At 36.9% G+C, this 72,089-nt stretch overlaps 2 protein-coding genes and 2 pseudogenes across 2 annotated transcripts in view; 2 read left to right on the top strand and 2 right to left on the bottom strand.

Annotated features, from left to right (window-relative positions):
- Positions 1 to 34,788: 34,788 nt before the first annotated feature.
- Positions 34,789 to 37,605, bottom strand: LOC127229089 (probable 28S rRNA (cytosine-C(5))-methyltransferase; annotated as a pseudogene).
- A 658-nt stretch (positions 37,606 to 38,263) lies between these two features.
- LOC127229432 (uncharacterized) lies at positions 38,264 to 38,379 on the bottom strand (annotated as a pseudogene).
- A 2,013-nt stretch (positions 38,380 to 40,392) lies between these two features.
- On the top strand, positions 40,393 to 45,332 carry LOC127229088 (prolactin-3D4). Its single transcript, XM_051194097.1, has 4 exons — positions 40,393 to 40,545; positions 41,907 to 42,014; positions 43,810 to 43,989; positions 45,071 to 45,332. The coding sequence occupies exons 1-4, from the start codon at positions 40,399 to 40,401 to the stop codon at positions 45,266 to 45,268; spliced, it is 633 nt and encodes a 210-aa protein (XP_051050054.1). The 5' UTR covers positions 40,393 to 40,398; the 3' UTR covers positions 45,269 to 45,332.
- Positions 45,333 to 70,156: 24,824 nt separating this feature from the next.
- The window catches only part of LOC127229087 (prolactin-3C1), a 6,061-nt gene continuing 4,128 nt past the window's right edge, over positions 70,157 to 72,089 (top strand). The window contains exons 1-2 of the mRNA XM_051194096.1: positions 70,157 to 70,254; positions 71,593 to 71,747. Coding sequence (XP_051050053.1) covers positions 70,224 to 70,254; positions 71,593 to 71,747 — 186 coding nt within the window. The 5' untranslated portion in view covers positions 70,157 to 70,223. The remainder of the gene's footprint in view (positions 70,255 to 71,592; positions 71,748 to 72,089) is intronic.

Below are 72,089 nucleotides of genomic sequence, written 5' to 3'. Positions count from 1 at the left end.
TTCTGATGGTGTGGATTGTAGGCTAGTAATCCTTTATTCTATATCTAAAATCCGTATGTAAGTAAGTACACACCATGTTTGTCTTTTTTTGTGGCTGAGTTACCTCACTCAGGAGGATTTCTTCTAGTTCCATCCATTTGCCTGCGAATTTCAAGATTCCATTTTTTTTTTCTAATGAGTAGTACTCCATTATGTAAATGTACCACATTTTCTTTATCTATTCTTCAGTTCATTGTGTTTCCCTTTCTCCACATCTTCTCTTGCATAAGCTGTCATTAATGTTTTTTTTATTTTAGCCATTCTGACAAGACTAAGATGGTATCTGAGAGTTGTTTTGGTTTGCATTTCCCTGATGGCTAAGGATGTTGAGCACTTTGTGGTTGTTGTTGTTATATTTTGTTTGTTTGTTTGTTTTTGTTTTGGGGGACAGGATTTCTCTGTATTGCTTTGGAGCCTGTCCTGGAACTAGCTCTGTAGACCATGCTGGTGGCCTTGAACTCACAGAGATCCACCTGCTTCTGCCTCCCTAGTGCTGGGATTAAAGGTGTGTGCCACTAATGCCTGGTTATGTTGTGCACGTTCTTAAGTGTCTTTCAGCCACTTTGGATTCCTCTACTGAATTCTCTATTCAGTTATTTACCCCATTTTAAAAATTGGATTATTTGGTGTTTTGATGACTCACTTTTTGAGTTCTTGATATATTTTGGAGATCAGCCCTCTGTCAGATGTGGGGTTGGTGAAGATCTTTTCCCATTCTGTGGTCTGCCGTTTTGTCTTGTTAACTGTGTTCTTTGCCTTACAGAAGCTTCTCAGTTTCAGGAGGTCCCATTTATTGATTGTTGATTTCAGTGTCTGTGCTACTGGTGTTATGACAAAGGGGCTGAGAAAGAAATCAGAGAAACATCAGCCTTTATAATACCTGAAAATATCATAAAATATCTTGGAGTAATGCTAACCAAAGAAGTAAAAGACCTATATAGCAAGAACTTTGCATCTTTAAAGAAAGACATTAAAGAAGATACCAGAAAATGGAAGGACCTCCCATGCTCTTGAACAGGTAGGATCAACATAGTAAAAATAGCAATCTTGTTCAAGCAGCTAAAATTATACAACAGAAAAAAAGAAAAGAAAAGCATCTTCAACAAACGATGCTGGCATAACTAGATGCTGTTGAATAGAAGACTGCAATAGACCCATGTCTATTGCCATGCACAGAACTTAAGTCCCAGTGGATCAAAGACCTCAACATTAATCCAACCACACTGATCCTCTTAGAAGAGAAAGTGGTGGGTACACTATATTCATTCTTGTATGTATAGAAATCCAATTTAAGCCAAAAGAAATATTTCTTTTGAATTAGTCTTTCCTTCAGTGCATACTTTTGACTTCTCTATCCAAATCAGGTGTCTGTGGATGTGTAACCTTATGTTTGGGTCTTCCAATCTATTGATGATCAAAATATTTTTTTTATTCCAATACTTTGTTTTTGTAAAATTGCTATAGGACTGTTTAACAGTTTAAAATCAAGGATGATGATGTCTCCAGAAATTCTTTCATTGTTCAGTATAGTTTTAAGTATCCTGTCTATTACTATTATTGCTGCTTCTGTAATGTTTACAAATATTTTTTCCAAATTCTGTGAATTGTATTGGAATATCATGATTTGTATTTAATATATAGATTACTTTTGTATTTTCCCAATATTAATTATATTAACCAATGAGCATAAGAATTTTTTTACTTTTGAGGTATTAAACTTCTTTCTTCAATGTCATTTTCATTATAAATGTTTACATTATTTATAAAATTGAAAAAATTAAAATTTACCTAGACTTGTATATAAAATATAACATAAAATAAAATTTAAATATAATATAAAATATTCATTTTTTAAATTGTAAAGTCATAAAAATAATATGCAAAATATCATATTAATATATATTATTAAACTATTTTATTACAAAATATTTCACTGGCTTATACTAATTCTGAGGTGTTTTCCTTTATTTCTGTGACTATTATGAAAGGTATACTAATATCCTTATTTTTCATCTATATATAGGAAAACTTCAGAATTTTGTGCATTAAATTTCTATCCTGTTAGTTTGCTGAATATCTATATCAGCTGTAGAAGTTTCCTCCTGAACTTTAGTATATTTTCATATTAAAACTTTTTTATCAACAGCTTTTATCACATGGTTATGAATATTGTAGTGTTTAATAATTTCTGGATGTAATAGAGGCACTTAGAATAAAATACAATGTAAACAAAGAATGAGTTCCTTAATATCTTGATTTTTCATTTTTATATCTTTTATCTCATTTTATAGTCTTATTCCTCCTTCTTAGATTTCAAGTACTAAATAAAACAGACATGAAAAGATTGGGCATCCTTGTCTTATTCCTGCTTTTAGAAGAAATGCTTTGGTTTCTATGTATAGAAATATGTTTCTGTGGTGGTTTATTGTAAACTACTTTTATGTAAACTACATTCTAGGGCTGGTCCCTAGATCCTATGATGTGATTTGTTTGTTTGTATAATATTTTATTGTGGTTTTAGAGGTAATCAGAATAAGTTGGGTGGGTAGAACATGGAAGATGATCTGGGAGGGAATATTATATTGTTAAAAACTTGCATTAAATTCTCAAAGAATAAAAAAAAATATATAGTAATTTTAGACATATTCTTCTAAAATAATACTCCATTTTAGTCACTTCTGAAATTTGAAAGCTTTCCAAGTGAGAGAACTGATGCCCCTGACAGTGTTGTAAGGGATAGTAGTAACAAGACATGTCCTTTCCTCTGAAAAGTTTTCAAAGCCATGGCAGATTTGGAAAAGATGGAAAGAAAGTAAAAATGAAACAATGGCAGAAGTTAGATAATAGATTATGAGAAAGTGATAAATTACATATATAAAATCAGGTTCACATTTTCCAAGCCACACTACAGTGATGGAAGGCATACAAGCCTATTCAGGTATGGCTCCTTCAATGTCAGCAGTGTGGAAGTTGCATTGAAAGCTCAGTTTACTCAACTGACAATAATTCTGTGTAGTTGAGGAGATGCCTTGGCACATCAAGGCACTTCCCACTAAGTCTGACGAATTGAGTGCAGTCTCCAAGACCCACTTTTTGTAAGAGAAAATTCACTATGGAATAATATCTTCTGACCTTCATAGGCATGCCATATGCAAATGCAAACATGCATGTTCCCAAAAGAGCATCACATACATGTACACAAAAACAAATAAAAGAAAGAAAATTATTTTGTAAATGGTTTTATTCATCTAAGATTTCAAAAAATCACTCTCCTTATTTTATCAGAATAAATTTTAAAAAGGAGTTGATATCAGATTAGAAGGAAAAATGAGTTGCTCCTAATTAGTAAACTTCTATTCTAAACAGTGCTTATAAATTTAATTCCAAATGTAGTTTTTTAACTATACCAAGAAAGTGAATATAAAGATGCCCTCCATTTTTGATAAAAGAATATCAATTTATTTTATAGTTGCTCAAATATAGGCACAGAGACTAGAATTTCATAGTAAAAGGGAAACAAACACCATGAAAAATACACAATTTTTCATTGTTCAAGAATTTCCTGCATGTAATTTTTCAGTCAAAGTCACATTCCATCTCTCCCTTGAAATTCCTCTTTTGTTTACGTCTTAGTTCTTTCCTTCCAACTACATGTCTTCTGATTTAATCCCATGGACTCCACTAAGCAGAGTGTGTATTTGCAAGTAAGTTAGGGTCATCTACCTGATCAAAGGAAGCACCTCAAAAGCTTCACCTTCATAGAAAATTCAGACTCTTTCCTCTAGATGTTAGAACCACCACTAACTGCTCGGAAAGTTAGAAGACTTCATTACCTGTTTTTTATTTTTTTTAATCATCTTTTTTGTTTGTTTGGGTTTTGTTTTGTTTTGTTTGTTTGTTTTGTTCTTGCAAGATTGATCATGTGAATTAAGGTGTAAAATAGACCTGCCATTTCCTGCAAATAGTCCAGCAATTTGATGACAAATATTTTCTGATTACATATGTTCACTACCTTTGGCTCTGACAATTTTTCAAGTCCCTCTTGTATGGTTATCCCTGAGAATTGTGGGAAGAATCTAAGATACAGATACTCTACTTAGAGCTGAATTCTCCACAATGTCTTGTAGGTGTGTGATGATCAGTTAGTTTCTGAATAAATCCCTATATAATGCATAAAAACTTCTCTGATGAAATTACAGAGAGAAAAAAGGACTTTGTGACAGTTCGTATAAATGGAGAAGAATAATATCACCAAGTTATCCATTAGGTTCTATGATATAAGAAGTAATATGATTTCTGGACAGAGTAATAAAAACAGGAATAATTTTTGTCTTGTATTGTAAACTGTAAATTTCATCACTCATGGCACTCCAGCTAAATAAGATACTCATTATAAGAACTCATAATTTTCTTGAGTTCTTTATGTATTTTGGAGATTAGTACTCTGTCAGATATGGAGGTGATAAATATCCTTTTGCATTCTGTAGGCTGCAATTGTGTTCTATTTACAGTGTATTTTGCTTTACAGAAGCTTTTCAGTTTCATGAGGTCCCACTTATTAATTGTTGATCTTAGTTTCTGTACTACTGGCATCCTGTTTAGGAAGTTGTATCCTGTGGCAATGCATTCAAGGCCCCCACTTTCTCTTCTATCAGATTCAGTATTAATGAAGTTATGTTGAGATCTTTGATCCACTTGGATCAAATTTTTGTCTAAGGTGATAAATCTATTTGTATTCTTTTACATGCATAATCCATTTATACCAACACCATTTGTTGAAGATTTTTTTTCTCCATTGCATAAATTTAGAAAGAACTCAAGAAACTAGAAATAAAAACCAAATAATCCAATAAAAATGGGGTACAGATCTAATCAGAGAATTCTCTACAGAACAATATAAATATTAGAGAAACACTTAAAATTGTTCAACATTCTTAGCAATGTTGGAAGTGAAAATCAAATTGCTCACAGATTCCACCTTAATACCTGTCAGAATGGGTAAGATAAAAATACAAATAACTGCTTATTCAGGAGAGCATGTAGAGCATGGAGAATATTCCTCCATTTCTGGTAGGAGTGCAAAGTTGTACAGCCATTTTGAAAATCAATATCAGAGTTTTTCAAAAAACTGGGAATCAGTCTACCTCAAGACCCAGCTATACCATTCCTGGGCATTTACCCAAAGGATGCCCAATCATACGACAAGGACACTTGCTCAACTATGTTCATAGCAACTTTATTTGCAATATCCCGTAAACAATTCAGATATTCCTTAAGCAAAGAATGGATAAAGAATGTGAGGTACATTTATAGAATGGAGTATTACTCAATTGTTAAAAATAAACACATCAGAAAATTAGAGGGCAAATGGATAGAATGAGAAAAGAAGTCATCATGAATTAGGTAACCAAGACTCAGAAAGACAAACATGGTATGTATTTACTCCTAGTTGGATATTAACTATGAAGTAAAGGATAATCATACTGCAATCAACAGATGCAGAGAGCCTGGGTAATAAAGAGGACCCAAGGTGGTGGTGGTGTGGGGGACAAATGTATCTCCCTAGGAAGAGAAAAGAGAAGATAACTCCTGGATGGAAAGGGACAGGAATGGGAACTTGTAGGATTGGGCTGGGGTGGATGGAGGGAGAGTACTAAAAAAGATGACTAGAAAAGTGGTAGGTGACTTTTTAGGGACAGGTAGAAGCTGATGCAAGAAAAATTCCCATGAAACTACAAGGGTGACTCAACTAAAACTCCTAACAATAATGTGTAGATAGCCTGAGCTAGCCATCTGCTGCAATCAGATGTGTGAGTACTCCAACTCTTATCAGAGAGCTTCGTTAGAGTAACTGAAAGAAACAGTTACAGAGACCCTTAACCAAACATAAGGTGGAGTTTGGAAATCCTGCTGAAGAGAGGGAGGAAAGTTGTAGGAGCAGGAGGTGCCAAGGACATCACAAGAAAAACTGGTTCATAGGAACTCACAGAGTATGAACCAACAATAAGGAAGCCTGCATATATATGTATATGGAGTGACAGTTGTATAGTTTGGTCTATTTGTGGGACTCCTAACAATGGGACCCGGGATCATTCCTAGTGCTTTGACTGGTTCTTGGAAACCTGTTCCTCATACTGAATTGCCATTGTGGGAATTCAGTCCAATAGCCAATTGGCTAGTGGAAGCTGGTGAGCCAATGGGAATGGTCTGCTCTGGAGATATGTGACATGCTCCCCGATGTCCCCTACACCCTTCACAAGGCCCTGGGGAAAGGGTCCTTTGTTCTCTCTTTGACTGTGGAGGGCGTGCTGAAGCCACAGCTTTGGGACCTTCTCTGGACCTTCCTCATGGCCTCTGGGAACAAAGAGGTGGCAACAGCGGGATCAGGAGCAGTGTCACTGATTCACTTATATACTGAATAAATCTGACTTTATCCCAGACCACCTTAGCCACATTACATTAGTTTGCTTTGCCCAGCCTAAATACTGGAGAGGTGCTTAGTGTTACTGCAACTTGATAGGCCATGCTTTGTTAATACCTGTTGGAGGCCTGCCCCTTTCTGAACAGAAACACAGGAGGAGTGGTTGAAAATGTACAGAGGTGGGGAGGGAGTGAGAAGAGATGAAGGGGAGGAAATGGCAATAGAGATGTAAAATAAACAAGTAAATAAATAAATTTTAAAAATTTCAAAGGAGCTCATAATGTTGGTGTCTGGGTTGGGCTTTGGCGATTTGTTCCCCTGTCATATCAGGAATCAAATCTTTCCCTAATATTACAGTTTTCAGTAGGCATCAAGATTCTAAGTCAGCCCTGGTTGATTAGTCCATATTCTATGACTCAAGTGTATATTATGAATTGCCTACTGTAAATATCAATGTCCATGTCTTGCATGAGACCTTGTCTAATCATAAAGTGAGAAATGTTAGAAGACACCTTAAGTTCATATCTGAAATAACACACACACACACACACACACACACACACACACACAGTGACATGAAAACCCATGGTAGTTTTAAGTATTAGGACATTCACCTTCTCCTGTTTTACCTCATGTAAGTAATGTACTACATTTTTTTTTCTCTTCTTTCTTAAAATTCTTTTTCCATATGTTCACCCTTATTTTTGATTAAGTTTTTGAGTATCTTCACTGTTTGATTTCATGCTATGTGTTTGTTTTCAAAACCTCACAAAATCTATTACAGTGAGGTAATGACAACCTTGGAAGTCCACTGCTTTCTTGACACATCAGGCATTGCCTTTAGTTCATGTTTTAAGTTAACAAGAGGTGGCAGACAGGATTGAGCTACCACCAACCAATTATTTATTTGCAGGTGGAATATAAAATATTCACTTATTTCAGTACATGGTAGTATCATGCAGTGGATTGATAGGGATTGTCTATAATTATCAGAATATTACCCTTTGGGTCAAAAGATGAGACATGTAGTTCAGATTCCTTTCATGAAGGTCTGCTAGAGAGAGTCAGTTTCTGATTAAAATGAAGTATAAACATGGGCATGAAATAGAATGGGTGGAGATATCCACAATGATCCAGTGCTGCACTGCTGCAGTGTTGGAGTGAAAATGATGCCTGTGACAAGTGCATCAGTTGGGGGAGAGGCACTGGAAGAGTTAGTTGTTTTTATGAGCAGTGTGGTCTCCTGTAGAGGGGACCATTCACAGCATCTGAAAAGGATGACACAGATGGCAGAATTCTAGTGGGTAGAGGACAATCTACTTGGGAGTTGTGTTCTAACAAACCTTATCCCTTGATACTTCACCATTCAATGTGTCATAATAACACTAGTGTTTGAAAAAAAGACAATCATCAGATTCTCAGAGAAACTATTTGAGCCTTTTTCCATAAAACTCTTTAGTTATCAACTTCAATGTCTTATAATTTTACATTTGTCTTTGTCTAATGAAACTGTCATGGGCATCAATAGGAAGGAGAGAGAAAAGACAGCCATATTGGTACAAAGTGTACATTGAGTCTTCCCTGTTATGTGAACTGAAAAAATGGAAAGAAAAGATGAAGGGAGGATGTCTTCATAATGTACATGTGAGATGAAATGTTTCTAGAGTCACATCTGTCTCTAATGGCCCTAAGGATGATCATAGTTGCAGATGGCCACTCAAGGAATTTAGAGCTGTTTAGTAATTCTTCTGAATATTTTTTGGAACATGTAAAACTGAAAGTACTTATCAATAGTGCAGTAGTAGAGAACTTGTATTGTCTATTATTAGACTGCAAATTCACACATAGACTAGTTTCCTTTGTAACTATGTCATATAGATACTTTTAATATCAGCATTGTTGAAAATAAAAATTGAATAATTTTACCTGCTAATTGATAGTTCAATACTTGAATCATACATGAAAATAAATTTTGATTTAAGCTGTTTGCTATTGTGTCTCTTAAATACTTTACAGGTTGTGAAAATGGGGAATAAACAGAATTGAAATCATGTTCAAAATAATTATCTGAGAAAATGACCAGTATAATGGTGATAGAAAACAAGTTGCTGTGAGTATTGGACAATAATCAGTAACAGTGATTGCACTACATAAATGAAACTTGGGCCAAATTCTTGCTTGACACACAAGGGACAATGTTCTGCATACTGTTTTTCAGCCTAATTTCATTGTCTTCCTAAAAGTCCCCATTCATCTAATTGTCTATAGTGGTTAAATATTTCAATGTCAAGAGTGCTTTTTGTGTTATCTAGGAAAGTAACTATAATCAAATGTTCTGCTTTTCTACACCTGTTTCCTTCATTTTTATTATAATCACACTTTAGTCATGAAGATGTATTGTATATAAATTATTGGTGTCAGTAATACAAGTGTGAGTGGAAAATAGGTTATGTGTGTTAAATGGGTACATTATAAACATTTGTAAATTAATCAGTGATGTTTTTGCAGGTTTTATGAGTAGAACTCATCAAAATAGAAATCATCTTGAAAGTAAGTATAGTGTATAGAGGAGACTATAGACTCTGTGAAGAAGGAATACCAGTTATGGAGGATGGTAAAAATAATAAAGACTATAGAAGTGGGACCAGGAAAGTTTAGAAACCCTGGAAGAAATGCTACATTTGGTCAGTTTAGTAACATGTTGCTGCATGCGGAGTCATAGTACTATACCATGACACAATTAGACTCCAAATGAGTATGAATATATTCATCCATGAATTTCCAGGTAAGATAAAACCCTCCAGAGATAATAAAAGCAATCCCATTGGTAAGGTGCTGGTAAAATTACTCTTCTACATTGACAATTTCAATTCTTTGACTTTCTGAGCTGGCATTGATTTCTGACTGTTCCTTCTTCCTCCATTTGTTGAACCTGAGATCACTGCAGCAAAAGAGCTTATTAATCATACTCATTAAAACTAGCCTGTGATAATTCTACCTTTGGACCAACAATGCTGTGTGTATGAGTGTGTGTGTGTAGGTATCACACATATGATATATCCTGGTTCTCGTTCTATGGCACTAGGATTTCAATAAATATCTGGCTTTGTTCTTCCCGTGTTCGATGAGTAAATTTGAATATTTTTCCCTTTGTATTTATTTTTCAAGATGATTTCTCAATCAGTAAGTCATTTAGAGTATATCCCTATTTCACAGAATCATGACAAATTTCAATCAGCTTCAAGAAAATGCAGAGACTGAAAATCGTAAGGATGCAAATACACTTAACAAAGTCTAATGCAGTACGAAAAATCCTAAACACTCATCAACTATTAGACAATACATTTGTTATCTAAGAATCATTAGGAGATAGTATACTATTTAGTTGTATGTGATATGTCATCATTCTTCCTCAACCTCAATTTCCTCATCTAGGAATCTTGCACAATGTTGTTTCTCTAGCTAGATTGAAGAATTTAAAGAGCTGCTTAGGTGCATTATAGAATTAAGGAGGAACACATGCTGTTCTGTTCTGCTACACTTACTCCTCCCTCAGCCTCCTTAGGTATTGTGACATGTACTAGATGGGCCTGGCGACTACAGATTATTTGTTGACCAAATTTGTTTACTCAGAGGTCCTGTGACTGAGTGAGTAATTTCTATATTAGAATCTCTAATTTCTCACAATAACACAATTGCCTATGATGCACCATGAAGCAAACCTCCCCTAATATTATAGAAACATAAGTCTACATGACTCAATCTCTTTTGGTATTTTTACTTCAGCAGAGAAAATATCACAGAATATATTTAGATGGCTTAGTACTTGCTTGTCCCAAAGGTAATAGTGTATCATTTAGTTTCCAAAGACATCCTATTTCATCCTGGTTGTGTTCTCAGCCATCTTGATTGCTCCAATACTAGGATCACCCAGAGCCTCTCCTACTTAGCAGTCATGCTGTGTTTGAGTTCTAATGGCGATGTATACATTATCAGTAGATTGACTGCTTTCCAGCTTTTGACTATCTCTCTGTCAGTTTTTTCATAGACACAGTAAAATGTATCTATCAGTAGCAATTGGGTCAATAGCTATCTCCAAACAACGATAATACGTTCCTAGTATCTGTATATCTGGAGAAGAACTCTGCAATTCAATGATGTGTATGGTTCTTCTATCCCACAAAAGTCTTTCTGCAGTATAGACCAGTATGGAGTCATTGCTCTCAACTCCCACCCAAATGGATAATTTCTCACTATTGCAATCAAACTTACAGCTATATTGTGCCCTATAGATTTTAAGCATTGTAACACAGCCCCCAAGCTTAGGTGGGAGGGGAAATAAACTATTGTCTCCCCTTCTTCAGTCAGAAGGTAGAGAAGAGAATTGAGTTCCTTTTCCTTTACCAATTCCATTTTCACTGTATTTGTTGTGTTGATTCACAGGTCCTCCTTCACATGAACAATTTTGGTCTAAATGCACCATCAAGAAAAGATGTGTTGAACTGTCCCTGTGAAATTCCATTAAGTTGGTGGTAGAATTTCCTGTACTATTTTGATGTTAGGCTGAAGTTCTAGCTTTCACACCAATGCATATGTGATGGAAATTTGAAAGTAATGGGAAAATGATTACTGTTTGTATCATGGAAGTCATTATATGTAGTAATAGGTTCTACATCCTTGCAAGCCTAAATTTTTCATGCTGTTCTACCAACAAATACAATTTCTTCAGAAATAGAGTCTAACCATTTAGTTCTACTGTGCAAGTAACAATGGTCACAGCAGCACACATATTTTGGGCTTCATGTGCCTTCCACAAACGGTTCCTGAAGAAGAGACTTTTTGGATACTGGGATTTTCAATAAATTCATAAATAGCTGATGAAACTTCCCTTATGTTTGAGGAGTATTATTGCACACATTTTTCATTTCTGCCTTTATTGTTTTACAGAATGATTTTGCGACCAGTGAGCAATTTAGAGCATATCTCTAATTTCTAGAACAATTCACATTGTGGACAGGTTCAAGATATATGCAAAATGCCATTGAATCCAAATCAAATTTTGACAAATTCTACTTTAGTATGACAAATTCTCAAGGTTTTTCAACTAAGTGAGCAAGTTGAATATCTAGCACTGTTATGAGAAACGATTTTATTGTCAGTTATTTAGAGCAAGTTTAGTGTCTAGAATATCTGCTCTGTTTACTTGTCAAAACTTAGAGAAATGTGAGAATCTGTAATTAATAGGAGAAACTACTCAATTTTGTAGTCAATAGACCATCATCAATGCATCTTCTGCATTCTGGTAACTTACACAGTACTTATAATTACATGGAGTTATTTGGCATGATGCTTAATGCATTATGGGTTGAAGTAGGAACACATACTCTTCTTTCTTGGGACATTTGTTGCTGTCTTAATGGCCATTGCATGTATTAGGCGTGTCTCGTGGCAACATATTGTTTATTATAAAATCTGTTCACACAAAAGGCCCAAGGATGAGGTAGCAATTTAAATCTCAGCATACCCAACTTCCAACAATAATATGATGTTGTCTACAGTCCACCCTGAACCTGTCCTCCAAAATTTTATTTAAATGCTACAATATATAACTCAGTTCCTTTTAATATTCATATTTCACAGGGGAAATTACACAGTATACTTAAAGAATGTTTCTTCTCCCTTTTATTCTTCTTTAGTGCATTACACCATGACCACAGTTTTACTTCTCTGCTCTCCTCTTCGTCCTTTCCAACCTGTCCATTGCCCCACTCCACTTCTGGTTACTTAAAAAAAAAATAGCAGGCCTTGTAGGAATATCCACCCACATGACCTAACAAGACCTAACAAGATATAGTAGGACTGTGCACAAACTCTCAAATCAAGGCTGGATTTGGCAACCTAGAAGGAGGGAAGAGGTCCCAAAAGCAGGAAAAGACTCAGTCAGAGACAGCATCCTACATTTCCAACAATGGGAAATATCATGCTATACAATCTTAAGTTATATGTAGCAGACCTAGCTCAGACCCATGCAGAGTCCATGTTTGCCACTTCTGTTTCTATGAGCCCTGCTTAGTTGATTCTGAAGGCCGTATTCTCATGGTGTTCCCAACCCTTTGGCTCTTACAATCCTGTCTCGCCCTGTTCTCAGTGTCTCTACATAGTATTTTGCTATGGATCTTTGTATCTGTTTTCATCAGTTGCTAGACGACACCCTTTGATAACAAGTGGACTATTTACCATTCTGGGAGTATAGCAGAATATCATTAAAAATAATTTCTTTGATTTTTTTATTTTCAGTCACGTTTGGTTTTATCCTGGGTCTCTGGGCTGTTCTGCCTCTTGTTTCTAGCCACCCAGGCAGTATCAGTCATGGGTTCTCTCTTGTGGTATGGCATGGGTTTCAAGTTGAGGCAGTCATTGGTTGGTTACTTCACATCTTGTAGGCAGGGCAAATTGTAGTTTTCAGGGTTTGTGGCTGGGTTGGTGTCCTGATCTTTCAACTGGAAGTTTTGCCTGGTTATAGGAAATGGCAAGTTTGTGCTCCATATCCTAGGATTTTTAGCTAGGGTCGCCCTAATGAATTTTGGTAGTTTTCATTTCACCAGATTTATAGCTCAACCAGAGATGCCCCTAGATTCCATTTGTCTCTCTGAGTACTTTCTCTATCCATCCCTCCCACCCCTGTCTAATGCTTCCTGTTTCCAGCCTCACTTGTCCCAAGTTCATCTGCAAAATCTGCTCTGATTCCTCTTCCCAGGGAGATCCATGTATCCTTCCCGTGAGCCTTATTTGTTACTTATCTTCTCCGGGTCTGTGGATTGTAACATGGTTGTCCAGTACTTAACAGCTAGTCTCCACTTACAAATGAATCCATATGAGGTTTATCTCCTGCATCTGTGTAACCTCAATGAGAATGGTCATTTCTAGTTCCACTTACTTGACAACAAATTTCCTGTAGTCATTGCTTTAAACAGCTGAGTAATACTCTATTGTGTAAATGAACCACATTTTCTTTATTCAATCATCCGTGTTCAGTTCTTGTACTTGGTTTTCAAGTATTTTATTGAGTACGTTTGAATGAAGCATATTGATTTTTGTTAGGGGAGGTGAGCTCTTTATGAGGTTTAAGCATCAGGTTAACTACGGTATAATAAAACTAATTGAGCAATGTTTCTTCTGCTTTTATTTTGGAATTCTCAATTAATTAATAAAATGCTGTAAAGCTCTTCCACAACGTGTTGTATAACATAAAATTTTTATATTGTTGACCACTAACTATTAATGAGTCGTAAGTCATTCATCTTTTTCAAGTCCTAAAAGAAAAATAATACACACACACACACAAAGGTAAGATAAAAGAGGAGGGAAAGGAGGGATTGGAGCAATCAGAGAGGACCCAGACACCACTGGAATATGCTCCATAAAGTCAATTTAATGAGACTCATGGGGGCTTGCAGAGATGAGAGAGTCTGTACAGGTATGTCCTAGATTCTTTACATATATGTGATGGCTGAATAGCAGTGGCAGTGGGGGCTATCTCTGACTCCTTTGCCTGCATGTGGGACCCTTTTCTCCTATTGGGTTGCCTCATCTATCCTTGACATGATGCCATGTTTGGGAGGCCTGCAGTTTTATTATGAGAAACAAAGAAGAAGGATCTGGGAGAGGGAAGAGGTGTTGGGGAGAGACTCAGTTGGAGTGTGAAGGTAGGAGGGGATACTGTGGCCAGGATGTAATATATATTAGAAGAATTTTAAAAAGTTATATTACATGAGGAGAAAAATCTATTTTAAATAGAAGGAAAAGAAACAATAAAACAAACAGAAAATAAACTTGAAAAAATCCATAATTATAATATTGGGAACAAGTCCTTTCTCTCATCCATTTTAATCAAATTTATCTGATATGTCTTTCTTCAATTTCAGAGTTTTGAATTCAGCATCAAATGATGGATACTTGTACAAACTTATGGAATGAGAACCTAAATAAATTTATAGGATTTCAAGTCTGTCTCTCATTCTGTCTGTCTGTCCTTTTTATCTCTATCGCACTATCTCTTACTTAGTTCTCTCACCTCTTTCCTTTTATCATCACCAGCATATAAACATCTCTTGTGTTGTATACTTCTGCTATAGTTAACTGTGTTGCATAGAACAGATGACTTCAAAGATAAGCCTCTGAAACAGTGTATTAAAATTTTTCTTCATTTAAGATGTTCTCAGGTATTGTGACACAACAGTAGACAACTGACTCACAAAGCTGTCTATGAATTCACTTATTTAAATTCTTTATAGGCTCCTCTCTGCAAAGGACAAGCCATCAGTTATTAAATTATTTAATTTCCCCTTCCTTAAAAGTCATTTCATCTCTCACATGTGATAATTAGCTACCTAATCTCTGTTGGTGTTTCTCTTGTGGGCTTTCTATTGTGATAAACATCCCTTGAGAGGAAATGAAAGGTTTGTTTCACTTCCTCTTCTGAATCACAATTTGTCACTGAAGGAAGTCAGGGCAGGAGCTAAAGTGAAGAACCTGTAGGCAAGACCTGAAGCAGAGGCCATTTATAGAATGCTGCTTACTGGCTTGTTCCCTATGACTTATTCATCTTGCCTTCTCTGCCCTACCATATCACCCACCTGGGTTGCTGATCAATCTGTCATCAATCAAGGAAATGCACAACAGGATTCTTCACAGGCTTGTCTGCTGAAGGCATTTTCATCAATTGATGTTCTCACTTCCTCAATACCTCTAAATTGTGTTAAATGACATAAGCAGGCCAATATAAAAGTCAAGCAACATACACATAAATATATACGACATGAAATCTAACATCCACATATAAGCAAAAACATAAAAAGTTCGTTTGTTTTTTATGATGTAGGGAATCTCACGGACTTACTCGAGATGATCAATTATGGCTCCATTCATTAACCTACAATTTTAATATTTTTAAATAGCTGAGCAATACTACATTGTGTAAACATATCAAAGTTTTGTTGTCCAGTGTTCAGTTGGTTGATATTAAGGCTGTTGCCAATTTTGGCATCAAAAAAATATGACTTAGCAAGTATCTGGGTCACAAGATGTCCAGTCCTTTGGGACTATGCCCATAGTGGTATGGGTAAATCTTTTGGCATATCTATTTTTAGCTTTTGAGTAGCCTCCATACTTATTTCCCTATTGACTGTACAACTTTACAACTATGTACTTCCACCAGTAATTTTTTTCTCCATATCCTTACCAATAATTGCTTTCATTCATTTTATTAATTTTTTTCTATTCTTACTGATGAAGAGTGAAAGATGAAAGTATTTTTAATTCACATTTTACTAATATAGAACATTTTTACATGTTTCTCCACCACTTGTGTTAATTTCTCAGAAATATCTATGTAATTTCATGTTTCACATATTTGACTGGGTTACTTTTTTTGTCTCAAAGTTCCATTTCTTGAAACAATTTGAATCTTCTGTGTACTGGACCTCTATCAAAAATAATTGATAGTAATGATAAGACCCAATTGTTGAAGATAATATTTACCTTTCAAACATGGAGAAATCTATCTGGTACTTAACTGGAAGCTTCACCACCAGCATCTAGTGTTTTCATGTTACAGTTGCTTCTAGAGTAGAAAATAAGTCATCTCTCTCAAACAGCTATTGACTATAGGAGCTAAAGTAATGTCCTGACTGCAAGATATGTCTAATGTTGCATATAGCACAAAGGTTACAGTAGCAATGAACACTTTTTTGAATTGACTCAAAGACTGCTTCATAAAATGGAATATATATAAACACGGTACATGAACACAACAGTAAAACAACACCTATAGCATATTGCTATGGCCATTGATGAGTACATTAATTATGTCACATCCAATAAACTAATTAAATCTGTGGATGGTAATTAACATTAAGAAGCATAGCTAGACACTGTGTAGAATATAAGAGTCTTTGGAAAGTTCTTCCATATAAGAAAAGTATCAATTACACCCCTCTCCTCCAATGTTGGGGTTTTTAAGGGAAGATAGAACTGAAAGACTTTAAGAACCAGGAGTATTGGATGATTTAAGGAAAACAGCAATTCCCAGAAAAACAGGGCAGACACACATATAAACTCACATAGATTATAACATTAAGTACAACTCCTTCATAAGATAAAGCCAGTCACAGAGGAAGGGATATTTGCCCAATGTTCATCCATCACCAGGGAACTCATTGCAACAGATAGCATTCAAGTACAAAATAATCATTTTTAAGTGTTGTGTCTCTGACTATATCTACCAAACAAGGACAGGTAATACTCTTAGGAATAGTGAGTGACTCTAGATAAATTGAGTTCTATGTTTTAGCTTACTATTTTTCTTTACCCTTTTAATTGGGAAGTAAAACATAAAGTTGGGTATATTGAACATGGGAAAGGATCTAGGAAGAGTTCAAAAAGGAGAAATTATATGATCAAATAACTACAATACAAGTCTCTAAAAATATATAAAAACATTATAAAGGGTAAATGATTTTAGACATGTGCTTCCAAAATAATACTCCATTTTAACCACTGCTGAAACTTGAAAGCTATCTAATTTTTTATGATAATATATTTTAATTTAAATTTGAAACAAGCCTGTTTTACATGGCAATCCAGTTCCTTTATCCTCCCCTCCTCTGCCACTCCCCAAGTCCCATCCCTTTTCTGCTCCCTAGGGATGTTCCAAGTCTGTCATATCATTTGAAGCAGGGCCTAGACCCTCCCCCATGTGTCTAGGCTGAGAGAGTATCCCTCTTGTGCAATGAGCTCCAAAAGTCTATTCATATCCACTACCAGTGTCTTCATATTCTGCCCAGCCCTCCTAACTAACACCCACATACAGGGAGAAGTTAAGGCAACAATACTCAAATTAGAGGCAAACACCATTTTGTGTATTTTACTGTGCCTGTTTACCAGTTGTTAGGTTCTGGATAAATACATATATGGCTTCCTAGATATCTGGTTAGACATATTTTCCTAATTTGTGAGATTTAGGTCAATAAAACAACCTTTATCTGGACTCTATAATTGTGCATGCACTTTAAACATGTAACACATACATACTCAGACACAATCATAAAGACTCAGAAATGCTCAAGACCATCAAAAAAAATCAAAGGATCTACTTCCATTACTTTTACTTAGTCATCATCAACTGTGCATCAATGTAAAAGTTACAACCTTGGTTTTACATGAGTATACCATGACAAATCTACCAATAGAAAGGAATTCCCTGAAAAATAACCACAGTAACAGTTGGTCATGAGCTTTACAGATGTTAGATTTAGAGCAAAACTGTCCATTGACAGGTGAATTCTGTAAACCAGTTTCAAAGATTTCACCAGAAATCAGGGGAAAAAGAATTAGTAAAGGAATATGAACTAGATTTTGTTTGTTACCTTCTGACTAAACTAAGGGACAGTGTAAAGTACAAATTTCTCCTACACTCATGCCTGGGTAGATCCTATACTTTCTGAAACTATGTAGGACACAGTTTAGATTATATCTAAGGATGACTGTAACTCTGAGAATCTGTGTCTATCTTTAGGGTTCGGAGCTGTAAGCACCATATTGTCCCTGCTCTCTACTGCAGGAGTACTTTTCAGGACATGAGAAATTCAATCACTGGTTTGCAGAATTCTAAACTGGATAGACAGAATAGAGGAACTTCTCTCTTTTTGGAGAGTTCTACTGAAAGATGCACTACTATGTTCTACTATTTTTTCAGAGGGAAAAAAGTGACAGTTTGATAGCCAAAGAGAGGGACACAGTGAATGTACTCATAATGTACACTCTGAAGTCATAACTTAACCACAGGGTGATGATTACTATAGAAGAAACCTTGTATGGTCCATGTATTAAAGCAAACAATTGGACTGAGAAAAGAGAAAGGAAGCCAAATGGCACAATAATTATTTGAATTCAAACAGGTCCTAAGGCATCAAAGTATATTGTAATAAGTTTCCTCTTGAAATAATAATACTGAAAGGGAATGAGTTATATAGATACATGTTTATATAATATGGAGATGGGGTGGCTCAGGGTGCAATGTATGCAATCTCATGTTTTTGTAAGTAATGACAGATACCAAGATTGAAATTGTTCACCTGTCTTTCTTTGAGCTTCCCTAGTAAAAAAGACTTGGTCAATAAGCAACCTTAGTCAGTAGACCCATATATTGAATGTCACACTTGAGTTGGAGCCCAAACTGTAGTGAAAATCCAGAGATGCAGCTGTTTTTGACTCTCACAGTCTCTAGAAAATAGTCATTCTTCTTTGTACTTCTAAGAAAAGGTTATCAAAGCAAATTTGTCCTAGGGTATATTTTCTTCATTATGATCAGATCTGCATTTCTTCAAAATTGTTATTTGCTCATCCTTCTTCTCGAGCCATGGCAACATATGATAAGATCATTTTAGATTGTATTTGCTCAATTAACTTTGAAATTAGAGGCCTTCAAATAGGAATCATCCTTGTGTTACAACATACAACAATGATCATAGTTACTTTGCATTGTCTTTATTAAGAGGCTAATAAAAAGGCAATGTTATTAGTTTCTAAGAAGCACTAGCTATTTAATACCTTCTGTTGCAAATATCACCATCCAGAACAAAAACTATTACAGCTCAAAATGATCTACTTATATTATTGAGATTTTAGTCTTTATTAAGAATATAAGATGAAATTAATGGACCAATTCCTTATGTACAGAAACAGGAAGGTATACTCAATTAGTTCTTCCAGGTCTTGAATATATGTTGTGATGGCGCACGCCGGTAGGATTTGCTGAAGGGGGCAGAGGCAGGAGGATCACAAGTTCGAGGCCAGCCTGGGCTACACATTTTTATTTCTAGGGGGCTGGAGAGATAGCTCAAAGGTTAAGAGCACTGACTGCTCTTTCAAAGGTCTTGAGTTCAATTCCCAGCAACCACATGGTGGCTCACAGCCATCTATAATGGAATTTGGTGCCCTCTTCTGGCATGCAGGAAATTCAACCCGATCCTCTCCTGTCCGAGTCACGCCAGAAAGAGAGCCTTTCCTGGCCCCCTCCTACCTCCTTCCACAGGTCACTTCCGCCCATGGCTCCACCCTCCAATGGGCGTGGTCAGTGCCACAGAAGGACTATCTCACTACATATATGTACACAAATAAATGAATCTGAATAAGCATTCATTTATAAAGTCTGCCATAGATAGTGAGAGAAGGTTTGTATCGTTAGTAATTTGGGATATGTTATATGAAATGCTAAAAAGAAAATAAGACTCGTGCCACCAAACAACATTGTCTAAAGTGGTACACACAAGGGTAATGATAGTTACAATCATATTGAAATTTTGCCATATATTACCAATACTTTCAGACATGTGAATAGATGCCATTCAGACTGTATCAGAGTAATCAAAACTCAATATGCTTGTAATTTGAAGTTATCCCAGAGAAAGTCAAGACTGTGGGAAGTCTCCAAAATTTCAAACTGTGTTCTGTATTGGGAAATGTAACTATTACACTATTTTTCCTAGTTGGAAAAGTGAATACCCTCTGCTGGTATAGAAAGCTAAATCACATAGCAGAGGGCTCTCACAACAACAACATGTCAAGATAATGTAAAGGTTGCAACTTCATTTAAATAGATCATCTTAGTGTTGTTTCACTGACAGGGATGCTAATTTGGGAGCATGCAGCCTCCAAAAAGATGTCTGTGTCCACTGAATACCTGTATCATTTGTTGGTTAGACAGTCTTATACAGCATATGTCTTGTCTACAGAAATGTATTGTGAAATTTTAAGTGCTTTCCTTCTTCTAGATTCTTATGTAAAAGTACCTTTATTAAGCTAAACTAATTAAGTTGGAGTGAATAATTTATCCAATTCCAAAACATACACGTTTATAGGTAATAGAGTCAGACACTAAAACTGGAATAGACACAATGGGAAGTTTTGTAAATCTCAAGAATTTGTCAAGAATGAAGAATTTCAGGTTTTTCTGTAGTAATAATAACAACTTGATTTCAAATTCTTACTTAAAGAATTCCAGAGAAGAACTGTGATTTTTCTGTGTGAACATTCAGGGGTTCCATTACTCATTGTTCTGAAGATATCTAATGCAGGAGAACTGCATCCTTATTTCCTCTCAGCAGAACTTTTTTCTGAAGTATCCTATTATTTCATTCTTTTAATTGCACAACATTTCTAGAAACCCATTAAATATTATAAACTCTCTGACAGGTATAATTAAGTAATTCATATTTTAAATAATAAATAACTGAAGCAAATATGATCTTTAATTAATATATAAACATTTAATGATAATTTATGAATTCTTGATTCACTCATTTCTAAATATTCCCTTAAAATATTTCCAGAATTTTAGGATTAATTGCTAATTATATCAGACTCCAGAGTGCTAACCATTAAACAATGGATTTATTGACTATACTAATATAGAAGAATCATATGTCTATAATAAACTTTGCTACAGGCATAAAGACTTGATGATATTTGAGAGCAATGTTATAAACATACAATTCATAATTAAAGAAAACACAAAAGTTTTGTTTGTATCAGTGAGAAAGAAGATATTCATAAATGCAGATGGGTACTACCACACACAGATGAGAGGTATTAACCTCTATAACTAAACGTGTACTGAGTATTCTTGATAATTTATAAAACCATTAAATACTGATTCTTAAAACCTAAATTCCTATTTGGTCGTGAGCCTAGCCTTTAATGGCTGAGCTATCTCTCCAGCCCAGTTGTTTTCACACTTTTAATTCTAGCATTCGGGAGGCAGAGGCAGTTAGATCTCAGTGAGTTCCAGTTGAGCATCCCCCATAAAGTGAGTTCCAGAACAAGTAGGGCTGTTACACAGAGAAACCCTCTCTTGAACAAACAAATAATGCCCCCCCAAATCACCCTGAATTCTGTGGTAATTACCTTTTAAAATACTGTGTTCCAAAAGTCCTTATTAGCTTCTAACTTCTACCTTCTATCTTTTCCTTAATCTCTTAATAAATAAATACAACTTTTAAAAAAAAAAAACCTAAGTGATTTGGAGGTTGAATACTCTTTAGTGCTTTCTTTTCAAACAACATAATCGAGGAAGGAAAATCTATAGTGAAGAAGGAAAAGGTCGGGGGCCTGTAAACCAGATTGCATATGATTGCATATGTAAATCGAAGAAAAGTAGGCAGATGGTGTTTCTTTCTCTTTTCTGTTTCTAATTTTATATAGTTATAAACTGTTAAAAATACAAGGTTCAACAAATCCATTCATGTTGTGGTCATGTTTGTTTATATTCCATTGTAAAAACCCCTCAAAATTGAATCATTTAATTTCTTCCAGGATTTTAATTTTTTGCCAAGAGATGTTGGTTAAGGGACAAGATGCTCATCATGTGTCATACAGTTTCCACCCATATTCTGGAGAACCACAAGCAAGTCCATGAAACAAAAATAGATTAACCCCCCCCCCCCCGGTCTCACCAAACAAGTTAGTTGTGCTGTGTGTGGTTACTGAAACCATAAGGTTTGTGCTAATTTCACACTCAATAGACGAGAGAAGATGCAACTGTCAGAGAACCATCACATCATACAGAACCACTGACATACCTGGTTTCTGCAGTGGCCACTCTCCCAGGAACAACTAATAATATGCTGAAAAGTCTCAACAATGTGAAGGACAGGAATTGTGGGCTTCTGGAATGACTCCAGACCATGCTTAGCCATGCAAGACATTGTTACACATGTCTTTGTTGATCCTGTGCATGAAACTGACCATTTTAAATGCCAAATGAATTTTTATTTATGTTTTCAATTCATGGGCATTTGATGCTAGTTAAAAACTGCTTGCAAATCTAACTGTCTCCAAGGTTCTTTAATAATACTTCCAGACAGCAGTGGTCTCAATAGATAGTAGCTGTGATGCATAGTAACTTCAGAGATAACATTTTGGATGGAGTGCATACTCCTTAATTCAAAAGATCTCGTGACAGGACAGTCATTGCCTAGATTTTCTGCATCTTAACCCATTACATAATTTAACAAATAAGTATAAGGATTCATAAAAAGTACATAAAATGTAGAAAATATATAGCAGAAAGGGCTAAGAAAATCAGGTTAATTACTCTAACAGAACCTATGAAATATGAAGGACACATCAGGAAAAGCATTGTGAATATATAAACTCTCCAAAGCAAATGGATTGTTTTTATTGTTTCTATTGTCCTTTAGTTAGACCCATATCCACCTTCACGAAAAAAGGGCTGGTTTACAATATGATTCCTCAGATATGGATATACCTTGTTAGGATTAATAATACGTTAGAAATTGTATATACTTGTCCCCCTTCTAGGGCAATTTTCTTTACCAAAAAATCCATGATTTCTCACTAAAACTTTCTACTCCTCTAATTTCTACAAACCATCATTCAGTATTTTAAAGGATGTGTACTTGGCCTGGGTGATATCACATATCTGTTGTGCTTCCGATGAATGTGTTTAGGGCTAAAGTCCAATTCCAGAATTCTTGTGAAGATGAAATGTGATAATCGTTCTTGGTAACCCTAGCACTAGAGAGTCTCAGACTTAAAGAAATACACAATTAGTTCCTGGTGAAAAGTAAAAGATGTTGTCTCAACATCTGCAGATGACGCTGCAGAAACATTATCCAAAGCTGATCTCTGACATCCAAAATCATATGTGTATAAAACCACACACACACACACACACACACACACACACACACACACACACCACCACCACCACCACCAACACCACCACCACATAATATGTACATGGGTGCATGTATATGGGGCACCCATGTACATACACAAATTTCCAAACCCACATGGATACAGAAAGTGAAAACAAAATACACTGGCAATAATGTAAATATTGCCTGTGTATTTAATATGTAGAGTCAGTGGGAGGTTGAAGAAATGAAGAACCTGGACTGGTTAACTTGAAGTCATCTTATGACAATATTTGCCTGTTTTCTTTTTAGACCCTGTGCTGCCACCTGAAAGAGATAATCATACGGTCAACAGTTACCTCAAGGTCTAGAATGTATGCTGAATGAACATCCCTGAATGTCCTGCTGACATGGTCCATGCTTAACCAGAATTTCAGTGCTTTATAAAATTTGTCCTTTCTATGCATGCATGGCTATCATGGATTTCTTTTAATAAAATATCTGATTCTTCAGAAACACCAGAATCAATATGAAATTTTATCAGGATTTTATTTTTGATACAAGGTTTCTGTGTAGTCCTAGTTGTCTTGAAACTTACTCTATAGACCAGGCTGGCTCTTAATCTCAGTGATTCACCTGCCTCTGCCTCCAGAGTGATAGAATTAAAGGACTGTACCACACATCCTGGCAATATATCAGTTTGTTGTGTCTCTTTAGTATAATATGGATTCAAAATTCAGTAATGTTTTTTAAATATTCAAATCAAATAAGACAATTGAATGTCTATATCAGAATCATAGTAAATGAATTCATGAAAACTATTTAAAGCCAGGAAATAGATTATTACTACTTGGTAGATCTGTTGTATCAAGAAGATAGAAATCTGGGAAGAAAGTTAACCATTCTGTGATTAAATTATCAGTCCAATACCATCCATTATAAGTTGTACACTATTGTACTTCCCTCCAGTACCATTTATTTTACATGTTTCAGAATTTATTAGGAAAGAAGCACTAACTGGCTTTAAAGTCCATCCGATCCCTTCTGTCAACATGATCTTTCTAGGGCCACTTTCATCACATCTACATATTTGGATTGCTGTGGTTCTGACACTATTTTATCTCAAATGCAAGTTAGTTTACACCCTTCATTCTTCCTGCAGTTATTAAGGTCACATATCTGTGAAGGATGAATTTATGTTGTTCCCATGTCTCTGCTTTTTTCCCCTTCTGAATATGGGTGCCTATGAATTTCTCAGAATTCAAAAGGTAATGACAAATATAAATTGTGATGTGTTAAAGTGATAACTAATGAGTTTTACTTACTTGGGTTAGACTTACATTCCTGAGTACTGGATGATTCTCTTACACTCACTAGTGTTGTCCCAACACATCAAGTAATGAAACATCAAAAAACAGTGTCTAATTAGAGCATATCCCTTGGCTAGACTATGCTCACCCCTCAAGAGCTTTGCCTTGAATGTCACCATGTTAAGCTTCTCTGGATTGTTCCCTAACTCTGAGACAATCCTGATAAAGAAAACTTTCTCAAAGAATGAATCCCCATCCTATGTAGTGTCACAGGCATCATGACCACTCCAAAAGTGGAACAACAGCATTGGATCATTGTAGATTCCTCCCTGCACTCTCTTCCATTCTATTTCTTACCTGTTTATAAATATCCAGAATTGGTCAGAAACCCACTTTCTATAGCAGACATTCATGAGAATACTTTGAATGATATTTCTGTTCTTTGACCCTAAGGTTAATCATCATATATTTATAATATACAGCTTTTCTATTTCTCTTTCCTAATGAGGAAAAGGAAGACTTTCCTGTCATAGCATGCAAAGTAGTACTAAAGCAAGAACCCACGAAAGTATAATAACCAATTCTCTGTTAACCCCATAGATATGAAGCTCTAGGTAACCACCAGCCCAACTTCTCCATGTTCCATAAGATGTGTAGGTATCTTCAACAATTGGACCACCAATAGCCTTAGTTATAGCCTGGGTTGTTTGGGGATTCCCATGGAGCACATTTGGCCAACAATTCAATTAGCTGTAACTCATTAACAAAATGGAAGCTTTATTTTATTACAAGAATTTCCCAGGACTGAGCCTCCCTTATAAGCTGGAGATTTTATTTATATAAATTTCATATGTAAACATATTTAAGGAAGCTTTAGCTATACTTTGTTTCCATAATCCCTCAACTGGCTCTTAATTTTAACTGTCCCTCACTGTCCTTTCCCTGTCTTCCCTCCATTCCCCTTTTGATCTTTTGGTTCGAGTACCCTTCATCCCATTCATCTGTATATAATGATTTTGTATCTCTTCCTAGAATTATCCAAACATCCTCATACTCTCCCTTACTCTTTAAAAATCTTCTGTGGTTATATGGACTATAGCTTCCCTATAAAATACTTAAATAACACCAACATTTATGTGGATACTATACCATATTTTTTCTTTTTTGGGTGTGGTGTATCCTAATGTGGATGATATTTATTTTTTAACACCTGAATAATTGTCCATTATATACATGTACCACATGTTCTTTATCATTTTACCACTAACAGATATCTAGTCTGTTTCTACTTTCTGGAGGTTTTGAATAGAGCAACACTCAAATGGTTGAGCAAGTATCTCTGTAGTATGATACAGAATTCTTAGGGTGTATGCCCAAAATTAGTAAAGCCAGAATTTAGGGTAGAATGATAAACAACTTCCTGAGAAACTTCCACACTAATTTCAATAGTATCTATGTAAGTTTTTTCTCCCCTCGGAAATGTATTAGTATTTATCTTACTCTGAGTTTTTAATGAGCTGCCTTTTGTATTAATCCTGGTTTCTCTGACCAGTACAAGATGGACTCCCAAAGTATTTTTTATTTAAATTTCTCAGATGACTAAACATGTTGAACATTGCTTTAACTGTTTCTCAGCTTTTGTGCTTCCTCTTTTGAGAAGGCTCTGTATTCCACTTTAATTGGATTATTTGTTTTCTTGATGTACATTTTTAAAAAACATTTTTGTATATTTAAAGTATGAATACTTATTCAGATGAGTAGTTTAACAAAAGTATTTTCTCAATCTAGAGCCCACTGATTTGTCTGAGTGAATGTGTCCTTTGTCACACAGAACTTTTCAGTGTCATATAATCCAGTTTATTAATTGGTGTTCTTAATGGCTGTGCTAAGGGAGTTCAGAAAGTCTTTCCCTGTGCCAATGCATTCAAGATTACTCCCCACTTTCTCTTTTATCTGTTCAGTGTATCTTACCTTACATTAAAGTCATTGATACATTAAGCATTGAGTTTTGTGCAGGCTGATAAGTATGTACCTATGTGAATTCTTGAATACTCAGTCATCCAGGTTGACCAGAACCATTTGGTGAAGATGCTGATATTTCCCCAGCATGTATTTATCCTTCTTTATAAAACATCAGTTGTCCATAGGTGTGTTAATTCATATTTATATCTTCAATTCAGTTGGCTTTATCATGTCTGTTTTAATGTCAAATGTCATGCTGGTGTGTGTGTGTGTGTGTGTGTGTGTGTGTGTGTGTGTGTGTGTGTGTGTGAAGACTGTCTCTGTGTCTGTCTGTCCTTCCTTTTTTCTGTATCTTCATCTTTATCTTTTACTCCATTTCTGTCCTGATAATTTTATGTTTCCTACTTCCCCCTTTCCAATCAGCTTGATGGAAACAGGCCTGCCCTGTTCTATTCTTCTGCCATGGATAACTGTGCTATACAGGCCCAGTGCAACATAATTACAGAACAATGCCACTGAGACTGTGAACAAAAAACCGTAGTCCCTTTTTAAGATGGCATACTAAGTATATAACAAAGCAATAGAAAAGTAACTTACAAAACTGGCTAATCATGTGTCTATGCTTTTCTGTATTTGTGTTACTCTCAATAGGATAATTTATCAATGATAAAATCATTTAATTTTCCTTACCTTTTAAGGTTCCTTCATTTATACTGGCCTTTAACATTTGTCAGATCTAATGTGTTTTTGTTTAAGTTAGGATTTCTGTTGTTTTGATAAATACCATGAGAAAAATGTAATATAGAGAAGAAATTTTTATATTACTATACTTCTTTACAGTAGTCCACTATTGAAGAAAGTCATAGCAAGGATTAAAGGCAGATTCCTGGTGGTAGGACCTGAAGCAGAGGTCATGGAAGTATGCTTTTCATGGATTTGATTGCTATATCTTACTCATCTTACTTTCCACACTCCAGTGTTATCATCATCCACAACGGTCATTGACCAAATCAATCATTATTCAAGAAAATGTCCAACAGGATGACTCAAAGGCCAAGTTGTTCAGGAAATTTTCCTCAATTGATGGTCTATCTTCCACAATGCCTCTTGATTATGCCAAGTTCATATAAATCAGACAAGAAGTTTAGTCTAAAGAAGACATTCATATAGCTGCAGTGTAAAATCTTTCACATATAGTGGAGAACATAAATGTTTGTCTTTCTAGATCTAAGGTATCTCACTTCTTCAATCAGGTTTATTCATCCATTTACCTGAAAATTCCATTTTCCCCCCTAAGGACAGAATAATACTCTATTGTGTAAATTTTCATCATTGCCCATTCTTCAGTTGATTGACACTGAGGCTATTTCTAATTTTGGATACTATGAACCAAGTAAGAATGAGCATGTCCAAGCACCTTTCTGAGTGATAAGTTAGAGTCCTTTGAGTTCTTGCCCATAGGGTTATGGATGGATCTCCACATTGCTTTCTATACTAGTTGTATAATTTTGAATTCACACTACTAATCTCTTTCCCCATATTCTTACCACCCTCTATTGTAATTTGTTTTACTAATGCCTATTCTGACTCAGGAAGAGTGAAATATCAAAGTAATTCTAAATCACATTTAACTTATGGCTAAGGATGGTGAACATTTTCATTAGTTTTCAGCCATTCCTAAGAAATGTCTATGTAGTGTCTATGCAGTCCCATACCCCATTTTTAATTTTTTTAGCACAATGTTTTCTTTTCAATTCTCTGTGTACTTCCATATGACACTCTTTCTTGTCTTTTCTTTTTCTTTTGTTCACAATATTTAGTGTTTGAGTAATTTGAATATTTTATTTAGTAGCCATCTGTCTGATATAAATGATAAAGATGGTTTTTCCACTGTATAGCTTGCCTTGTCACTTAGATGATAGTGCCCTTTACTGTACAGAGATTTTTTTATATTGTGTGGTTCCATTTGTTAGTTGTTTTAGGATCTGATATATCACAGTCCATTTCAGAAAGTCCTCTTCTGTGCCTGCAAGTTCATGATGATTCCCTACGTTCAGTTCTGTTTCCAGGCATCATATTTTGGAGTGGATTTGTATTAATGTAGGTTAAGAGTTATACTTATTTATTCATTTTACTACATGCAGTGATTGAGTTTGTCCATCACCATTAGTTGAATGTAATGCTATTCATCTTACACACACACACATACACGCACCCACCCACCCACCCACACACATGCACACACACACATATACATACATATATATATATATATATATATATATAATATTTGTTCAAAAACTGGTGTCTATAGCCATGTTTATTTACATCTGTCTCTTCCATTTTTTCCAAATATTTTTCATGTTTTAGGCTAATACCGTGGCATTATTGTTTCTACAGTTCTATATTACAGCATAATGCTGTCAGAAACTCATTGTTCAGTATAGTTTTAGCTATTGTGTTAGTTGTATCTAATTTTCACACAAGGTCCAAGGTTATTTTGTTGTATTTATGAGTAATTGTTTTAATATTTTGATGTGTTTTAGTGAATACATAAATTGATTTTGCATTTTTACAGAATTAACTCTATCAAACAATAAGTATGTGAAATTATTTCCTTTTTCTGATGTCTTCTTCAACTGTTTGCTTCAATATATTAAAGTTTTTTATTATAAAGATCTTTCAGTAGCTTAATTAGACTTGAACCAAATGTTAATTCGTGTATTCTATGACTATTATGACAGGTTTAATTTACCTGATTTATTTCTTAGGATATTATATTTGTCATTTGTATTATGAAAACTTCTGTTTTTTGTGTGATAACTTTGTATCCTGCTAGATTTTCTAGTGACATTTAGGATAATAATACCATGATTTATTTACTTTATTATTTCTATACCCTTTATTTCCTTCTGTTGTCTTATTTCTCTAGCTAGGATTTCAAGTACCAAATAGAGAAGGCATATACAGAATAGACATCTTTCTCTTGGGCCTTCTTTAGGCAAATGCTTTGATTGTTTTTCTGTTTAGAATGATGTTGGTTGTTAAATGTATGCTACTTAAAATATGTTGTAACATATTCCAGGCTTTCATTCTTTCTAGTAATTGTAACAGGAAAGGATGCTGTTGTTTCTTTTATAAAGGGATAAAAGAAAATATTCATCTAAAGGAGAAATTGTGATTGGTGATGGGAGGGAAAGTTAGAGAAGGTAAAAGAGGAGGGATGATCTAACAGACTCTTGAAAAGCCATATGGAAATTACTACTAAAGAAGCTTCATGAAATGTAAACATAAATAAAATTTAAATAGTTATTATGTAAAGTTAGTAAGATCTTAAGTAGATACCATATGCTACTATATAAAATGCTACTATAAGAATAGATTACATATTTGGAGTAATTGACAACAGGGTTGCCATAGAAAGGTTTAAATATGACAGGCCAATAGTATTGGTCAACCACCACACATTTATGGTAAGAATCTATTGCTTAAGATAGTATTTACTTTAAAAAAAAAAAAAAGAATGTGAGAAAATATAGCAGCTTGTTTTGCCACTTCTAACTGTGTTTTATGTACTAGAGTGCTTCCATTGTAGACAAGTAACAATCAGTAACACTCAGATATTTAACACCATTAAAACAATAACGATGGAATAAATTCCCTCTGTTGCATTTGAAATAACATGTTGTGGAAGTGACAAACCACTCTTCTTTGGAATCAAGGGCTGCTCCATGAAATGGAACACATTGACATGGTTAATGAGATCATGTACATGAGACTAAACACATCATATGTTCTAAGGAAGACAATCCACTATTCTAATATGTGAGCGAAGCAATAAGATGATGTGTGTGACATTTTGCTATGGTCATAGACCAGTACATTAGTCATATCATATCCATGAAACTTATAACAGTAGATGATAGACACAGAGATACACAGCTAGACATTAGATATGGTATGAGAGACTTTGGATAGGGCACCAATAAATGGGAAATGTTTATTGCATCCATTATCCTTAAGCCTCAGGATTTCAAAAAGAAGCTGGAGCTTAAAGACTGTAAGACCAGAAGTGGTCGATGATTTAAAGGGCAGAGGTACATATGAACTCACAGAGACAGTAACAAAATGTGTAAACCTTGTATAACATCAAGCCAGACAAAATTCCAGCACAGAGGAGGGGAAATCGTCACCACATCTCACCCATCACAAGCTGTCTGCAACAGATAAGCTAAGAGCACAATGGTTCTAAACCTTCAAATGCTGAGGCTCTTTAATGGAATTGTGGTGATCCCCCAACCATAGAATTACTTTGTTGCAGTTTCCTCAGTTTAATTTTGCTACTGTTGTGAATTGCAATATAAATATCTGAACAGCAATGTATCTTATATGCAGTCCCCTTTAAAGGTCATTCAACACTCACAGGAGACATGACCATGAGTTTGAGAACCACTGTTCTCAGAGAAGAAAAACAAATCAAGGTTTCTCTTTCTCTTTTTCCTTTTCTTAATTTTTTGACACTGGGTGTATGTACCAAATTCCAGGACAGGTCCTATTCTTAGTACTAGTTACTCTAGATGTAATGAATACTGTGTTGTAGTGTGTAACTTTCTTTACCATTTGTTTAGAGGGCAAAAGAATATGATGTTGGAAATTAAAACATGGAAGTGACTCATGCTACTTTAAGAAGGTGACATTATAATCAAATAACTTGTGTGGATTCCTCAAAGAATAACTGAAATATTTATAGAAGTTAAATCATTTTAGATATCAACTTCTAAAATAACATTACATTTTAGTCACTGCTTAAAATTGAAATTTTTCTGTTCTTCTGAACGTGACTTCACTACAGAACTGTGTCCTTCCCGACAGCTTTCCAAAATCCTCAGTAAAAGGTAGATAGGCCGTTTCCACATGAAAATCATTTACAGCTAAAATATACTTAGATAAAAAAGACACAAAGGCATAAAGAAACAATGGAAGTTTAGAAATATTTTCATAAGAAAGTGGGAAATCACCTGTATAAAAGCAGGAACACAATTTGCCTGCCACTGGTTGAAGGCATATATGCCTACTTAGGAATGGACTATTCAGTATGAACAGTGTAGGGGTTGCATTGGAAATTTTATCTCAATTGTTTGACAGTATTTTATTTTTTATTTTACATATTGATCTTAGTTCCCTCTCCCTCCCATGCCCCCTGACACCCTTCCCATTCCATCTCCCCACCCTGCACAGGGAGGCTGATCAAAATGCTCAAACACACACACACACACACACACACACACACACACACACACACACACACAGAGAGAGAGAGAGAGAGAGAGAGAGAGAGAGAGAGAGAGACATAGGAAGATGCTCACAGAGAGACACATGGATATCACATGCATTCAAAACACAAACATCCTAGAAATGTAATATTTTGAATCTGTTATCCTCAGTGAACACAGGCAGTGACACTCTTTAATCAAAGTCACAGATATGAGATGTAATTGTATGACACTAATCCTATCCAGGAGACATGAACAAGTATCCACCCATAGCACTTACAGGAGCGATGACAGACTAAAGTTAGGTTACATAGAATTCCATATTTGGCAAACCTAGAAAACTAAAGTACAGTATGCCAGGTGCTAAAAGCTTGTGTAACTGATTTTCAGGTCAATCTGATGGGTCTGGGATCCTTGTAGCTTATCCAGCTACTTTTCTGTCTTCTCCATCAAGCACAGCAGGCCTGAGAGAGTTTTGGTCATCTCAACTTATCCTGAATGTCTCCCCGTAGTCTTTCTAGTGTATACATTCTGCCATGCAGAATCATACTGAATATGAAAAATTTCAGGTCCTTCCTTCAGCAGTAGAACTGCTTTCTACCTCAGCTAAATGAGGTTACAACACCCTCTTAGGACATTTTGTTTCATGTAACTTTTATCATTCTTTTTCTTTCAAAAGTTCTCACCAAAATGGGAGGATTGTATTTTTATGAAAATGGTTGAACAACAGATGTTTGACTTTGTAGAACCCTGCATCAAGTACACTCTATAAAATGAATCCACATACCTTTGACAAAAATTCAATGAGGAAAAAATATTAAAAAAATTAAACACAAGAAAACCACACAAGACTAAGTAGAATACACAGAAGCCTTTTCTCTACCACAAAGGCCTAAAATAGTCACATAGAAAAACCAATTAAGCAATTTTTTCTTCCATATTATTAAAAATACATTGTTTACAAATTATCAAAGAAAACACAGAGAACTTTCTGCAACTCTTGGAATCATGATATTAGCAAACATGACACTTTCTACATATAAAATCTGCATGCTAGGGTGGAGGACACTGTGCAATGTTTGCACAGATCCTGAGTGTGATCTTCAGAAATAAAGATACATGGCATGTTGCCATGAGCTTGAATCCTAGCACTGGGTACAAAGACATACCAAGATCCCTGGAAGTCTGCCCATTCTGTTTATCTTAGCTTGTTCTTAACTTGTGAGATTCAGGTCAACAAGGCAACCTTTACTTTAAATGAGTTCAGAAGAGTTCTTGAGAATGATACTATTATGGATAGTCTCTGGCTGGTATAACTACTCACATACTCAAAACACCGATACATAACAACATAGAAATACCTGGGAACACCACAAAATCAAAGGGTGTGTGTTTGTGTGTGTGTGCATTCATCAAATGTACATTGATATAGCATTTATAGCCTCAGTCTTATATCAGAACACACCAGAGAAAACCTACTAACTTTAAGAAATTCTCTGAAAATAACCACAGAGACATTTGTCATGCATTTTCCTGATGGTGAGTTTAGAGCAAAGTTGTTTATCTGCAGGAGATCCTTAAACCGATAATTCAGTTTCTATGATTTCATCTGAAATCAAGGAAAAAAAGAATCAGTAAAAGAAAATGAATTTTTTTGTTGTTTACCATCTTATTGAAATAGAGAGAGTATAAATATAATTTCTTTTTCCACCCAAGCCTGAGGAGATCCTACAGTTTCTGAAACTATTTAGAACACAGTTCAGATCATATCTTAGTCTGACTGTGATGCTGAGAATCTGTCCTTATCCTGAGGATTTGGAGCTGCTCTCTATAGCAGAGATATTCTGCAGGATATAGGAAATACAAACACCACTGGTCTGCAGAGTTCTATGCTGCAGAGAAAGAAGACAGGGGCACTTATCATCTCTTTATGGATCTACTGCTGAAATGCAACAAAACTGAAACATAGACTATAATGGGTCAGCTGAACAAAGTGACTGTGTTCATATTTTGTGCTCAGGAATCATAACTTAATCACAGAATGATGGTTACCATAAGAGAAGTTATGGATGATTCAAGTATTTAAGATGGGCTATGGGAAAAAGTATGGAAGCTAAATGTTATAATATTGCTTTGAGATCAAACAGGTACTAAGGCATCAAATATACTGTGATAATATCCCTCTTGTGTTAACATTATGAACAGAGATGAGTTATTTTGATTTATGTTTAGTAATGTAGGGAAGTTACTTCAGAGTTATTTATATGCATATTTACATTATTGTAATTAGAGATGTATAGATAAAAGTTATAGTCATTCTTGGATCCTCTAAGTAAAAAGATTTTGTCAATAAACAATCTGTTGTGACCCCACTAAAATACATTAGTGCATGCCACAGCACTTAATGGACCTTGAATGAGAAGTGAGTGTGGCAGAACCAAGTAGGATATGGCCCTATATGACCCCATAATATATCTAAGTATCCCCCAAATTCTTTCTTCTATTCTGAAGGGCAATAAAATTCAACATTCCAAAGTGAATAAGGTCCAGGAGAATGTTGGTAGAATATAAAGAGCTAGAGAAGTTTCTCCCAAATGTTCTCACATAATCAACTTGCCCTCTTACAGTGGATAAGCCTGATTGTTTTCATTCTCTAGTAGAACTTGTTAAAATATTATCTGTATTCTTACATGGTCTCAGTGTCAATGACACTTTGCATTACCTTAGAAATGTCCACCATTTCTAATCTCTCCTTCAAGTAGGACTATGCTCTAAATGTCCTTCAGGTCTAATAAATCACCTTGAGAAACCAATACAGCAGTGAAAACACAATTTTATAAGGGACTCATCAGGCATGGAATAGGAAATGACATTAATAAAGAAATTAAAATTCTGTGTTCAAAGTCACTTTCTTTTCTAGAAAATTTTCATAGGAAGCACATGATACCAAATTTTTTGGGTGGTGTAAATATGTATATTAGATTTCATATGTATGCACAGTGGGGATACCATCACTGCAGGATGTGAACATTCCAGCACTGAGACAGTCTGGTTTCCACCTCCGTCTAAGACAACAGTGGTTGGCTGCTGCCCTTTGTCACAGATTTCCTCCTTTTTGCTGGTGGGGGCCTGGTAGAACTGTGGGGGGACCCAGTGGGGACTGAGAGTCCCTTGGGAATACCATCCTCTTTTAGGGAAGCAGCTCTCTTGGCAGACTTCTCTGATAACTGCTGCTTTGCTTTTTCAATCTTTTTGGTTTTCCCCAGGGACTGACCACAGTCCTTAATCCCTGGGGCAGTGCAAATCTCAGAGGGTGATGGCATAGCAGGTATTTCCGAGTCTACGCCCTTGGGAGGGGCTTTCTGCTTCGGGAGAGCAGCTTCCTTGGAGGGCTTTGATTTGGGTCCCCTCTGCTTTAACTTCCTGGCCATTTTTGGTTTCCTGGTCACACCAGCTTTTCCAGCAGGCTGACTGTTCTCTTGGGGCCTGGGAGGCTCTTGGGCCTTTGGGACAGAAGGTGCAGTGGATTCTGAGCCTGGCCCTTTGGAGATGCCATTCATCTTCTGGAAGGGCTTTCTGGAATGCTGCTGTCTCCCCAGCTGCTGTTTTGCCTTTGAAGTCCCACCAGCTCCCTTGACAGGCTGACCACTGTTCTCAGACATGGGGGTCACCTGATCCTTTAGCTCAGGCTCCATAGGGATGGCTGCTGCTCCATTTCCTGTGTGGGGCTGGGGAATAGAATTGGAAAACTTCTTGAACTTGGCAATGAAGAATCCATTCATGTTGTGAGTGTGAGGGTAGAAGCGTCGGGTGGAGCGCAGGGTGGGGTGAAAAGCGCCTTTCCTGAAAGCGGGTAAAATCTTCCTGGCCAAGGTCGAGGCCCGTGGGCCCCAGGCACACATTCCTCTTCCACCGTAATGGAATAGGTACAGTAGACCAGGTAGCCCCCGTCTTGGAGGCAGCATTGACAGAGTCAATAGCACTGAGCAGCAGTTCCTTCTGAAGATGGGCACAGTGCAGGACGTCCTTCTCATCCTTGTTCGTCTTCACAGCATGGTCCTTGAAGATGACTCCTGTGCCACTGCAGGGAGCATCCAACAGCATTCGGTCAAAGCCCCCTACCACCTTGGGGAACTGGCGCCCATCATAGTGGCTGATAATGGTGTTGATGACTCCCAAACGATGCAGGTTGCCCACGACACTTTTGAGGCGCTCAGCATTGGCGTCATTGGCGAGGATAACTCCCGTGTTCTTCATCAGCTGAGCTATGTATCTGGTCTTCCCTCTAGAAGCACAACACATGTCTAAGATCCACTCGTGCTCCTGAGGTGCCAGGGCCATAACAGGTAACATGCTCGAGGCTCCCTGAAGCATATAGTGCCCAGCCAGATACTCGGGAGTAGCACCAATAGGCACTGAAGAATCATATACCACCAGTCCAGACTTGGACTACTTTCCCAAGGGATCCAGATTAACTCCATGATTGATTAGAGCCTGCTGGGACCATGCTTGAAACATGACACACTTAGGACTGAAGAACCCAGCCAGGACTGGGCAGGGTGATCCATCCTGAAATAAATGACACCGACTCCTCACCTGAGCAAGATCTCTGTGATGGGCTTTCAAGGTGTTGGTCTGAAGGGTGATTGGCCGGGACACCTCATTAGCTTTTAAGAACTCTATCAACTCAGACATAGGGAAGATCTCCATGAGCTTGCCCAGCAGGAAGTCTCCATAAGAATAGTAAGTGGCCAGATCCTTCTGAAGCCGATTCAGATATTCTGAACGAGACCGTCCTTCTTCCCGCTGAGCTGAGCCCCAAAATTGCGAAGCACCCCCACGATGTCCTGGATGCGCTTGTGAATGCTTGCAGGTCTGGAGCCTGGGCATCCTGCTCCATCTCCCCAGAGGCAGGCAGCACAAAGGTCTCCTCACCATCCACATTAATCTGCAAATCCCTCTCTGCTTTGTCATCCTTTGGGGGACAGGACTCAGGGGGAATGTCATTATCTTCCTCTTCATCAGTCTCCTCCTTACTCCACTGGCCCCCAGCAGCAGCTTCCTGGGCCTTCTGTTTCAGAGCAGCTCTTTAATGGGCAACAACTTTTCCTCCTTGTTGTGCCCGGGAAGAACGACAACAATAGGATTCTTCTCAAGCACACTTTATTGGGAGCTCCAAGCTGAAAGAGAGAAAGACTGAAAAAGAGAAGGAGAAGGACCCCCGACCCTACGGAGCGCCAAGCTTATAGACTCATGATGATGTGGACATGCAGAGTCATCTGATTGGCTTAGGTCTCATCAGACGATTGTGCATCACCCAATCGGGATAGGTGAGCAGCCATCTTAGGATAACGTCACAATGTTCATGGCAGACGACGATTAGGATATAAGAGCAATAAACAAGCTGATGTGGCAAAGCCTGAAGCCAACATGGCCAGCGTGGCTTCCCACACCTCCTCCCACACCTCCTCATCCTCCGAGGCTGAGTCAGCTCCATAGTCATCCACCATGTCTGCATCACTGTCCCTGGAGCCCCAAAGGTCCCCCTGGTTTGCCTCACCCTCTTCCTCAGAGTCTTCCTCCTCATCCCCATCACTGTTATGAGTCGGTGCTAGTCGCTTCTTACCTCGAGCCTGGACTGCTTTTGATAGCTCTCCAGGTAAATTTTTGATCCCTGGAGACTTATTTGGCTTAGGGACTTCAACAGACCCAGCCCTCCTCTTGGCTGCCCTCTTCCGAGCACGACTGAATAGCCTCTTGAAAGTCTCATCACCGGCTGTAGGCATGAATCTGACCAGTTCGGTCTCTGCACCCTTCTGTTTTCAGGCCTTCCTGCGGGGCCCACATTTCTCCTTCTTAGTAGGGTCCAACTTATGCCCCATGGTACTGAAGCCTGCGCTTGGCTAGACCCAGCTCTGTTTGAGGGTCGCCCCAGCCAGGGCCCGCTCCACGTGCACTTGGGGAACAGCTCCCGGACAGCAAGCCCGATACCAAAAATTTATCCATGCTGCTGCCACAGTTGTTAATTGTCCAGCAGATTTAAATGATTGCAACAATCATTGAATAAACTGAATACTTTGCTTAAACAACATGAAAATTCTGGGCTTCTGTGCTATGGAACCTTTTATCACATTGGATAACTTTCATGATGCCATCAGTTAATAAGTAGAATATTTCAGGATAACTGCATAAAATTAATGTAATTCAGTGACATGATAAGGCCATAAGCAACTCTGGCAAAGTGTGGCAGGTAATGAAACCATGGCACAGCAGATGACATTGCAACCAACAATTATATGATTTGTTTTAGGTCTCAAGCCACATAAAGCAATCAATATATTATAGTATATGATAGGAAAATATGTCATGATCTACATTTATAACTAGTCTTTTCATAAATGGATATATTGTGCTTGTCAAAATGCTTTCTGAACATTTGTATTTAGACTTGCTGATAATGAGCTAAACATTTTACAGTGTTAATGGCTAATGAAAGAGATGTGCACTAAGTTAAAACAGTCTGAAATAATGGGCTTATGGGGAGATTTGTTTGATTACTGAAAGCATTCATCCTTATGGGATAAAGGACACATCAGATATTAAACCGATAAGAACAGATGCATCACTTGATCTTAGCAAAAAGGCCAAGAAGCAATGCATTCATCTTCAACAGAACCACTAGGGACCATTGCAGAAGACATGGCATACATATTAAGATCTTGAGTTAGGGAAAAGGATTGGGAAATAAGTCTTTTTTTTTTCTGCTTACTTGAAAATGAGTAATGAATTTGAAGAGATGGCCTTACTGATTTGGAGAATGACTGAACTCTACAGATCATAGTGGGGAAATGTAGCATGACACATATTGACATATAACTGTGGTAAATGTAAAGAGGATGTTAATACTCCCTGAGGGAAGAATGTTGCGGATCTAGAGACATTGATTCAATTTGGCCTCCAGCTCTGTCTGGCTCTGGGTACAATCTGGTGGTATATATGGGAGATGGAAAGTTCACTGAAGGCAGCATTTAGGTGAAGCCTCTTTCCTGGATTGAGGATCATATTGTGGTGTATCATCTCCAAGATGAAGCTCGCTTTGACTTTACCAAGATCTGGTAAGTATATATTTATTATGAAACTGTAATACTAGAGTCTAAGTAAGCCTTAGATTTTTTGTACAGTATATTTTATTTGTTGTCTTCTGTTTTGTATTTTGGGAGAACTAATATTTGATCATGCTTCATTTAGGAACAAGTTAATACAGAGCTGAAAGACCTCTCTATAGGATACTTGCTCAATTAAGTTTATGCTGAGAGTTTTTCAAATAGTATCTCCCTTGTTTATCAGAAACAAGGCATTGCTTAAGAGTTATTTATTAAAAGAAGGATAAAAGGGTCAGTTTTTTCAAAAACAAAAGCAAAAATAAAAGTTTATTTCACAATAGGTACAGAACACCAAATAGACTGGATACAAAAAAAAAAAAAAAAAGTCTCCTCACCACATAATAATGAAAACACCAAACATATAGAATAAAGAAAGAATATTAATGGCAGCAAAGGAAAACGGCCAAGTAACATATAATGGCAGATCTATCAGAATTATACCTGACTTCTCAATGGAAACTCTGAAAGCCAGAAGGTCCTGGATAGATATTCTACAAACACTGAGACCATGGATGCCTGCCCAGACTACTATAACTAGCAGAGCTTTCAATCACTGTAGATGGAGAAAACAAGCTATGTTTAATTTTCAACTCTATTTTTTTATCTACCTCAGATTCTTAAAGAAATTTGGAAGTAATTTTGATTAAATGGGTATAATGAATTGAGAGATTAATAACCTAATTAAGAGCACTTGTTGCTCTTGCAGAAGACTTGGTTCTGTTTCCAGCACCCACAGAGTGGGTCACAAATATCTGTAACTTCATTTTCAAAGGATCAGATGCCTGTCTTTAACATTACACGGGCACCATGCACACACATGGTGCAGAGGTATACAAAAAGGAAAAACACTCATATACATAAAATTAAGTAACTAAATAAGTAAATATTAATTCATTCAGCTCCCTTTTTTCCAGAATGTACACTTGTTTATTATCCTGGCAGAAAAAGGGTCAGTTTTACTGGTATTTAAGAATCATTAGTTGTATAATACCTTCCATTTCATATGTTACCTTCTAGAACAAAAAAGAAATACAACTCATAGTGTTCAATTTACATTATAGAAAAAATAGGCTATATTGAGGACACACAATGAAATGAATGCTCCAATGTTTTCAAACACAGAAACAGGAATTTATAATCATTTGTGTGTTCAATAAATAAATGTGAATAAACTACCAAATTACCTAAGTCTAACATAAAGAAAATGAATTACTTACATAATGACTTGAAGTCTCAGGCTCATGGTTAGTCAAACTCCGTGTGTTTGCAAACTTGTGACACTCCTTTGGAGCAAATGTAACCTAAAAATTCTCTCACATTTCAAAATCTGTACAGGAGAAATGTAGCTATTTCTCTGTATTTTCCCAGTTGTAACAGTGAATACCCTATGAAGGAATATCAACCCAAATCACATATCAGAGGGCCTTCAGAGTACCTTCCCAGCTTCTTAATCTGTTCTAAATGTATTTGTATAGATCATTCATTACTGTTTCTCTGACAGCAGGGGTGTGTATGCTGTTGCTAGTGTCAACTCTTCTCCTTTGGAAGGATGTGGCCTCCAAACCAAGTGGCCTTTTATCTATTGAAGCCCTGTATAATCGTGTGGTTGATCACTCTCATACCACATATGTCCTGGCTGCAGATATTTACAGTGAATTTGTAAGTAATGTGTCCATGCTTCTGTATACTTATATAAAATTATTAATTAAATTGGAATGAGTCATGTACCCAATTCCAAATAATTCACTTTTATTGGAAAAAAAGGGAGTCATATAGCAGAGGTGGTGTGGGAAGAATGTGAAGTTTCATAAGGTCTCAAAAGAGTGTAAAGAATTAAATTATATTTCAATCTTTTCTATATTAACTTCAACAATAACAACTCTGAACTCCTCTATTTGAGAGTTGATTTCCTAGTCATATATCCAAGGGTTCTGTCTTTATGGATATTCCTTACATACTGATCTGAAGATAACTAGTGCTAGAGAACCGAATTGGAGTTAGTGCATGGAGAGAAATAAAGCTAGAGAAAATTGAAACCTTGCAAATACAAAACCAAAACAAAATAGATATACACAAACTTGTAAATGCAAAGAATCATGGCTCATAGTGTTCAGTAATGAATGTCTTAGGGAAGTTAAATGCTACTTTACACATAAAATATTTTCTCTTTTCCTGCGGGATATAACTTACCTTGTCATGCGTTGTCAGTAGGAAAACAACAAAGCAAATTTCCATTGATAATTGAGTATATGGATTATATTTCCCTACATTTATAGGGAATATACATTCCACTTGTTATTCTTCCTCACTAGTTTTCCTCATACTGTTTATTCTTTTCTTCTTACCTTTCAGCTGCACACTTCTAAGAACCCTTTAAGTTTTTCAAATTCTGAGAGTTAGAATCAAGTAACAAATAACTTTTAAAGTGCATGCTTATTATCATTAGTATAGAAACATTAAATATTTTTGTGAATTCTTTCTTCACCCATTGCTGAATTGTTCCTAAAAATACATCTAGAGTTTAATGATTTTATCATAATAACATTAGTGAATCTTACATTTGTAAGGACCTTTTTATGGTACTGACACTTGGTGATATTTGAGAACAAAATTGTAAATGAATAATTCATGTTTTAAAAAATTATACATTAGTCTGTGTCGATGAAAAATAAGATATTTATATAGAAAAATAATAACCATTCTATTACACTCAGCATAGCAAAGCTTATACTTTAAGACATAAGTAAAGATAAGTTTGTATGCATTTTAGTGGTTTCTTTCCGAACAATAACAGAAGCAACTACAATACAAAGGAACAATAAAGAGGGAAGAGAATGGGAGGGCAGTCAATTATAATGCATATACAAAAGGAGTAAAATGCAGGCAGATGATATTTCCATTATTCTACTGTTTCAAAATTTTAGTCTTAAATCTCAAAAATATAGGGTTTATTCAACATTTCATGTTTGTTTCAATTCAATTCTGAATCCCCAATAATTAAATCATTTAATTTCTTTCAGGATTTAAACTTTTTCAAGAGAAGTTGGTTTACAGACAGAACGCTCAGCCTATGCCATACAGCTTCCATCTATACCCCAGACACTCGTGAGGAAGTCCATAACACAAAAGTAGGTTTCATCCTGTTTTATACTGAACAAGTAGTGCTATGCACAGGCTAGTAGTGCTGTATGTGATTACTAGGCACATAAGAGGTGTTGTAATTTCAGACCAAATTGATAAAAATACAGCTGTCAGAGAACAATCGTATCATAAAGTTGATAATTTTAGCACTAAGTAAAATGCCTGCCAACTCATTGTCCTAGAGTTTACTTGTTCACACAGAAAACTGTTTTTACAAATAATTTCTGCTTGTCAGAGGAAAATTTTATTCTGAACTGGATACTAATTTTAACCTATTAATACACATAGAGAGTAAACACAAGTACACTTGTGTTTGTGACATAGCATTAAAGGATCTTGCTCTGGTATAATGTTACACAACTCTGTCCTTTCTTCTTAAGTTTCTAAACTATTCTGGACCTATTTGTATTTCATCATTATATCTACAGTCCTCTCAGTTCATCTGCTTTTTCCTGCATCTTATCTGAAATGCAGCTGTACAAAAGGCTAGTCTCTAAACTATATCATCTTCCTCTGGATGACTTCTGTTTTGATGAGATATACATAACTCCGAAGATGTAATGTGTATGTGTTATAATATCTTGCCCCTGCCATACACAGATTTATTTATATAAAATTAATGGTATATTCATTGCACACACAGAATCAGCTCTGCAGTGGTGCTTGTGTTACTAACACAAGTATCTCAGATGCAAGATATTCTCATCAATACAGTGTGGCTATACAAAGAAAAAGGAACAGAAGAAAACATTTGTACTGATTACTTTTCTAGACAGCATAAATGGCATACTTTTGGCACTGAAACATTTAATGTTGACAAACATTCTCTGATAAAAATTCTTTGAAGAAGACAATGAAATGATGGTCCAAACGTTGGCACAAATCAATTCTCTTGCATATCAAGTATGAATTTACACTAAACTTCCTTCATGTCATGCAATCATTCTTAATAATTGTTGCCTAATTCTCCCAGCTGTTTGTTTGCTAATATGACTGGTCTGTCCATTTTTTCATAAACACTTTTTTAAAATTCTAGGTGAATATCTGTCTAGTCTTTATTTTCATAGCTTGTGCATTTCCTCACAAACATTATAGTATACAGCTAACAAAATAATCTTATTTGACTCTGTCCTAGAGCTCACATTTACTGTGTTAAAATTCCATTCTGATTTCTAAAGATGCCTGGAATTAAAGTAATTCTTTTTAATAGATTTTCTTCTCTATAAGTCTATAACTTGACAACTCCTCTAGAGTCAAGGTTGCAGGGAGTCATGCAGATACATGAAAAGCATCATTTGTCTCCAGTCAACAGTTTACTCTATAAAAGTCTCAGTCTCAAGTAAGCATATGAGAAACCAGCTTATTTCAGTAGTGTAAAATCATTTGAACTATTAACTCTTGACAGGGTTGGCATCTATGCTGTATGAGTCATATCTTTTGATACCTACTGAGGCCTGTAAACCCAGTTTTTCCAATGACAGTGTAAGCAACCCAAGAGTACAGTTCTGACAAGTGGAACAAATGATAGAATGCAGAGGGAACAGAAATCATGATCATTTTGAACAGGCAATATTAATTAAGATCCCATTAGTTTTATTTATCATAGTGGAATTCAGTAGGTGAAATTTTATACTCATGCAGTATTTATATATTATGAAATTATTAACATATTACTACTAGTAAAAATATAATGTAGTTTGCCTCCCTTGTAAAAAATACAAGTATCTCTCTACATAGTTGTGTGGCACCTATATAATATGATGTCCACTGATGTTTTCCTAGACTGAAGACCTTCTGAAAGCAATCAACAATATTACTCATGCGTGGGAAGAACCACTGAAACACCTGTTGTCTGCAGTGCCTACTCTCCCAGGATCTTCTGAAAACATGCTGAAATCAGCCAATGCTGTGAAGGAAAGAAATCATGTACTTCTGGAGGGACTTGAGACCATCCTCAACAGGGTAAGCTGTTTCAACACATGCCTTTGTTTTTCCTAGTCATAAAGTTTGTGAGTTAGGTATTTCTAAACAATTTTGAGACACTGAAATACAAGGTTACTTAATAAGCACATGAAACAGTGATCTCTGTAGAAAATAGTCATGTACCTCCTAGTAGATTTTAGGATCTTTTAGGAATGGGGTGGACACTCCACCTAACTCAGATGATCTTAGAGCAGTCACTGCCTGGATCACTTGTACAATAATACTTTAAGTAAAATATACTGCTCATGTGCAAGGATCCATAATGTATATAAAGTGTAGAGAGAATTTATCTGAAAAGAAGAAAAGGATTAGGACACTCCACCATGACAAGAATGGTATGAAGGACACATCAGGGAGAGTATGGAGAGCATGTAAAAGTCCCCATTGTGAAAGAATAATACTAGCCCTTTTCTTGATGTTTAATTAATTTCATATATACAGCTAAATATTATCTTGCTGGTTCACTATGTGTCCCCTTGTGTATGGATATATCTCATCTGAGATCAGGGACATGTCAGAAAGTACATATTAGGCCTATCTCCAATTTATGTGTTAGTTTCTAATGTTTTTAAATTAATTCCTAATGTTTCTCACTATAAATACATAGTTTTCTATGTATTTATTTCTATGTCCTACCAAAGTTCATTAAAAATTTATAAGAAATATGCACTTAGAGATGTCTCATGTCTTTAAATGTCTGCCTTCCACGTTTAAGGACCTGAGTCCAGTTTCAGAATTTGTGTCAAATGTCAATGTAGTGTCTTCTCTTTGTAGCCCTCATAATAGGGAATCAGACTTAAGGAGATATGGCACAAGTTACAATTAAATGTAAGAGCAGCTCTCTCAAAAATCAAAGTAGATTTCACTGGAAGAACTTTGCCCAAAACAGAACACTGACATCCAAATCATTTATATTACACATACACACACACACACACACACACACACACACACACACACACACACAGAGAGAGAGAAAGAGAGAGAGAGAGACAGAGACAGAGAGAGAGACAAAGATGGGGGAGATAATGTCAATAATACTTTTTCATTTGATGTTTAGACTCAAGTTGAATTTGAAGATGACACCTACCCTGATTGGTCTGGACAGTCAGATTTGGAGTCATCTGATGAAGAGACTCGTCTTTTTGCCTTTTTTAACCTGTGTCGATGCCTGAAAAGGGATACACATAAGGTTGACACTTATCTCAAAGTCTTGAGGTGCCGAGTTGCCTTTAAAAATGAGTGTATTTATTTTTAATGTGTGCTGAGTGCATATCCCAGGAATGTCCTCCTGTCACGGTCCTTGTTGAACCAGAATTTTAATGCCATTTCCCCCCTCTTCTCAGTGTATAAATGGCTATAATTAAATTCTTTCTATAAAATAAAACCTAATTCTTTAGAACAACAGATTCAATATGAAAATGTAAGAAAGTCTCATGTGTCCATTTAATATAATTTGGGTCTAGGCTGTTTATGTGCATTCAAAAACCTCAAGTTTGACAAGCACACAAGACAGCATAAAAACTTATTTTAGATAACAGTGAACAAAGGGAGACAATTTACTTACCAAAGCCAGAAGTTGGTGCTACTCATTAGATCAATTGTATCAAGGGAGTGGATGGATATCTGAGAGAGCATATAAAAGAAAACCATTCTGTGAGCAAATTTTTAGTTTAATAACAAACAATACAATTTCAATAATATTGGACTATCCCTAAGGATCATTAAACATTCAAAGATGTAGTGGAAAGAAGTATGAAACAGATCTATATTTCTCTAGTGCCCATCCTTGGGCGATCTCAGGAAAGAAGCAGATTTCCCTCTTCTGCAGTTCAGAATCCAGGACCATTTTAATACTTTAAAAATAAAAATATAAAACAAACAAGCCTGTTTCACATTTATAGATATGGTACAGCTGGCCAGAGGACATGGGAACATATCTCTAGTGGTGACATTCTAACTGAAGTTTGAAATTTTCAGGCAAGATTAAGAGTAAGTTGTCATTATACATAGAACCACCAAAGGGAAATCCATGGTATTTGAGAAGAATTAGCAGTTACTCACTGTCATGCAGGAGTGGTTCTGCTTTCTACTGCCTCTAGGGTCTTCAGCATAAAAGATTGCATTTGAAGGACTTGTCCCAGTATAATAAGAAGATCAGCAATCATATTAAAACAGACAAAAATAGAAAAATTTTGATGACATACAGAGGTTAATAAATAACATCATGGCCACTAAGGTACGATTTGAGAAGAAAGAAATTTGTTTTTTATGAGGATATTTTTCCTGATGGTTACACAAATAAACTAGTGTTATATTAAGATCAGTGTAATAGTTGATGCATTCATATCAAACTGAATTAAAAGATGTTTAGTCATTAAAGGAGATGAGAGTATGAGAATATGTTCATGTGGTAAAGGACAGTGGATTTCAGTGTAGGTATAGAATGAAATTTAGGGGTATAATAAAATATTTTAGATGTGGAAAGTAAAAGAAAATCTAGTTTTGAGGTTTGTGGTAGTCTCAAGTTGGTAGGGTTCTGGAGGGTAAGCAAAACAATGTCAATAACTTGTACTATTTGATAGTCTATGAGGCCTCTCAGTGGCCAGCAAAACAGATAGAAGTGACCCATTCCTAATATTAAGCCTTTTACTTGTTAGCTTCTGGTATCTAATAGGGATAGTATTGGCCCACTGTGGGATAATTTCATTAAGTTTTCAAAATGTATGGATCTGCTTATAGTTTAGGAAGCTTCTATACTAAGAGTTTTCATATGACTTTTTCTGAAGCCCTTTCGTGTTAGTTATCTCTCCCTGTATTTTGTCTTCCATCCTTCCCTATACATCCTCACCTCATTTAACATTACTTGTTCCATTATTTCTTTAACCCTATTATATAACTATATATCTGCATTGTAAATTCTCTCCCATGACTGGATCCACTCCCAGATTTCCATGGACTTTTACTAATCTGGACTTCTTTCTTCCAAGGTTAAAACTTTCTATCTTGCAAAAAAAGCTCACTGAAACACAGGATATTTAAAAGGCAGTAAAACCAAGAAATGTTCAAGAAGAAGTGGACTTTCCATCTTACAGGGAAGCTCATTATGACAGGAAGTAACAACTCAGTTATATTCAGGATTTCCATGAAACTGATCAGATTCACAGTGTATTTCCATAGAAAAGAGTATATAATATGTAAAGCCAAACTGTCTAAGAAAGACCAGACAAGCTACCTGAAATAAAAAGAGAGCAATCAAGCTACCTGTCACAGACCAGCTGAACTTTCTGAAGAACTAAAACAGATTTTTGAAAAGGACACATTGCAACCGATTAAGCTGCTAAAAAGTTTATACATTGTGCTTCATAGACCCAGCTTTTATGAGTTGTCATCCATGCCAGGATTGGTTATGGTGCTGTATCTCTTTGTTTCACTTCTCCTGTAAGCATCCTTTCATACAGATTCCTGTAATAGTCCCAGTGAAAATTACTGGATCACCAAGTTGGATGTTGATGCTATCCCTACTTTATTCTGCCATTGATGAGTAGATGTCCATGAAAGTCCCCCTGGGAGTAGTGTCATACAGCACAAATAAGATACACAAATCCAAAGATTCAAAACTAATATTCACAAATAGGAGAAACAAAATGTTTGTGCTTCTGGGTCAGGGTTAACTCACTAAAAATGGTTTCCAACTCTGATGGGTGATATCGTTCTGTATGTTTCTCATACTAATTAATGAATAAAGCACTGTTGGCCAATAGGAAAGGAAGATAGGAGGGACTAGGAGACAAGGAGGAAAGAGGAAGTACTAAGGAGTCAAGATGGAGAGTCTGGAGAGAGGAGTCAAGATGGAGAGTCTGGAGAGAGCAGTACGCTGCAGCCAGCTCCGGGTAAGAAGACCACGTGAAAATACATAGATTAACACAAATGGGTTAATACTTAAGACAAAGCTAGCCGATAAGAAAGTAGTAACTGGCCAACAGGATTATATCTAATACAGAGTCTTAGTGTGTTTATAAATATCAAAGAATAAATAAAAATACTTTTTATTTTATTACTTTTGTTTGTTTTTCTTTATTTAGAAGCAATCTTGTTTTTAATACATCCTGACTGCAAGATCCCCTCACTCCACTACTCCTAGTTCCCTCCCCATGACAGCGCCCCCTATCAGCAGAAAGTAGTTTAAAAAGAACGACGCCCAAATTCCCAAATATTGTTTTTTTTTATAATTTTTTTATTTAATTTTATATAAGAAAGTCCAATTAAATGAAAACAAACTACTTCCTGCTGGTAAGGGGCGCTGTCTTGGGGGATTCGAAGAAGATTCAGATATCCTAGCTGTAGTCTGTAGGGCTGTTTTGTCCAGCTGTTTGGAATGTAGGATCACCTTGTACTCTGTTTCAGGCGCTCTGGCGTGATCAAACCACATTAGTCTGGAAGGAATCCACATCTTTTCATTTTCTGTGGAAACAAAAATAGAAATCCTTTTCCCGAGTAACTTGTTCTTCAAGTTAAATTTTGGAGTCAAAGCATTTTTTTTTTAATTTATTATTTTACATGTCGATCCCAGTTCCCTCTCCCTCCCTCCCTCCCCTCCAGCCCTCCCTCCCTCCTTCTCTCCCTTTTACCCTCTCTGCCCTCTCACATGCACTCTAAACACCCTCCCTCCCATCCCCCCACCACAATTCCATGTGTAGGGGAGTGCCATCCAGTTGGGGTCATGTAGATGTGACAGGTCCTGTGAAGTAGGGACTAGGGCTTCTCTCCTGTCTCTAGAATAAGGCAGTTATCCCTCCATGGGGGATATGTTTGCAAAGTCCTTTTGTGCACCAGGGATACATCCTGGCTCCACTGTCTGAGGTCTCTTAGACTGCTCAGACCTTCTGGCTGAGACCCATATTCAGGGGGGTCCGAGTTAGTCCCCTGAAGGCTTCCCAGCTATCAGTCTAGTGGCCCTTAGCTCCTCCTTGTTCACGTAAGCTGTCTCTATGTGCTTCTACCACATGGTCTTGTCCTCTCCATCTGCTTCTGGGTTCTAGTTCGACTCAGTGTTTATGTATGGGTGTTTGCTCCTATTTTCAACAGGCATTAGTTGAGGACTCCATGGAGAAGTTAGTTGTTGATCTCACTCTCCAGGAAGGGCATTTATGATAGCCTTTCCACGGAAGCTGAGATTGTTAGTTGGGAGCAGTCTTGTAGTTCTCTCGACCTTTCTTTGTGTTCAGTTTTATCTTCAGACCAATATTGGCTCCCTCTTTTATGTTCTCTCTCTCTCTCTCTCTCTCTCTCTCTCTCTCTCTCTCTCTCTCTCTCTCTCTCTCTCTCTCTTTCCTATCTTACATTCCTAACCAGGCTCAATCCTGGTCGCACATGCCTTCCTCTCCTCCCCCTCATTTTCTCCTACTTCTCTCTCCATTCGCTGTCCTCCCCCCACTTCACCTGAGCTCTGGGGGACTTGTCCCTTCCCAGTTCTGTGAGGGACTTTATATGAATCTCTTAGAATACACCTTGTATCCTAGTTCCTCTGGTGATGTGAATTATAGGCTGGTGATCATTTGATCTAGTTCTAAAATCCATATATGAGTGAGGACATACTGTGTTTCTCTTTTTGTGACTGGGTTACCTCATTCAGGATGGTTTCTTCAAGTGCCATCCACTTGCCTGCGAATTTCAAGATACCATTATTTTTTTCTGCAGAGTAGTATTCCATTGTGTAGATGTGCCACATCTTCATTAACCATTCTACAATTGAAGGGCATCTAGGTTGCTTCCAGGTTCTTGCTATTACAAATAGTGCTGCTATGAACATAGTTGAACAGATGTCTTTGTTGCATTGATGTGAATCCTTTGGGTATATGCCTAAGAGGGGGATTGCCGGGTCCTGTGGTAAACTAATTCCCATTTTCCTGAGGAACCGCCATACTGATCTCCAAAATGGCTGTATGAGTTTGCACTCCCACCAACAGTGGAGGAGTGTTGCACTTTCTCCACATCCTCTCCAACATAAGTCATCAATGGTGTTTCTAATTTTAGCCATTCTGGCAGGGGTAAGATGGTATCTCAAAGTTGTTTTGATTTGCATTTCCCTGATAGCTAAGGATGTGGAGCATTTTCTTAAGTGTCTTTCAGCCTTTTTGATTTCCTCCATTGAGAATTCTTTCTTCAGTTCGTACCCCATTTTTTAATAGGGTTATTTGGTGTTTTGTTGACTAGTTTCCCGAGTTCTTTGTGTATTTTGGAGATCAGCCCTTTGTCGGATATAGGATTAGTGAAAATCTTTTCCCAGTCAGTGGGCTGCCATTTGGTCTTGTCAACTGTGTCCTTTGCCTTACAGAAGCTTCTAAGTTTGAAGAGGTCCCATTTATTAATTGTTTCTTTCAGTGTCTGTGCCCTTGGAGTTATGTTCAAGAAGCGGTCTCCTATACCAATTTGTTCAAGGGTACCTCCTACTTTCTCTTCTAAGAGGTTCAATGTGGCTGGATTGATGTTGAGGTCTTTGATCCATTTGGACTTGAGTTTTGTGCATGGCGACAGACATGGATCCATGTGCAGTCTTCTACACACCCTCATCCAATTGTGCCAACACCATTTGTTGAAGATGCTGTCTTTGCCCCATTGTATAATTTTAGCTCTTTTGTCGAAAATCAGGTGTTTATAGGTGCATGGATTAATATCAGGATTTTCAATTCGATTCCATTGGTCTACCTGTCTATTTTTATGCCAATACCAGGCTGTTTTCAGAACTATAGCTCTGTAGTAGAGCTTAAAGTCAGGAATGGTGATGCCTCCTGAAGTTCTTTTATTGTATAGGGTTGTTTTGGCTATCCTGGTTCTTTTGTTTTTCCATATAAAGTTGATTATTATCCTTTCAAGGTCGATGAAGAATTGTGGTGGGATTTTAATGGGGATTGCATTGAATGTGTAGATTGCTTTTGGTAAGATTGCCATTTTTACTATGTTTATCCTACCTAACCAAGAGCATGGGAGATCTTTCCATTTTCTGGTATCTTCTTTAATTTCTTTCTTTAGAGTCACAAAGTTCTTATTATATAGGTCTTTTACTTGTTTGTTAAGCATTACACCAAGATACTTTATGTTGCTTGTGGCTATTGTAAAGGGTGATGTTTCTCTGATTTCTTTCTCTGCCTCTTTGTCATCTGAAAAAAATAGGGCTACTGATTTTTTTGAGTTTATCTTGTATCCTGCTAGTTTGCTGAAGGTGTTTATCAGCTGTAGGAGTTCCCTGGTAGAGTTTATTGGGTCGCTTATGTAAACTATTATATCATCTGCAAATAGAGACAGTTTGACTTCTTCCTTTCCAATTTGGATGCCCTTGATCTCCTTTTGTTGTCTTATAGTATTAGCTAGAACTTCTAGTACGATATTGAAGAGATATGGAGAGAGGACAGCCTTGTCTTGTTCCTGATTTTAGAGGAATTGGCTTAAGTTTCTCTCCATTTAGTTTGATGTTGGCAGTTGGTTTGCTGTATATTGCTCTTATTATGTTTAGGTATGTTCCTGTTATCCCTGACCTCTCTAATACCTTTATCATGAAAGGGTGTTGAATTTTGTTGAAGACTTTTTCCACATCTAGGGAGATAATCATATGGTTTTTCTTTTTCTGTTTGTTTATATGGTGGATCACGTTGATAGATTTTCATATGTTAAACCATCCCTGCAATCCAGGGATGAAGCCTACTTGATCATGGTGGATGATTTCTCTGATGTATTCTTGAATTTGGTTTGCCAGTATTTTATTGAGTATTTTTGCATCGATGTTCATCAGGGGTATTGGTCTGTAGTTTTCTTTCTTAGTTGTGTCTTTGTGAGGTTTGGGTACCAAAGTTATTGTGGCCTCATAAAAAGAGTTTGGCAATAAACCTTCTGTTGCTATCTTGTGGAACAGTTTGAGGAGTAGTGGTATTAGTTCTTCCTTGAATGTCTGGTAGAATTCTGCACTGAATCCATCTGGCCCTGGACTTTTTTTCGTTGGAAGGCTTTTGATGACTGCTTCTATTTCATTGTGGATTATAGGTCTATTTAAGTTGTTTGTCTGTTCTTGATTTAATTTTGGTAAGTGATAGTTATCCAGAAACTTGTCCATTTCCTTTGAATTTTCAACTTTTGTGGAATACAGATTTTCAAAGTATGACCTGAAAATTTTCTGGATTTCCTCTGTGTCTGTTGTTATGTTCCCCATTTCGTTTCTGATTTTGTTAATTTGCATGTTCTGTCTCTGCTTTTTCGTTAAGTTGGATAAAGGTTTGTCTATCTTGTTGATTTTCTCAAAAATCCAACTCTTTGTTGCATTGATTTTTTTTTTTTTTTGTATTGCTTTCTTGGTTTCTATTTTGTTGATTTCAGCCCTCAAGTTGATTATTTCCTGGCGTCTACTCCTGTGGGGTGAATTCGCTTCTCTCTGTTCTAAGGTTTTCTTTTTTCTTTTTTTTTTTTTTTTAATGCATATAGAGTATTTTTTATTTAATTTTATATAACAAAGTCCAATTAAATGAAAACAAACATTTATACACAATATTTGGGAATTTGGGCGTCGTTCTTTCCAAACTACTTCCTGCTGGTAAGGAGCGCTGTCTTGGGGGATTCGAAGAAGATTCAGATATCCTAGCTGTAGTCTGTAGGGCTGTTTTGTCCAGCTGTTTGGAATGTAGGATCAGCTTGTACTCTGTTTCAGGCGGTCTGGTGTGATCAAACCACATTAGTCTGGAAGGAATCCACATCTTTTCATTTTCTGTGGAAACAAAAATAGAATTACTTTTCCCCAGTAACTTGTTCTTCAACTTAAATTTTGGAGTCAAGCGTTTTTTTTTTTTTTTTTTTTTTTTTTTTTTTATTTTACATGTCGATCCCAGTTCCCTCTCCCTCCCTCCCTCCCTCCCCCCACGCCCTCCCTCCCTCCTTCCCTCCCTTTTGCCCTCTCTACCCCCTCCCATGCACTCTAAACACCCTCCCCTCCCAACCCCCCACCACAATACAATATGTAGGGGAATGCCATCCAGTTGGGGTCATGTAGATGTGACAGGTCCTGTGAAGTAGGGACTAGGGCTTCTCTCCTATCTCTAGAATAAGGCAGTTATCCCTCCATGGGGGATATGTTTGCAAAGTCCTTTTGTGCACCAGGGATACATCCTGGCTCCACTGTCTGAGGTCTCTTAGACTGCTCAGACCTTCTGGCTGAGACCCATATTCAGGGGGGTCCGAGTCAGACCCCTGTTGGCTTCCCAGCTATCAGTCTAGTGGCCCTTAGCTCCTCCTTGTTCAGGTAAGCTGTCTCTATGTACTTCTACCGCATGGTCTTGTCCTCTCCATCTGCTTAAATGCTCTACATCCTTAGCTATCAGGGAAATGCAAATCAAAACAACTTTGAGATACCATCTTACTCCTGCCAGAATGGCTAAAATTAGAAACACCAGTGATGACTCATGTTGGAGAGGATGTGGAGAAAGTGCAACACTCCTCCACTGCTGGTGGGAGTGCAAACTCATACAGCCACTTTGGAGATCAGTATGGCGGTTCCTCAGGAAAATGGGAATTAGTTTACCACAGGACCCGGCAATCCCCCTCTTAGGCATATACCCAAAGGATTCACATCAATGCAACAAAGACATCTGTTCAACTATGTTCATAGCAGCACTATTTGTAATAGCAAGAACCTGGAAGCAACCTAGATGCCCTTCAATTGTAGAATGGTTAATGAAGATGTGGCACATCTACACAATGGAATACTACTCTGCAGAAAAAAATAATGGTATCTTGAAATTCGCAGGCAAGTGGATGGCACTTGAAGAAACCATCCTGAATGAGGTAACCCAGTCACAAAAAGAGGAACACAGTATGTACTCACTCATATATGGATTTTAGACCTAGATCAAATGATCACCAGCCTATAATTCACATCACCAGAGGAACTAGGATACAAGTTGTATTCTAAGAGATTCATATAAAGTCCCTCACAGAACTGGGAAGGGACAAGTCCCCCAGACCTCAGGTATAGTGGGGGAGGACAGCTAATGGAGAGAGAAGTAGGAGAAAATGAGAGGGAGGAGAGGAAGGCATGTGCGACCAGGAGGATTGAGCCTGGTTAGGAATGGAAAATAGGAAAGAGAGAGAGAGAGACAGAGACAGAGAGAGAGAACATAAAAGAGGGAGCCAATATTGGTTTGAAGATAAAGTTGAACACAAAGAAAGGTCGAGGGAACTACAAGACTGCTCCCAACTAACAATCTCAGCTTCCGTGGAAAGGCTATCATAAATGCCCTTCCCGGAGAGTGAGATCAACAACTAACTTCTCTATGGAGTCCTCAACTAATGCCTGTTGAAAACAGGAGCAAACACCCATACATAAACACTGTTCTAAGGTTTTCAGTTGGGCTGTTAATTCTTTATGTGACTATCCTCTGTTTTCTTCATATGGGCACTTAGTGCAATGAACTTCCCTTGTAGCACTGCTTTCAAGGTGTCCCTTAAGTTCGGGTATGTTGTATCCTCATTCTCGTTAAATATTAGAAAGTCTTTAATTTCTTTCTTTATTTCTTCTTTGACCCAGGAGTGGTGCAATTGCACATTGTTAAGTTTCCATGAGTTTGCAGGTTTTCTGCTATTTGTGTTATTGTTGAATTCCAATTTTAAAGCTTGGTGGTTCCATAAGATACAGGGGACTATTCCTATTCTCTTGTATCTGTTGAGGTTTGTTATGTCTCCTAGTATGTGGTCGATTTTAGAGAAGGTTCCATGTGGAGCAGAGAAGAAGGTATATTCTTTTGTCTTTGGATGGAATGTTCTATAGATGTCTGTTAACCCCAGTTGAGACATAACTTCTGTTAATTCTTTTGTTTCTTTGTTGAGTTTCTGATTTGTGGTCCTGTCTAGTGTTGAGAGTGGAGTATTGAAGTCTCCCACTATAAGTGTGTGAGGTTTTATATGAGCTTTGAATTTTAGTAGTGTTTCTTTTACGAATGTGGTTGACTTTGTATTAGGGGCATAGAAGTTCAGAACTGAGACTTTGTGTTGATGGATTTCTCCTGCGATGAATATGAAATGACCATCTTCATCTCTTTTGACTAATTTTGGTTTGAAGTCTATCTTGTTAGATATTAGGATAGCTACACCTGCTTGCTTCTTATTTCCATTTGATTGGAAAATCTTTTCCCAACCCTTTATCCTGAGGTAATGTCTATCTTTGGAACTAAGATGTGTTTCTTGTATGCAGCAGAAGGATGGATTCTGTCTTCGTATCCATTCTGTTAGCCTGTGTCTTTTTATAGGTGAGTGAAGACCATTCATATTGAGGGTGAGTAAGGTCTATTGATTGTTGATGCTTGTTTGATTTAGGTTTGTTGTTGGCAGTGGTATTGTGAATATATTTGCTCTGCTTCACCCTAGGTTTCTGGTGTAGTTGGATTATCTGTTGCCTACATTTCTGTGGGCGTAGTTACCTTCCTTGGGTTGGAGTTTTCCTTCCAATACTTTCTGTAGGGCTGGATTTGTAGATACATATTGGGAAAATCTGGTTTCGTCATTAAATATCTTGTTCTCTCCATCTATATTGATTGAGAGTTTTGCTGGATATAGTAGCCTAGGCTGGCATCCGTATTCTCTTAATACTTTTAGAACATCTATCCAGGACCTTCTGGCCTTGAGGGTTTCCATGGAGAAGTCAGGTGTAATTTTGATAGGTCTGCCTTTATATGTTACCTGTCCTTTTTCCTTCGCTGCTTTATGTAGTAGGATATTCACTTTGTCTCCTTCTGTGGCACTGACCACGCCCATTGGGGGGTGGAGCCATGGGCGGAAGTGACCTGTGGAAGGAGGTCGGAGGGGGCCAGGAAAGGCTCTCTCTTTCTGGTGTGACTCAGACAGGAGAGGATAGGGTTGAATTTCCTGGTGTTCATCTGTCTAGGTTGTAAGTTATTTCTCCCTGAATAAACATCTATTCGGCCTATTTGTTTATCCTGATCCTTATTTACCGCAATAGCTCTTAATATTCTTTCTTTATTCTGTATGCTAGGTGTTTTGATTATTATATGTCGAGGGGTCTTTTTTCTTTGGTCCAGCCTATTTGGGGTTCAGTATGCCTCTTGTACTTTCATGGGCATGTCCTTCTGCAGATTTGGAAAGTTTTCCTCGATGATTTTCTTGAATATGTTTTCAGCACCTTTGAGCTTGGCTTCCTCACCTTCATCTATGCCTATTATTCTTATGTTTGGCCTTTTCATGGTGTCCCACATTTCCTGGATGTTTTGTGTTAAGAATTTGTTGGATTTATGATTTTCTTTGGTCGATGAATCTATTTCTTCTAGTTTATCTTCTGCGCCTGAGATTCTTCCATCTCTTGAATTCTATTGGTTATGCTTGTGTCCATGGTTTCCGATTTTTTGCCCAGCTTTTCAATTTCCAGCCTTCCTTCCGTTTGTGTTGCCTTTATTTTCTCAATTTCAGTTTTCAAGTCTTGAACCGTTTCCTTCACCTGCTTAATTGTTTTTTCTTGGCTTTCTGTACTTTCCTTAAGGAATTTGTTCATTTCTTCCACTTTTTTGTTTGTTTTTTCCTCCATTTCTTTAAGGGATTTTCTCACATCTTCTTTGAGGGCCTCTATCATTTTTATGATGGTGATTTTTAAGTCATACCCTTCTGCTTCCTCTGCTTTGTTGTTGTGTTCCATTCTAGTTGGTGTAGATTCCCTAGATTCTGGTGGTGTCATGTTTGTCTTTCTGTTGTTAGGTGTCCTCTTGTATTGCCTTTCTTCCCATAGTTTCTTCCAGTAGGTGTTGGTGGTGTCTCTTCCCTCTCTCTATGGTACTTCCCGATGGGCTTATGTGGATCTGAGATTCAGTATCTGTAGCTCTGTGTGGTCCAAGCTCTCTAGGAGGTTTCTCTGCGGACAGGGATCTAGGGATGGGGTCAAGGATGATGATCCAGAAGAAGATGCCAGCAGGTACTCACAGTGGTCCTCTGGCCAATAGCTCTGGCCAATAGCTCTGGTCAATAGCAGGCAGAAGAGGACGAGGGCTGAGCTTGAACTTGAGAAGGTTTTGCAGGGTAGTGGGATCTCACTGGAAACTGGCGCTCTCCTGCTGAGACCTCGTTCTTTGGCAGGGGCCCGGATTTGGGGGTCAAGGATCTTGCCCGCAGGAACTCCGAGTGGACCCGCAGAGATAGGCGGATCTCTGGGAGGGGCCCGGGACTCCAGCACCAAATATTGTTTATAAATGTTTGTTTTCATTTAAATGGACTTGGTTATAAATGGTTATTGATCATAGCCAATTCCTTGTAAAAGTAAAAAGGGATTATGGTATAGATATGAATACTTTGTTTTGGAATGGATTTTCATTTATTGATACAATTTAATGTCAATTTTGTGAGATGTATATTTCTCCTTTTGTTTAGGTATTGTGTTTATATAACTCATTTAAAAATGTAATGTATAATTTAGTACAGATTTTACATAGTTACCTATAATAGTCAAAACTTATAGCTAGGTGAGTTACGTTTTGTAGATATGCAGAGATGTATTTGAGATAGATAGGCATTCTTCAAACCTTTCAAAGACCTACAGAATATGGCATTTAAAATGATTTAGGGTTTCTTGACAATGAGGCACAATTGCTCCTGGCAACACCACCTGCGCCAAAAAGAAAGATAAACATTAAAGAAACTCATTATAGAGTTTACATCCAATATGGCAAGACTAGCCATTTGGACAAGATACTGCTCTTGTCTGGACTGTTTGACTTTGTGCTATATAAACTGGACATGCAGGACCCACAGAAAAGTGATTGCTGATTCAAGATGGACATTATTATAGAGTTCCTGCTTCATTGGAGAGTCTGCCAGACAGTCTGCTGAAGAGTCTGCCAGACACACTATGGCCTATGGGCTGAAGATGGAAGATTACAAAAGAACTTTGGGTGACCAGGCAGTGAGTTGTCTATCGTTTCTAGAGTTTATATATTATCCTTCTGTGGTCTTTGAAGGAGTTGAAGACAGTTATGGTTATAGTTTTCCTTAGTTAAGCTTAAAGATAAGTTACATATAAGACTTTAGACTCACAAATATAGAATAGATGATAGAATAGTTTCTTTTAATCTTGCTAAATGTTAATGGACTAAATAGTGTTAACTGTGATTCTTATTTGATAACTGTTGTGTGATATATTTTGATATGTTAAGGTTAAAACCCTTTTTATTTAGACAGAAAAGAGGAGATGATGGGAGATGCCATTATGTATATATGTTTCTCATACTGGTTAATGAATAAAGCACTGTTGGCCAATAGGAAAAGAAGATAGGAGGGACTAGGAGACAAGGAGAAAATAGGAAGTAGTAGACAGGGGTCAAGATGGAGAGACTGGGGAGACAAGTCGCTGGCCCCTTTCCCCCGGTAAGAAGACCACGTGGAAATATTAGATTAACAAAAAATGGGTTAATACTTAAAACAGAGCTAGCCGATAAGAAACAAGTAACGGGCCAACAAAATTATATCAAATACAGAGTCTCAGTGTGTTAATTGGGGCTGTCATGGCGGCGTGACCAGACCAACGATGAGAAAAAAAAAAAAAAAACGTACTCCTTACATCCCCATATTCACTCCTCCTCAGTTTCTTTTCAGAAAAGAGAAGGCCTCCCAGGAACATCAACTGAGCACCAACAACAAGATACAACAAAATGAGGCACAAGCACTCATATCAAGACTGGGCAAGGCAACCTAATATGAAGAAAAGAGTCTAAGAAAAAGGCAATAGAGTCAGAGATACCTCAACTTTCACTGTTAGGAGTTCCAGAAAACACTAAGCTAACAACCATAGCATGTATGTAGATGAACTAGGACAGAGCTATTCAGGCTCCTTGATTGCTGCTTCAGTCTGTGAGCTCCTGTGAGCCCTGCTTAGTTGATTTTTTGGGCTGTTTGCTCCTAATGTCCTTTATTCCTATGACTCCTGCAATTCTTCCTCCCCCCACTTCACCCTTCAGAATTTTTTCTTTTCTTTTCTTTTTTTTTTTTTTTTAAATATAGAAACAGTCCCTTTCCCTCCCTTCCTTCCATGCCCCCTGCCAACACTCAAAAACCATGGATCGTGAGGACTTCCATGGTGGATAATCAAAGTCTGTCACATCATTCGGGGGAAGGTATAGGCCTCCTTGTATCTGGGCTGAAATAGTATCTCTCCATAGGGAATGGGCTCTGAAAGTCCATTTGTGCACTAGGGATAAAAACTGGTTCCACTGTTGGAGTTCCCATAGACTGCCGAGGCCTCCTAACTGGCACCTACTGGGGTCCCTATATTCTCACTAGGTCAGGTCTGATGTTTCTGTAGGTTTCTGCAGCATTATCTTGACTTCTTTGCTCATCCCTTCTCCCTCCCTACAACAGGATTCAAAGACTATGGTTCAGTGCTTAGCTGTGGGTGCTTGCTTCTGTTTTCATCAGCTACGGGTTGAAGGCTCTAGAATGGTAATTGAGTCATCAATCTCATTATAGGGAAAGGGCATCAAAGGCGACTTCTCCACTACTGCCTAGAGTCTTAGTTGGGGTGATCTTTATGGATTTCTGAACTTTTGCCTAGTGCCAATTTCTCTTCAAACTTATAATGGTTCCCTCTATTAAGGTATCTCTTTTCTTGCTCTCCTCTATTCCTCCTTAACTCAGTCTAGCTGAGACCTCTTGTTCTCCTCTCCACTTTCTTCTTCCCTTATCTTTTTCCTACTTCCCTCCTCTCTCCCACCCCATGCTCCCAATTTGCTCAGGAGTTCTCCATTTTCCCTTCTTTGGGAGACCATGTATTTCTCTCTGGGACCTCCCTGTTTCCTAGTTTGTCTGGTGGTGTGGATTGTAGGCCAGTAATCCTTTGCTCTATGTCTAATATCCATATATGAGTGAGTACATACCATGTTTGTCTTTCGGTGACTGGGATACCTTACTCAGTATGGTTTCTTCCAGCTCCATCCAAGTGCCTATGAATTTCAAGATTTTTTTCTGCATAGTAATACTCCATTGGGTAAATGTATCACATTTTACTCCATCCATTGTTCGGGTGAGGGGCATCTGTATTGCTTCCAGGTTCTGGCTATTACAAACAACACTGCTATGAACATATCTGAACAAATATCGCTGTTGTATGAATGTGCATCCTTTGGGTATGTGACCAGGAGTGGAATTGCTGAATCATGAGGTAGACTGATTCCCATTTTTATGAGAAACTGCCATACTGATTTCCAAAGTGGCTGCACAAGCATACCCACCAGCAGTGGAGGAATGTTTCACATTCTCCACATCATCTCCAGCATAGACTATGATTGGTGGTTTTGATTTTAGCCATTCTAGCCAGTATAAAATGGTGTCTCAGAGCTGTTTTGAATTGCGTTTCCCTGATGGCTAAGGATATTGAGCACTTTCTTAAGTGTCTTTCAGCTATTTTAGATTCCTCTATTGAGAATCTCTATTTAGTTCTGAACCCCATTTTTTAATTGGATTGTTTGGTGTTTTGGTAACTAGCTTCTTGAGGTTTTTGTATATTTTGGAAATCATCCCTCTGTCAGATATGGGCTTAATGAAAATCTTTTCCCCTTCTGTGGGCTGTCATTTTGTCTTGTTGACTGTATTCTTTGCCTTACAAAATCTTCTCAGTTTCAGAAGGTCCCACTTACTAATTCTCTATCTCAGTGTCTCTGCTAGTGGAGTTATGTTCGTGAAGTGATCTCCTCTATCAATTTGTTCAAGGGTACCTCACATATTCTCTTCTAAGAAGTTCAGTATGGCTGGATTTACACTGAGGTCTTTTATCCATTTGAACTTAAGTTTTGTGCATGATCATATAAGGATCTATCTGTAGTCTTTTACATGTCAGCATCCAGTTATGCCACCCCCATTTGTTGAAGATGTTTTCTTTTTTTCCATTGTATAATTTTAGCTTCGTTGTCAAAAACAAGGTATTCATAGGTGTGTGGGTTAATATCTAGATCTTCAATTTATTCCATTGATCTACCTGTCTATTTTTTGTTCCAATACCAATCTGTTTTCAGGACTATAGCTCTATAATAGAGCTAGAAATCAGGAATGGTGATGCCTCCAGAAATTCCTTTATTGTACAAGGTTGTCTTGGCTATCCTGTGCTTTTTGGTTTTCCATATAAAGTTCAGTATTGTTCTTTCAAGGTATGTGAAGAATTGTGCTAGGACTTGATGGTGGATTGCATTGAATCTGTAGATTGCTTTTGGAAAAATTGCCATTTTTACTATGTTTATCCTACCTATCCAAGAACATGGGAGATCTTTCCATTGTTTCATATCTTCTTTAATTTCTTTCTTGAAAGACTCAAAATTCTTGCTAAATAGGTCTTTCACGTATTTCGTTAATGTTACCCCAAGCTATTTTATGTTGTTTGTGGCTATTGTAAAGGCTGATTTCTTTGTCAGACCATTTATTGTCTGTATATAGTAGGTTACTGACTTTTTGAGTTAATCTTGTATCTTGCCACTTTGCAGAAGGTGTTTATCAGCTCTAGGTGTTCCCTGGTAGAATTTTTTGATTTATGTAAACTATTATATATTCTGCAAATAGTACAAGTTTGACTTTTTCATTTCCAATTTGTATCCCCATAACCTCCTTTCATTGTCTTATTGCTCTAGCTAGGACTTCAAGTACAATATTGAAGAGATATAGAGAGAGTGGACAGCCTTGTCTTGTTCCTGAATTTAGAGGAATCTCATTGTGTTTCCATTTAGTTTGATGTTGACTGTTGGTTTTCTGTATATTGCTTTTGTGTTTAGGTATGTTCCTATTATCCCTGATCTCTCTAATATGTTTATTATAAAGGGTTGTTGGATTTTGTCAAAGGCTTTTTCAGTGAGATATGGTTTAAAGCTAGAATTCAACTACTGATGGGAGATGTCATTCTGTAAAATGTGGGTACTAACAACTTGACAAATGCTTAAAAAGAGATTTAAAAAAAAAAATTGAACAGAGACGAACAAGGTTTCTTGGTAGCAGCACATTTCTCAGACAGGCTCTACTTTGCTAGACAAGCAGAGACTAGCGCAGCTCCTTTAAGGGAGGTTTCCTGACTTGTCATAAGTAAAAAACAAACAAACAAAAATACAGCAGAACTCTTTTAAGAGGCCCTGCTTAAAAAAAAAAAATACATGGTGTGTACTTCCTACACTCTAAAGGCAGACAAGCAGATCTCTGTGATGTCAAGTACACCCTGATATACAGAATAAATTCCAGGAGAGACAAAAGTTACACAGAGAAACACTGTCACAAAAATAGAAAAATAAAAGTAAAAGAAATAGAGTAATTAAAAAAGCCATGCAAAAATGAAAAGTACACAGAGAGTCTGGTGTTGTTAGCTCAATTGCTAAGGAAGGAACAACTGCTAAAATACACTTGATTATCAATGCTGAATTAATCCATTTTTTTTTATATATGAAAAAATACTTTAACTTCAAAATTTAAGACTAAGGACAGGTTACTGGAAAAAATAATTTCTTTTTTTATTTCCACAGAAAATGAAAAGCTGTGGATTTCTTCCAGTTTAACATGGTTTGATCAAGAAAGACCCCTGAAGCAGTGTCCCAGGTGATTCAACATTCAAAGCAGCTGAAACAAGACAGCCTTGCAGACTAGAGTCAGGATTTCGGTGTCTTCTTAGGATTCCCATGGTATTACAGCGTCCCCAACCAGCAGAAAGCAATTTGGAAAGAATGACACCCAAATTCCCAAATATTGTCTATAAATGTTTGTTTTCATTTAAATGGGGTTGGTTATAAATGGTTAATGATCACAGCCAATCTCTTTTTAAAGGAAAAAGGGGAAATAAGATATAGAAATGAATACTTTATATTGGAATGGATTTTTATTTATTTATACAAATTTAAGGTTAATTTTGTCACAAGTATATTTCTCCTCTTGTTTAAGTATTGTGTTTTTGTAGCTCATTTAAAAACGTAATGTATAATTAAATACCGATTGTAGATAGCTACTTATGATAGTCAAAGCTTATAGATAGGTTGGTTTGGTTTTCTAGATATATAAAAATATATTTGATTTGGATAGGCATTCTTCAAACCTTTCAAGACCTAAGGAATATGGCCTTTAAAATGGTTTAGGGTTTGTCTTAACAGTGAGACACAACTGCTCCTGGCAACACCGACTGTGTCAGAAGGGAAGATGGAAATTGAAAAATATCATTATATAGTTTGCTTCCAATATGGCAAGACTAGCCATTTGGGCAAGTTACTGCTCTTATCTAGACTGTTTAACTATGTGCTTTGTAAAGTAGGCATGCAGGACACACAGGAAAGTGACTGCGGAAACAAGATGGAAAGTGCTACAGGGTTTCTGCTTCATGGAAAAGTTTGCCAGACATTCTAAGGGACACAGAAAAAAAATTACCTTAGTATTAAGGCCACACAAAGACACAACTAAGAAAGAGAACCACACACAATCTCCCTCATGAACACAGATGCAAAAAACTCAATAAAATATTGGCAAATCGAATCCAAGAACACATCAGAGAAATCATTCATCATGATCAAGTAGGCTTCATTCCAGGGATGCAGAGATGATGGTTCAATATATAAAAATCCACCATATAAACAAAATGAAAAAGAAAAACCACATGATTCTGAAATACTTTTTAGAAAAAATGACTTTAGATGTTTGCTTCTAGAATAATATTCCAGTTTTGTCACTGCTTAAACTTTAGAGTGTTTCACATTCGACAAATATCTCTAGAGAGCTGACTTATTTTCAGCAGTTTTCCAAAATGTCCGGTAGCATCCAGATATGCCCCTTACTATGAAAATCCATGCCATTTCCAAAACTGATAGATAAGCAAAATGTTCAGTGGTGTTTTCATCACAATTTCCTGTGTACTACTTTTAATCACACTTAGTCCACTAAGTGAATCCTGTATGTAATATGATATATGATCATCTAATTGAGTATGGGTCTTCTCTCAGAGGCTTCATACTTGTAGAAAATTCACTCTCCTTATGCCAGCAGACATCCATTGCTAATAACTACTCATATATGAGTATTACTTAGTGAACTCCTCTTTCATCAATGATTATATAATGGCAAGCTTGATCTCATGCAGGTCTTGTGCATAGTCTTAGCTGCTGTGAATTAATGTGTCCAATTGCCCTGTCACATCTAGCTAACACTGTCTCATGATAGATGCTCACTACCTCTGGCTCTGAAAATGATTCAGGCTCTTCATCTGTGACAGTCCCTGAGCCTTGTTGGAATTTTTGTTTTGTTTTGTTTTTTTTGAGACTGGGTTTCTTTTTGTAAATAGCCTTGGATGTTCTGGGACTCACTGTGTAGACCAGGATGGCCTTGAACTCACAGAGATCTGCCTGCCTCTGCTTTCTCAGTGCTGGTTTCTCAGTGGACATGTACAACCACCATCTGACAGGATATGTTTTGATACAAATGCCACATTGAAGGCTGGGCAATCTACAATATTTTATACCTGTTGTTAAAAATCTGTATGAATCACCAATCACCATATATTGCATAAAGTTGCTTCTTTAATAGGAATTATGGTTCAGAGATGAGCCATTCTATGTATATGAAAAAAAGTATTGAGAAGGAAATTTTCTACTATATATATATTTGAGCAGAAAAATAATATTACATTTTCCCTTAAGACCTATGACATATCCACAAATAGAGCTTTGCTGAAGTTTATGGAACCAGGAATGAGTTGTTAAGTATTATAGAGTGGACTTTAAATTACATCATAATGCTACTCCACCAAAATCAATGTCACTATTATAACAGTTGGAATAGCATAGTCAGTATAAAAACTTATGGGGTTAATAGTTGGACAAGGATATAGTTGACCTTTTGCTACATGAAATGAACCTTAAAATGTTTGAAAGCTGGCAATTAGGGATGAAAATTCGACTTTGTTACTGACAAGCAACCTGCTGGAAACATCAAAATCCAAAATAGATTTGAGACCCTAGGTCATTAAAAAACAAAAGAACAATAGAAAAAGACACATCATGTTCACAATTTCTTCACACACACATTTATGAACTGAAAACATATGTACATATATAGGAATACTATTCCTCTGGATCTTTATGACCTACTTCAACAAGGGCAGTACCAAAACTTTTATGCAAGATATTTGAGACATTGCTGTATGATATTAATCCTTGGGAGAAATGAAATCATGTTTATTCTCATGAAATAGGGAAATGATGATAGGTTAAAGGAAAAATACACAAATTTCATTGGAGTGATCCAGTGATTGTATTATGCTACTTCAGGAGCATGAGTGAAGGGTTACATGTACGAAAAAAGTTGCTGAATGACAGCTAGCTCACCAAAAGTTCAGCAAAGTATGAGTGAAGGCTCAGAAAGCATGGAACACATTGTACACGTTTTCCAGAAGCTCACATTTTGTTTATTCTATTTTTCAATAACTCCAAAATTTTTGAGTATTTTCTAGACTTTTCAGTTAGGTCTTTTCCTCCTCAAGGTAGCAGTTCTGGTTTGGTTATGTTTTAGGACCCTCATCTTCCTGAAAGACTACTCATCTATCTGTTTGAGAGTATGGCTCATCAGTATTTGCAGCTTATATATTTTTGGAGTATAATATATGTACGCACACAGACACATGCACAGACAGATACACACACACACACACACACACACACACACACACACACACACACATATATATATATATATATATATATATATATATATATATATTGTCAGTGATCAATTTCAATTTCGTGGACTTCCTGAAGCTATTTGGTTGTTTACTGCCTGGGTTGAATAAGCTTCCCAGAAGGACTGAATATTTCACCTTCTCTTAGATCACCCTGCTGTTTCACCTCACTTTTTAAATCCTTCATCTTCACAAGCTTTTGTTTAAGATGGAAGCCTTAATCACAGATGAAACTGCTGAACAACAGATATTTAAATTCATAATACTCTATTCAGAAGATTCACCTAAGTTGAACCCACAGGGCTTTAACAGCACAAATGAGGAGACAAAGACTAAACCAAGGTCTAACTAAACATAAGAGTGCCACAAGAGGCTCATCAAAATCCAAACAAGCCTGTGCTATGTTACAAAAACATGAGCAAAAAAAAAAAAAAAAAAAAAAAAAAAAAACAAAAACCTATTGATCAAATGGCATCCTATTATTAAATGTACATTCTTTTAAAATGTCACAAAGTACACAAAACAAAACCAGGTTCAGACCAAGAAAGTGTCCTAAAATTCTCCAAACCATGAAATTTAACCCGCATTCTTTACAAATAAGAACAGATGACTCTGCTGATAAAGTGTTTGTCTTATGAACATCAGGACCATAGTTTCACCCTCAGAACTAAAGTAAAGATACTCGCAAAGTTATGTACTTGAATCCTATCACTGGGAAAGGAGATAAAGGAAACCTTCGGTCATTGACCAGTTTTTTAGCCTATATGATGAGATTCATGTCAGTGAGATAACACTAGATAAGGTCTATAACATTTCTGAGAATGAAATCAAGGATGTTGTCTGGCATCTGTTTCTACACACACACACACACACACACACACACAAAGACATAGAAGGAACTGACCATGTCAAAATCAAATGACCCTTCCTTCATTTTCAATACTTATCTAATACACATTTGTGTGTATGTAAGAGCCTCAGCCTCACATCAGAACACCAAAGAAAATCTATCAGCATCTAGTTCTGTGTAGGACCACAGAGAAAATTGTCTATGATTTTTCTCATTGGTGATTTAAAAGAAATTAGAAATGAAAAGTGGATCCTTAAAGCTATAATATGAATTTCTATGATTTACACACAAACTAGAGGGAAAAATCATGGTAAAAGAAAATGGACTTAATTTTCTGCCTTGTGATTGAACTAGGGGACAGACAAAAGTGTCATTTCCTACTTGCATCCATGCCTGGGGTCATCTTACATTTATAAAAGTTTGTGAGACACAGTCATGACATCTAAGTCTGACTCTGAGTCAGAATAACCAGACTTCCTGAGAGTTAGATACTGTGGGCCCCGGGCTATCTCTGTTCTCTACTCTAGATGCATTTTTGTGGTAGAGTTTAAACTCACACACAATGGATTTGCAGAGAATTTTTTCTCTTATAGCCAAAAAATGGAAATTTCGTATTATTTTTTGGATTGAGCTATAGGATATCCTGCATTGCAAAATTTATAGAAATACTAAAGTCTGCTGTGAAATGAAAGGTGGGCAACCTGATAGTCAAATGGTATGGCATACTGAGTGTTCAGTATATGTTCTATCCCATCAGAACTCAACCACAGGATGATGGTTACAGTAGATATTTTTGATAATTTTAGCATTAAAGCAATTAAAATTGGATGAACAAAGGAAAGTCAGACACTTTGGTCATTGGATGCTCAGTGGTACTTAGCTTTCAGTTAATCAGGTACTAAGGGAAAATGTATCTCTTGGTATAAGAATAATAAAATTGAAGAACCATGCAGAAATATGTTTACAGGATAGTTGAGGGTATTTCTTTCAGTGTGGATAGTAAAGGATTTTGTGTTGTGTGTACAAAGAAAGATGATGAGAAGAAAATTACTCATCTGTGGGTCCTGTGAATAAATAGATTTAGTAAATAAAAAACCTGTAATCACCAGACCCATCAAGCTCATACATGTCAGTACACATAAGGCAGCTATATAGGTGACGGGCAGTGTATAGCATAACAGAATAGGATGTGGTCCTACTTTATATCTTAATTGTCCAAAAGTTACCTCAAATGATTTCATCTGGTTAGAGTGAATTACCATACATGATGCTAGGATGAGGTAACTGTAGGAAAAGCCAAATGGTGATAGATTATAGAAAATTAAATAGATTAGAGTCTTTCATATATGCTCAGATGATTGACTGCTTATCTTAGTATTTGATAAGTCTTGAGCCTTTTCATTTTGTGCTAGTCATGTTAAAATCTTGGTACTCTCTAGATTCTCCATGTCAATTACAGTTTCATTCTCTGGCTAGGCTCTCCATGATTTTTTGATTTGAGAAATAATCTGGAAGACAATTAAGATTGTAGTTTAAAAACTCAAGCCCACAACCCTACCTTAGGCTCCAACAGACTTCAGTGTGTTAAACCATCCTGAGACATGATAGCACTTCACTGCCTTGAAGATGGAAACAAGACAAGCTCCAGTACCTATTGAGCATTGCTGAACCATCAGACAGCCACCACTCAGCCGGTGCCTTGAGGACCAAGAGTCTGAGTCTCAACAATGGACAGTTCACATTGCCTGACCCAGTTGGCTTCTGCTACATCTTGGAAAATAGTCCCAGCAAAGCTTTGACACAGCCATCTCCTGACCTTTATTACCTCTACCCAGGCTCCTTTAAAAAGCCCAGCATATCGAAAGTCTTTTACCCAAGCACCCAGCATCTGGGTGGTAGGAGCACTTGGCTTCCTCCTCAATCCACTGGGCCTGCTTCTGGCATTTTCCCCTCCAGTTTTTGAGATAGGGTTTTGTCTAATCTACATTTCAGGCCACTATCTCTTTACTTCAACTTTCCAAATACCAGAATTTTACATGGCCCTGCTGTGTCTGACTGGCATAACGATGGAGATAATTCCCCACCCTCCTGGGGCTTCCACCCTTCTGGGGACAATAAAACAATAAAACGAATTTTTAAACACACACACACACACACACACACACACACACACACACACACACACAAAAAGATGGTAGTTAAGTAGTTTGTGGGTTGTGTGAAGGTAATCAGCAGACATATGAAAAACCATTCCAGTTACTAGAAGTTTATTGGATCAGATAATAGTGTGGTTGGTGGTAATGAAATAGAAGCACTCAGTGTGTGGCAACATGGTACCAAAACACACTATGCTGTCTCTGTCCCAGAAATTGTCAACAACTGTATTATTCAACCCCATGGGAAATCCATAAGGAAATCTGTCAAGGTACAAATAAAAGCTGTAGATTCCTTCCAGACTAATGTGGTTTGTTCAAGCCAGACTGCCTGAAACAGAGTACCAGGTGATCCTACATTCAAAACAGCTGGACAAAGCAGCCTTACAGACTACAGCCAGGATATCCGCATCTTCTTAAAATCCCCCATGACAGTGCCCCTTACCAGCAGGAAGTAGTTTGGAAAGAAAGACGCCCAAATTCCCAAATATTGTCTATAAATGTTTGTTTTCATTAAAATGGACTTGGTTAAATAAAATAAATAAATAAAAATAAATAAATATAATGAAATTAGAAGGAATAATGAAGGAAACTATCGGACTGGCTCATTTCATTTAAGATGTTTATTTCCAGTTAAACATTTATTTTCCTATAAAAATAATAGTAAATTTAGAAATCTAACATTACAGTTAGAGTTGAAATGATGGCCTTGTCCCAGTAATTGTCAACAACTGTATTATTCAGCCACATGGTAAAGCCACGAGGGAATCTACCAATGTATATCCAAGAGTAAATCTAGGCTAAGAGTTGACTTGCAATCAATAGCTCTCTTGTCTGATTAAAGGGCAACCCAGAAGTACCAAAACCACATGCTATAGAACTAGGTACCACCAAGGAGGTTATTATCCTTTCTTTTGTTAAATGGATGTGATGTACTAAATGTTTGTATGTAGGTTACTGGAACTGTGACCAACATTGTTGAGAGGAACCTTTTAAAACATTTGGTAGTTGTCATAAATTCATGTTTTGTTACATTCATGAGAATAACTGACTCCCGCTGTGGTACTAAAGCTCAAAGTTGAGAAAGAATAGAATGTATTTACCACCCAAAAGGTGGCAGAAAGAACAAAGTTCCTGAACTAGGAAAACATTATTAGGGAATAAGCACATTACTCCTAACAGAAATGACTATGAGTCATTATGGAACAGAGAAGTCTTTGATTTGCAAAATTACTTGAACCCTAGAGATAGCATGACAAAAAACAAAAGAAACCACACTGAAGTAAGATTGGTACAAGTAGAGTTAATACTCCCTGAAGGAAGAGACTCATTGTGCTATACACATTGCTTCTTGTGCTCCCCTACAACCCCCCCACCAAGCTCTGCTTGGCTTTGGGTATGTGAGTATATATAGGAGGTGGAAAACTGGCTTAAGGCAGCACTCAGGTGAGACAGCTTTCCTGAGCTAGAGGTCACACCATTGTGGTGGAAATTCTCACAGATGCAGTTGACATTGACTCAACCATGCTCCCGTAAGTGACATTCATCTGTGTTTCTTTAAGAGAGCTTTATGTGAGTAAGATGGGTTTGTATATTATCTTTTCAATATTTATATCATTGCTATAGTCTGCAGAGAACTGATATTTGTCCAATGTATCACCTAATTCAAGCCAAGGGAGCTGAGACTTTTATACAACAGCAGTGATCAGTGGATCTTGAAATAAGTGGTTCTTGAAATAAGGGAATTATCGATTTTTGTTAATACATGGCAATGTCCGAAGTTGTTTTCCAATGTCTTATGTTTTTACTATCAAGTAAATGGAGACAATGTTACAGGAATCTAACTGAACCATCTTCTAATGCACAGGTCATCTTCCAGAAAAATAAAGAGGCTGATAAAAAATGAAAAGATTGCTGAAATTTAGGACTTTGAATTTATTGAAAACATTTTTGTTTTTTATTTATTTATTTTTTGACACAGGGTTTCTCTGTATTGCTTTGGGGCCTGTCCTAGAACTAGCTCTTGTAGACCAGGCTGGCCTTGAGCTCACAGAGATTCTGTGCCTCCTGAATGCTGGGACTAAAGGCATGTACCAACATTGGTCTTATTTCCCCAATACAGAATAAGGAACCTAATGGTGCTTGCATAGGGTTGAGCATGCCTAGGTCTCAACCTGCCTATGGCTTGGTGCTGCTTTGTGACATGCAAAGAACTGGAGGGTTAATCTTCTGGGAGAAAAAGCCATTACCTTATCTGAATAGATTTCCCCTCCTACATAGAAAAAGAAGGGGGGGGGGAAATGGAAACTATAATTATTTGGGTTACCAGGGTTTGGACCTGTATCTGCTCACTTTACTCAGCCATAATAATGTTCAGTTACAAAATCTAACATAAGCAATGACAGCAAGTTTGGTTCTTTACCATTTCATTGTATGCCAAATAAAATGGCAAAAGAAAAATTAAAAGCATGTGCATGCTAATCACCTTAAGTCTTGGGTAATATTTAAAAGAATAATCAATTATCCAAAGACAAAATTTATTAAACAAATTGGAAAATCAGCTTACATCTTCAGGATATTAAAATATGCAAAGTGATGAATTAAGGACTCTGATTTCAGATTCATCACTGTTCCAAATGTTTTCAGGTTTGGGAACCTGAACAGTGAAAGGTGAAGGATCACCTACCTCCCAAGGTGTGAACTGTAAAAACGTATCTCCCTATATTCTCCCAGTGGAAATAGCATGTGCCCAACTTCAGTTGTACAGAAGTGAGTTGGCACAGGTCCTTAGAAGCGATAGGATAGTGCTTACCACACAGGATAGCTCTTGGAAACTCTAGTCATCTCACAATCTTTTCTCTGTAAAGCAGGGAAAGCCCTGTTGCTGCTGGTGTCAAGCCTGCTTCTTTGGGAACATGTGATCTCCACATCAGATGACCAGAGGTCCAATGAAGAGCTGAGTTACAAATTGCTTTCCATTTCTCATCGCACCCGTATAGTTGCCCGAAAAATGTATAAAATTTTAGTAAGTACCTCACTTATTTCAGATTCTTCTCTAAAGCGATTGTGAGAAAACTCTTCTTTTAAACCATAAAGCATCATGAATCAAATTTCAACTGATATGTAATAGAAAACACTAACCATTAAAATGGAGATGAGGGAATATAGAAAGTTTTGTGAAATTACAAAGATTTGTAAAGAAGGCAATGATTTTATTCAAAGTTTCCTTTAAGAAACCTTAAAAATAAGCATTTTTTAATCAAATTTCTACTTTGAATATTAAGCCCAGAAAAGTTTATCAGATAGGAGCTGTGGTTTCCTGGTCATTTTTGAAGAATACCTCTGTGGACATTTTTCATAAAGGGTT

The sequence above is a fragment of the Phodopus roborovskii genome, unplaced genomic scaffold, assembly GCF_943737965.1.
Source record: "Phodopus roborovskii unplaced genomic scaffold, PHOROB, whole genome shotgun sequence".
NCBI classification, from domain to species: domain Eukaryota; kingdom Metazoa; phylum Chordata; class Mammalia; order Rodentia; family Cricetidae; genus Phodopus; species Phodopus roborovskii.
The sequence above is the reverse complement of the archived record's forward strand: the minus strand, read 5'-3'. Positions and strand labels throughout refer to the sequence as shown.

What these genes read in the sequence shown, in the direction of transcription:
- LOC127229088 (XM_051194097.1), top strand. Translation starts at nt 40,399, where the DNA reads ATGCTGTTGCTAGTGTCAACTCTTCTCCTTTGGAAGGATGTGGCCTCC. An exon ending in CAGATATTTACAGTGAATTT is followed by an intron (nt 40,546 to 41,906) that starts GTAAGTAATGTG and finishes AATTTCTTTCAG; the next exon opens with GATTTAAACTTTTTCAAGAG. An exon ending in TTGAGACCATCCTCAACAGG is followed by an intron (nt 43,990 to 45,070) that starts GTAAGCTGTTTC and finishes TTTGATGTTTAG; the next exon opens with ACTCAAGTTGAATTTGAAGA.